Genomic DNA, 72,089 nt, shown 5'->3' on the forward strand with positions numbered 1-72,089 from the left:
CATTAAAACAAACTTCTTTACCTTTCCCCAAATATTAAACAACGTAATTTCTTTCTTAAAAAAAACATTCAAAAATCATTCGTTCGGAGTACTTTTAAGAGAAAACTAAAAACTAAACAATGTCATGAAACAAACTTCCGTAAAACTACGTACCGTCAGAAATTTTTACGGAACATCTTTCGTAAAACAAAACAAAATAGTTTTTACTATATAGCTTACGTAAAAATAACTTCAGAATGTTTTAAGGAAACAACTTTCGTGAAACAAAACAAAACAGTTTTTATGAGATAACTTCCTTAAAACTAACTTTAGAAAGTTTTTATGAAATATCTTTCATAAAAAAAAACGAAACGGTTTTACAAATAAACTTCCGTGACATTAGCTTTGGAAAGTTTTGACAGAACGTATTTTGTAAACATAAAACAAACATTTTTACGAAATAACTCTGTAAAATCAATGATAGTTCCACGATTTACGAAAAAACTCTTCCTGAAACTGTATGAAAACATATGAAACTATCAACAGAGAACGGGAAAGACGGGAGAAGAATTGGGAGTGGCTTCTCGTCTACTCACTCCCTCTCTCGTCCTCCTCATCGCCGAGTTACCGGTTCCTCATCGCCTACTCACTCCTCTCTCCTCCTATATACCCATCGCCCACATCTTCCCGAGCTCCCGAAAAGTCATCGCCCACTTCCCGAACATCGAAGACTCGTCGTCCACTTCCTCGAGAGATGAGTCATATCCCACACTCTCTCTCCCTCCATTCGTTATCGCCCACTTCTCGGGAAGAGCATTTTTGCCCACTTCTCTCCCAAGAAGTCATCGCTCATCCATTCATTAACTCATAGTCATCTCATACTGCTCCGAACATTGTGCTCTCTCTGTATTTTGTCTAAAACGTTTTTTTGTTTCATCGCAAACAACGAGATTCTTGAGAAAATCGTAAAAACGCTTAAATAATAAAATGGTTCGAAATGGCATAAAACACGAAAATGGCCCGTTACTATTTAATCTGAAAAAAAGACTAATAACCATTCGGAAAACAAGAGAAAGAAATAGAAATGGGTATGAAGGGTGACCAGAAAACAGCGAGGAATAATGCATTCCATAACGTTTCTAAAAAAATCACCATTCACAAGGAATAATAATTCCCTCTCATTCTCTTTCATATCTTTTTTTGTAGAGAATTAAAGAACAAAATTATTCCTTGTTAAATTTGATAAGGAAGAACCATTCCTTTTCATTCCTGATATTTTGTTCTCGTACATTCTTTTTTTATTCGTTTATCTTGTTTCTCGAATGGTCACCAATCAGATCCAAAGAATGTACATGAAAAAAATAGTAGGAATGAAAAATAATGATTGTTCCTTCTCAAATTTAACAAGCAATAATTTTGTTCTTTAATTCTCTAAAAAAAAGAATGGTAAGGAACGAGAAAGAAAAGATATTTCTTATGAATGGTGACTTTTTTAAAAATATTAGGGAATGCATTATTTTTCGTTGTTCTTTGGTCATCATTTATACTAAATCTCTGGCGGTCTATTTTCTTGGAGAGGAATAGGAAAAGAACGAGAAAAATGGTGATTTTTGAAAGAGATAAAATTAAACTTGGAGATAAGGAAATATCGGAGGGATATGGAAAGAGGATAGATACAAATCTGCTGACAAATGGTAAGAAGACCGACTTTAGATGAGTATGTAAACAAGACCGAAACAAAAGAAGGAAGGGGCAGAAAATTAATTAGCTAAACTCCCTACAACTTGGAATCTTAGGCTTTTCGTTTTTCTTTTGTTTTACGCACTAGCTCCGACTCGCATAGGAAATTTAGAATTAGGTGGTTAGATTATCGGGACTTAAGAAGCTTTAGTGCCTTTGTGTACCTAAATATATGTAATCTCAATTTAGAATCTTAGGCTTTTCGTTTTTCTATTGTTTTAATCACATATATTTTTCCTAACTACTTGTTGTTGGCTATTTCAGAAAATCCGGTTCCCCAAAGAAATAACAATTTCTTTTATAAATTTTGGTTGTACGAGTTTTTTTTTTCTTTTTTGAAAAAATAACAGACATAAATCAATTAGATATTCGAATCTATCCAAGAAACGGATGTTGTACGAGTTTTTGGCTCCCACATTTAGATGCATTATCTTGTTTATTTTCTAAATTTATTGGTCTATTTGGAATAGTTTCTCTTAAAATGTCGAAGACTAATTCAATGCAGGAAAAACAAAGTTAAATACTTAAAACAAATTTAGTCCCTGATTAAATATATTAAATTAGGGGAAAACATAATTTTAGTTGGTGAATATCCCAGTCTTGAACCACTGCAAGAATACGACATAAAAAGTGACCGTATTTCTGACGAGAGTGAAAGTCTCATGCAAAAAATTAATGAACCAATTCATTTTGTGTGTATCTTCTTTCAAGAAAACACGGTTTGACAAGTCATGCTTCCAGATGATGCTCGATTACGTTCATCCATTTTTTGTTGTTGTTGAAAATGTAATATTTCCTACGTTCCATTAAATTTGTAATTTTAGTATTTTCACACATTTTGAAAATAAAGTCAATACTAACAATAACCCTAACTAATGCATAGTTTATAATAAAATTGTTATATGTAGTTATTGTCTTAATTAAAATATGGATAAAATAAGTAAAAAGCTATAAAGATACATCAAACACACACAAAAATATTATCTTTGAAATTTCCAAAACTACAACCTTCATGAAACGGAAACAGTATTATATATATATAAAAAAAAAGAGTACGACAAAGTGAATTTTAAAATCCTAAGAGTTTGTTCTGTGAAACCGAAGAAGCGTAATAGTAATTGTGCTAAACTAGAACATTAAAAAGCATAAAAAATTTAAAGAACATTAGAAAGCACTAGTGTCTCGTAATCTCTTCCTATCTTGTGACTTGTGAGTGCACTTGAAATTTCAGTGTCTTGTGTCTGAACAGAGATAATACCATTTCTGATTTCTTTGGTGATGGGGTTGGAGACTACAGTCAAAGAGGAGAATGGCTCTAAGTGCCTCTGACTGTTTCTCTCCCTCCAAATCCAGTTTATAACTGTTTGAAACGTCATTTTTACAAGAATGAAAGTTTTTTTTGTCACCAATTTAAACAGATTCATGTAGACCTGTGTTTAAAATGGCGCATGACGCACCAAGGCGAGACAGTCCGAGCCTTGCGCCTTATGCCATGGCGCAAAATGATGCTCGCCATGAAGAACATATTTGTTATGTCTTGGTTTGTCTTGTATTGGAGTAGAAAAGTAAAAAACACTTATGCAATGATTGTTTCACGTAGGAGACACTTAATTTAAATAAGATGCAAGCTTTATTATTTGAAGATAGTTAAACCAAAACAAAATTATTCAAACCAAAAACCCAAAAAACAAAGTCTCAAATGTAGAAACCAAAAGCTAATATCATAATAAATAACTTAAAACCAATACCTAAAATTCATCTTCAGAAACACCAATATTCTCATCTTCATCATCGTACTCAACATCCTCATACCCAAGGTCATCTTCATCTAAATCTTCTTCCAACTCATCTTCCTCATCAACCAATGTCATAACAAGCGCATATGGTATGTAACATTGCTTCTGGTTTGAGCTAGCAATACCTTTTTCTTTATCTGTTTTAGATGAACTTGCACGTTTTGCTCCAGCTCCTCTAGTAGAATAGCTGGGTTCTTCAACACCCATAGCTTGGTTCACAACATTCCATGACAAATCATCATCTCCCCACACCAAATCATCATTATCAGATGAATCTCCATCCATTCTTCCAATCAACCACTCATTGCTGTCATCAATTTCATCCAAAAGAATAGGATCTCTGGTGACACACACACTTCTTAAGCTTCTGCGTTTTAGAGTTCTGTTATACTTCACAAAAACCATGTTGTTCAGCCAATGTTGTGCTAGCCGATTTCTCTTCTTCGTATGAAGCTGTTACAAATCAAGTTTAAAACTTATAAGTTAAAAAAAAAAATCACCTAAAAATATACAATAAAGGTGATTAAAAAGACTTACAAGTTGGAAATCACTGCAATTTCTTTCACAACCAGTAGCACTACAAGTCATACTAAGGATCTTAACAGCAAAGCTTCTGAGATTTGGAGCAGAAGATCCATAACAAGACCACCATTCAGCTATTAAAATAAAAATATTGTTTGTATTTATTTAGATCAATTATCTAAAAGTAATTCAAATTTGTGTTACCTGGTGCTTTGATATCTTTTTGCCTAATGGCCATGTCGTGGCCGAAGATACCAGTAGCATCCTTGAAAGCATCCAACTCTGTCATTATCTTGTCTTGAGTCTTTGTATCTGGAACCAACCTATTAATGCAATATAAACAAAACTATCATCTGAAAATGGTGTACCAACCTATTAATACAAAACAAAAACACAATTTAAAAGACCAACCTAGTAATGCAATTGTACAAGCCCCCTTCCACTTCGGCGCAATGTACATCATCGTGATATTTGTAATGGATTGAAGGGTTTAGGAAATACCCAGCAGCATGCAAAGGATGGTGAAGCTGACACTGCCACCTTTTGTCAATGATCTCAAAGGCTTTTTCGTACTTCTCTTTATTCCAGTTTAAATCCCTTGCGATTGTCTCTTTTGCACTGTCCATGGCTGCATAAATGTATCCCATAGCTGGTTTTTTCTCTCCATTTTTCTCTCCATCAACCATCCTAAGTACTTTGACAAGAGGAGTCATAAGCTTCAGAGCACGTCGAATATTATTCCAAAAACTCGCTTGCATAAGATACTGTCTAACTTTTCTTGCTCCAGCTTCTTTGGGCCATTTAGACTCACTCCATTCAGCAGAATTCACCATATCCCTTAAAGGTTTCTGCTGTTTGAGAAACTGAGTCATGGTTATGCAATCTTTGGCATTCATCCTGCTATCTCGTCTTCCTTCATCTGCTTGTGTCTGATTAACTCCTTTCTCACATGTAGTGGACATAAATTACAAGCTTTGGCATTCCTATGATCCCCTCTCAAGTGTTGCTTGAGACGTGAAATTCCAGCGTTGAAATCTTTCTTACAGAAGATACACTTCCAAGAGTTGGAGTTGTTATTCAACATGATTCCATATTTTCTTCCTGGATTAACTTCACGACGTGTAACACTAGCCCCAGCCTCAGACATTAAAACTGTGATCAAAGGAGAACAAAACAAAGTAAATTACATGTAAAGAGCTTGAGACAAAAACCAGACTAATCATAAGTTATGATCCATAACTAGACTGTGATCACTGACCAAAGATGAGACAGAATGAAGACAAAAAAGAGAACAAAAAAAAGAAAGTGTAGAGAGTAAAAAACTAATCGTGTGCTGTTAACTCCGACGAAATCAACCGCAGTACGTTCTAATCTGTGACAAAGGAACACAAGAATCTATAAGAAGAATAAGCACAAACAAGATTGGAAAGAGTAGAGACTAGAGAGTTCTAACCTTAAGCAAAAAACCTTGAGATCTATGTTTATGTTTATGTTTAGTTACGTAACTTATGTTTTATAAAGCTAGGGCTTTCATTATTACTTAGACGTTTAAGTTTTCCGACGCTTAAGGTTTAGACGGCTAAGGTTTAATTATTAATTAAGGTCTGGTTTCATACCTGGTTTAGATACGGTTTACATATAGTCTTCATGGCACGCCTTTTGCTCGCCTTGGATATGCTCGCCTTCTGGCCTAGGCGCCTCCATGGAGCGCGCCTTACGGAACCCACCCTCGCCTAGGAGGTACATGGCGATGGAGCCATCGCCTGAGTTCGCCTCACGCCATGGCGCAAAAGGCGAGCGCCATTTTAAACACAGATGTAGACTTTGCAAACCAAACTGTTAGTTCCGCATCCATAGAGACAACAAATGACGGTTGCTTCTTTACACTACGTGCGAGATTGTCCGCATTTGAGTTATGTATCCGTGGTATATGAATGAGCTCAGGACTATTGAAACTTCTCTTCAAGATCTGCAAATTCTGGCTATTCTTCTGGTTCCAAAACTATCTTCACCAACTGAGAACAATCATTTGCAAATGTAAAATTAAACTGCCTTATGTTCCTCATGCATTCCATTGCCAAAATGAGAGCTTCCATCTCCAAGTGAAGTGGCGACTAAGTCGCTCTTGTATTTTTCGCTCCGTTAAACCATCAAAACCTTCCAGTGTGCTATATCACCCTTGTCCCGAGTAGGTTTCCTGGATTTTCCATGATCCATCCGTAAAGCACCGTCTACCTGGGATAAACAGTACTGTTGCTTCTACTGGTAGTCGAGTTTGGTCGATTCCCTGTGTAAGTGAAACATGTGCCTCAACCCAAAGTAATGATTTTGTTTCTGCCAATTTGAGTGTATCTCTAGGATCAATATCCAAATTGCTAAATACTTTGTTGTTTCTTCCTTTCCATATGTACCATAAGATCAATGCAAATTGATGATCTTCCAATTTCGGAAAAATTCTCCAAAATAAATGATCCATGTTGCAGAGAGGGATTGAGTGGGAAAGATGTTTGGATTCAATGGAATTCGTGAGACTTCCCAAACCTGAACTGCTGGTGGACTTTCAAAAACACATGATTTATGGATTCCTCAGGTGCTCCACATTGTGCACAAATTGTATCCCATTGTATTCCACCAAATTGTGCCACTGCCCTCGTTAGCTTTTTTGTTACCGTTTTTGGTATGCGAAAACAAGATATTAAATGATTTGTCAAATCAGTTACCAATGATTTTATAATCCCTCCCTTTCTCCCCTTGATGAAAAACTTGAAAGTCCATCCATTTACTCTATTATTTATAATGTTCTTGAATAAAACCAAAAAAATTAAGTTTTGATCCTCCCAAATATTTGGAGATTCCAAATATGATTTCATCCCTCCTAAATTATGTATCTCTAAAATATCATATAGTTCATATTTGATGGGTTCTTCAATCTTGTGACCGAATTTAGTCGAAGATTTTTCAGAATTTATTTGTTGACCCGGCCCATGAGCTTTCTCTGGATGTATCATAAACAGAGCTTCTCATACTTCATCCTTAGTTGCTAACTTGATTAACCGCTGATTTATCTGGGGGGTGATGGTAGGTGTAATATCTTCTAGAAAACCTTAAAATTCTGAGAGATAAGTTATCTGAAACAAATCATCAAAATAATCCACTGCAACCTTTTCTACACCTTTTCTTCTATTATCCAGTTTCCATCATCAGTATCATAGAGCCCCACAATCCTATTACGAGCACGTAAATGTTTTGTTATGGCATGGTAAAATTTGGTATTAAGATCCCCTGATGTATACCACATATTACAATTTTTCTGTTGCCAAAAATTGTCCTCGTTTTTATATGCTTCATGTAACTTCCTAGATACTTCCAGTATGTCTTCCTGAGTTCTGTTGTTATTTGTTTGTACTTTTTCCAATGCTTTTTGAAGCTCATTGGTTCTCTCCTTTCCATATGGTGGACTATTCTTCCACCATGCAGCGATCTCATGGCGACAATATATAATTTTTGATATAAAATCTGAATTCTCTGCTATCGATTCACCCAACCTCTCTCAGTTGATTCCAAAAAAAAATCTTGTCCAATCCATCTTTTAACGAACCGAAATTTTCCCCGTCGTCTTGGTACTTTATTCTCAAGATAAGCACTTTATTTTGTATAAGAACATGAAAAAGCGCATGCCAATCTTCATTTGCTAATGCTCGGTACAAACGACATCTAACAGTTACTTTATTTCTTCTTCCTTGCCAAGACATTTGATTTTCCCGGGCTGGGAATTCCAGAAGTCAAGTATTTCGGATCATATTATTGAAAGATAGAAACGATATTGCACTCTGTAAAGCGCCACCTTCTTATTTGTTATTTCCAGTAATCTTATTCAAATCTCCAATAATAAACCACAGGTCTGATCTTGCAATGACATATCTCGTTAAACGTTCCCATACTTGGTCCTTCAATTTTTGAACCGGTTCTCCGTATACAAATGTCATGAACATATTTTCCCCAATTGCGACTGCTTGCACATCAATCATCTGGTTCCTTGAGTATAAGACTTTAAACTGATACTCATTATTAAAATATAAAGCTAATCCCCCACCCATCCCGTTTAGATCCACCGTAACCAGATTATCAAAACCGCAGTGAGAATAAAATCCTTGAACAAAGGCAGAATATTTCTTTCTTTTTCATAAGAATAAAAAATATCAGGTTTATGTTTGTAATATATCTCTCTGAGATAATTCATTGTACGTTTACTTCTAATACCTCCATAATTCCAACTTATAACTCTCATAAAAATTCCATAGAAGAACGGAGTCAAGTTTAGTGTATCTGTTACGCATAATTTTATTTAAATAAGTGTATATTATTTATATTAATTAATTTTTTAAAAATATTAATAAAACTATAACGACTATTTTAAATAGTTTTTTTAATTTAAGCATTCAAAAAATTAGATAAAAAATTTCTGAAAAAATCATTTTTGCCTTTTACATGTGTACAAGTCTAATTTTATTTCTTTGCATATTATTCTATTGTATCTCACCACAAAAATCACATTTTCCCGTTACAATCGTAAAATCATGTTTTTCCATCAAAATCGCAAAATCACAATTCCTGAAAATCGCATAATCTTGTTTCGTTTTCCCGCCAAAGTACACAATTATGTTTTTCCGCCAAACCCGCAAATTTATTTTTCCCCTCCAAAACTGAAAAATCATATTTTCTCATCAAAACCACAAAATTATGTTTTTCTGTATGTACACAATCACATTTCCCGTTAAAACAACAAATTATGGTTTTCCACCAAAACCGTAAATTACATTATCTATTGGATTAGCGCTCCTATTCAAAATTCCAAACACACAAATCTCTCTATGCTCTCTCTTGAAACCGAAAGAGATGTATACATGTACATATATAATTATGTTTTGTCTTGGTGTTTGCTTCTTTAGATCGATTTAGGTTTTGTAAGTTGTATGTTTTCGCTTTTGATTCTGGAAAAAGATATTATTTGGTTTAAGATTAGCTCAAGATTTTTGGAGTTTATAAGGGGAGAAAAGACTCAGAAGTTTGATAATATTTAGGAAGTTATTGTGTACAAATGTACACCAAACCTATATAAATTTCCATGTTTATCAAAATAAGGGATGTCCACATGTGAAAATTTTATTTTCGTAAATTTCCATACAACATGAATGTAATCTGATGTGGATTTTTAAAATAAAGTTTATACATTAATGAAGTAAAATTAATATTGTGTAACCCAACATGTCTCGCACATATGTGTACATATAGGGGTTCCCAAGTTTGAGAAAGTGATAAAAACCAATTTTAAAACTCGGTGAATAAGTGTACATGATAAAAAAGTGTACATGTGCATTGTAAAACAATGTATTTGTGGATCTCAAAATCACATTTTTTTTCCACCAAACCTGCAAAAACAGGTTTTCCTACCAAAACAACAAAATCATGTTTTCTTGTCAAAATCGCAAAATCAGATTTCCCCGCCATATCCACTAAACTTGATTTTCTCGTCAAAACAACCAAATCATTTTTTGTCAAAATCACAAATTCACGTTTTTGGTCAAAACTGTAACATCACGTTTTTCCGCCAAAACCACAAATCATGTTTTCTCATCAAATTCACAAAATTATGTTTTCTTGCCAAAACCGTAAAATCATATATTTGACTAAAACCACAAAACATGTTTTCTAGCAAAAAAAACCGCAAAATAAAATTTCTCGTCACAGCCGCAAAATCGAGATTTTGAGGGAAAACATGTTTTTTCAGGTTTCGCATAAATTTTTGATTTTGCAGTTTAATCGAAAAAAACCTGATTTTGTGGTTTTGACGGAAAATGTGATTTTGTGATTTTGGTGGAAAAACAAGATTTTGTAGTTTTAGTAGGGGAGTTTGTTTTGACGGAAAACTGATTTGGCGAAAAAATTTGATTTTATTGGTTTTGACAAGAAAACCTTATTTACGGTTTGGCGGTTTTGTCGACCAAGAAATTTGTGGTTAATCAGAGTTTTGTAATTAGTTAACTCTTAGTTAGATTTAAATTTTGTAGGTTGGGTTGGTCACCATGGTTAAGAAGTTGCAAGGAGAGAAAAATGTGTTGGAAAAAGCAAAAGTGTGTTAGACCCTATGTTGGAAAAAGCAAAAGTGTGTTAGACCCTGTTCTTTTTATGGTTGTTGCATCAGCTATTAGCGATCGTAGGTGTCTTCTTGCGCAAGTATGTGAAGACTGACGCCAGAAGCTGCACGTCTCTGATCAAAAGTTGTTGAAGCTAGAATATTTACTGTCGCTATTTTTAACAGTGACAGTAACAATATCTGTAATCCTTGTGAAAATTAAACACATCGGCACCTTAATTATTCTCCACCATTTTTTCCTTCTTTCAAGTTTCATTTTTGATCGCTGGTGGTGATCGGAGCAACACTGTACTGAACATGGTCTTCGTAGTGGAAAGCGTCGTAGAAGATAAATAGTAATGTAAAAGTGACGTAGAATATAAATCTATCACTAAAAGATCATGTTTAATGTGAGGGAGTTAAATAGCACAATGAAAAATTTTCCTCCATATCATCCTAGCCGACATGTGGGTTCTAAACTATCATGTGAGAAAAAAGAAGAATATATGAAAAACTCTAAAAAGTTTATAAGAAAGAGATAAAATAAAAAGTTATACCTTCAAGCTTTCTCATGATGGATAAAGGTTGAAAACTGAGTTAGCACACGATGAAAGCATACTTGTATGAAAGGTATACACAAAACATATATGATGACCAAAAAATGATAGCAATATGTTTCAGCTATGTCAGCTTGTATATGGACCACGAGATGAACAATTGTGAAACAAAATAGGTACAAATTCATTTCATTACATGTGTGATTTAAAAATATGACGTGTTCTCTCACTACTTGTGTGTTTTTAAATACTTAAGTTTTCAAATATTAATGGATGTGTTAGTCTTGGTCTACGAGCTGAGCTACTAACTTAAGTCATCAAGTATCACAGTAGCACAAGAATATTCAGATCAATCAAGTTAAGCCGGATGATATTTGACAAGATAATGAGAAAGGAAAGAGAGATCATGTGGGATAAATTTTAAATTTTGAAAAAACTTCTATTTCTGAGATTATGGAAGGTGTGCCAAATATTTAGAGAATCATGGGTTAATGTTCTTAAAAGGAAATCATTGCTTCTAGATAAACCCACACATCTCTCTGTCTCATTCTCTTTATCTCCTAAACACAAAGCTTCTCAAGAAAAGAAAACTCTCTCAAGAAAATCATAAATCATCTTCCCAAATCAAGACTCAATCCGTTGTTGCATCTCTTCCACCACTGATACCCCTGGTCGATTATTCCACTGATAAAGATGAGGAACCAACAACTCCGCAAGTCAAAGTGTCTCAAAACCATCAAGAGCTCAGATCTGAAGTGTTTGCTACTACGACATATGAGAAAATTGGCTTTGAGTCTGATGCTGAATCAGATCCGGAAGAAAAAGATAGTCTGATCATACTGACGCATTTGATCAGGCCATCAAGCAAATCTCATATGAAGTTGCAAACTCCGAGGATAATACTGAACAAATCAGAAAGGAACGAGGAAAGAAACCTGCAGTAGCTTCTGATGAACACTCTAACGAGAAGGTTGATTATGAACGATGGAATTATAAGAGGTTCAAGAGGTAGAGGTTGAAAATGTGGAGCTTATGACTGACGTCCATAAGAAGGCCAACAGAGAAAAAATGAAAGGCTAAATCCACGCTCTAGAGGAAAAACCCAAAAAGGAAGAAGTCAACAAGAAAATCAACAAATTTAGGAAAAATGATTGCTGGTTACATGAAGTATTGACCATAACATGACTAACCATGCAAACTAAACAAATGTATATTTAGCTACAGAAAGTATATATTATGCATGACAACATCCCTCAACTTTATGATGTTATGTAGTTAACATCACGAGTTTAATTTCATTCATCCAAAGAATGATGTGTATTTCAGAGACCGTTAAAATCTCTCGTTTCATCAATTCAAATGTGATGTACCTGACGGTAATTTACTTAAATTAGATATTGACACGTGTTTTAAAAGCGTAAACATATTTTTAACAAAATATAATTTACAAAATCAATATCTTTTATAAATTTTCATAAGTAGTTTTTTAACATTATTATTTTAGTGTATCTGAAAACAATATAATTATATTATTTTTATTTATATTAAATATAAAAGTTATATAAGATATTATTTAATTTATTTAATTTATTTATTTTAATTATTTTAATCAGTTTTGGTATGAATTTTTAATAAAATTTATTTAATTCATTTGATTAAATATATACTTATTTGATATAATATATTATAAAACTTCTTTGATGTCAATTTATTGACTCTAACATTTTATTTGTTTAATATAAAATTATTAAGTTAATTAATTATTTTATATATTTTTTCATAAACAAAAATTTCATTCATTTAAACTTAGTAAACCTTTTATATTAGATTCTTATTCTTTGATTATTTTTATTCTTAAAATTATATAATTTATGATTATATACGCAAGATTATGTTTGGTTTAAGTTGACATCAAATAAGCTTTAAGCAAATGAAATGTTAGAGTTAGTAAATTGACAGCAAATAAGTTTTATAATTAAAATAAATATCAAAGAAATATATATCACACAATTAATCAAACAAATTATAAAAACTTTTAGTAAAAGTTCATAACAAAACAGATTAAAATAATTAAAAACAAAACAGATTAATAAAAATAAAAACAATAGAATTATATAGTTTTAAAAGACACTAAAATAAAAAAATTTAAACACTAAAATAAAAATGTTCAAACATTAAACAGATTAATATAAATAAAATAATACAATTATATAGTTTTAAAGTAAACTAAAATAAAAATGTCAAAACACTACTTATAAAAAAATGTTAAAACATATTGATTTTGTAATTAGATTTTGTTAAAAATATTCTTACGCTTTTAAAATGTGGGTCAAAGTCTAATTTTAGTTAAGTTATAGTCGGGTCGGTCATATTTTAATTTGTTGAAACAAGATATTTAAATGATCTCTAACATCCGCATCAGTTTTTGGATGAATGAAATTAAACTCGTAATGTTAACTATATAACATCATAAGGTTGAGGAATGTTGTCATGCATAACATATAATTTGTGTGGCTAGGTATAAATTAATTTAGTTTGCATGGTTAGTCATGTGATGACCAATACATCTTTGTAGCTAGCAATTATTTTTCCACAAATTTATTAGATACAATGACTCAGACTTCTAGTTCATAGACTGCATCAGGAAGATCATCTGTAACGTAACCTCGAAAATCTGCAAATAACGATCTCATGGCTGAACAAAGGTATGCGGTGTTCTCATCTCGAGAGATCATAGCTGAACAAGTGATAGACCTAAACGCAGAATATACATGGGGTGAGCTTGAGTTGATTAAGAAAAGGCAACTGGAGAAGATCGTGACAGGTCTTGTAGGGTCCATGCTGGAAGTCATCAGAGAATTTTATGCAGGGTTACCTAGTGAACTGACCAATACCTCGAACGATAAAGTGTAAGTCCTTGTCAGAAACCTCAAGTTTGGGCTTTCTCCTGCTTGATTAATCAGTATATGAATCTCGAACAACTACTGATGATGAGATAGAAGCTGGTCAAGTACTTGATGCACTCTTGAGTGATGATTTGGTAGATTTCCTGACAGAAGGGACTTTAAGCATGAAAAATCTAAGGACTCTATCTCTCTCTCCATGCAAGACTGCTTTGGTTACCATATCTCCATACAACTGGCTTCCATTCTCTCACAAGCATCATATTACAAGATGTATCATTGGGTCCAAGTTGATGTAGGGCAACGGATTAATAATCAAATCTTGAATCTAGATGTGCCACAAAAAGAATGTGGGAAGAAGGATACACGATGGTTGGCATTTCCTAGGATCATCTTTGGGATTCTCCGGAGTCAACATCAACTGAAGAAGAAGCCAAAGGAGAAGAAAGATGCACGACTCGGTGAAGAATATCTCTCCAAGAAAGAGGCAGAGTTAGAAGTTGATGAAAAAGCAGAGCGAGAAGCTGAACATAAGTCATAGCAAGTATCTCAGAAGAGGCCCAAAAAGAAGAGCAAGTCAGGCACTACAACTTCATCAAAAACAACCTTCACTAGTCATGCATCAAGCTCTGCTTCCGCTAAGGCTCATGTCTCTTTTGCATCAGCAAGATAATCAGATCAACATTCGGTGCCGCACAAGGTGTTCCAAATGCAGCAGGAAAGTTCCATCTCATTCAATTGGGAACTGCTGGTGCCCCATGATAAATCATTGGTGTGGAAGAAGCCCAGTTTGCACTTGAAGAAGCAACAGATGCCATTCGTCAGATCGGAGTAGCAGTGGAGACTTTGACAAGCGTGGCGGCACAAATTGCTCACATGATGAACCCAAGTAAGTCTTCTATCTAGTTCACATAAGGTTATAATCTTTGATGTTTTAACTTTATGTGCATGGGGAGATGGGAATGAAAACCCGCGAAGGACAACTAGAGATGCAAACCAGGGAACGTAGTTTATGGGAGAAAAAAATTTCTATTTTCTTTCTGATGTAGAGCCTAAAGTTTTGGGGGAATGAAAGAGAACGAAAAACAAGTTTTTTGTGAGAAAAAACACATATGGCTTGACACATATATTCTCTCAAACTCATAAACATGTATGTATCGACCAATTTGGCTTTTCTAATGCACATATTTTTAGAATATAATGTTAGCTCCAGGAAAGGAGCTGGTTCAATGCAAAACAGAGCATATGCTACATGACTCGCTCGGTATGTGAGATACCGGTTCAAAGTGGTTATGAGCTGATGACGTGGAGACATCGGCTTAGAAGATCTTTGCTGTGGTGATAAGCTTGAGAAGATCTGCTGTTAGCTTAATATTAGGAGATGAGAATATTATGTAACAGAGTATATAACTGTGACTAGATAGGAGATTTAGGTCACGGTTTTAGAGATTGAAAAGAGCAAGTGTAAGAGGCTGTTCTACACTGGCTCGCGTGGGAACAATTGGTGTAGTTCGATCACCAGTTGAGTAGTTGGATAGATTAAGGATTGGTCCGTGACAAGTCAGTATTGACGTTGTATAAATCGGATTAGACAGGTCTTGTAAGATTGTCTAAGAAATTCTTAATATAACAAGTTGTGTTATTGAAACGTGTTTCAGTTCTTATACTTTGGTATCCGTTTGATCTTTCATTTGGTATCAGAGCAGGTCTCCTCTGTGGACTCAAGTAGTCTACTCACAGGTTGAGATCCTGCGATCATCATGGAAACCATGAAAGAACTGGTTGCACTGCAAAAACCGATCATGCTAGATGAGGGAAACTTTGGACACTGGAAAGCCAGGATGCAACACATCATCAGAGGCATTGACGAAGATGCTTGGACTGCAGTTGAGCAAGGATGGTCAGCACCCACCATGATCATGGACGATAAGTCTAAAGAACCCTTACCCAAGGAGAGATGGACAGACTCTGATAAAGCTGCTTCAAAATTTAACTCTAAAGCCCTCACCACAATCTTCTCCGCTGTAGATCTTGATCAATTCAAGATAATTCAAGGTTGTGAATCTGCCAAGGAAGCATGGGATACTCTGATCAATCATTTTGAAGGGAACACTAGCGTTAGACGTACCAGGATTGATCATCTAGCCTCAAAATTTGAAAACCTACGCATGGAGGATGATGAATCAATTGGAAGCTTCATTTCAAAGATCAGCTCTTTATCCAATGAAGCATCTGTGCTTGGCAAGAAGTACAATGAAAAGAAACTTGTGAAGAAACTTCTGAGATGTCTTCCAGCTCGATTTGAAGCCTATAAAGCTGTCCTGAAAATTGCTGTCAACACTGACGAGATGAAGTTCGATCAACTAGCAGGGATTCTGAAGGTACATGACCTTGAGCGAGTGGAAGAAAGTCCTAAGAGTCAGAAGGGAATTGCATTCTCAGCTGACACACAAAAAGTCGATCGAGTCAAGCGAATTGAGGACAATATGGTCCTCATGGCTAAGAATTTCAACAAGATGATTAAGAGAGTTGAAAAAGGACAGAGCCGGTCAAACAACAGATTCCAGAACAGAGACAGTGAACGAACCTCCAACCAGAATTCAAGGAATGATTCAGATCGAGGAAATCGCAGAAAGGACCTACAATGCCATGAATATGAAGGTTATGGTCACTATCGCAACGAATGTCCTCTGACAAAGAGAAATAAGTTAAAATGTATTGTGTGCAAAGGATATGGTCACACCAGAAGTGAATGCCCCAACAACCTCAAAAAGGACAAGTCCCTTATCTGTTTCAGCGACACTGAGTCAGAAAGTGATGAGGATAACGATGAGCTGCTCCTAAACTTTGTAGCATTAGTCAGCAAAGACGACAAACCTGAAATCATCTCAAGTTCAGATTCGGAGTCAGATACTGAACAAGATGTGGACGAGGTATCTACAAACATCAAAACAGAATATCGAGATCTATTTGACAAATTCACTGAACTGAGTTTAGAGAATCTACAACTGATCAAGGATAGAGCTATGTTAAAGGCTCAAGTAAACATTCTGGAGCTGGAACAAACTGAAACAAAAGTCAGTCAGAACTCGACTGAATTAGTCGAAGAGAAGAAGAACGACTTGTCTGCCCTTGAGAAAACTATCTCCAATACAGCTTACAATCTGAAGAATCTGGAAATCAGATACGATCAAACTCAACACTTACTGAGTGAAGAAATGGAGAAGAGTCGGTTACTGCAACGAGAACTCAGTGACAACTACAAGAAGTTGAGAATGCTCAATACAGGCTCCAGCACTCTGGACCGCATTCTGAATCAAGGGCAGTCCCCTGCAATCAACCGAGGCCTCGGATATCAAGGAACTACATCTCAGACTGATGATCACACAAAAGGCATCAAATTTGTGAAGAGCTCACAGCATTCTGCACCAACTGATCATCAGGTATTTGCACCATCCAAAGCTGATGGAAGAGATTAAACCCAGAGAAAAGTAACTCCTCGACAGAATGTATGTATGTTCTGTTGCAAACCAGGACACAAGGTTTCAAACTGCTACTTTCGCAGACGCCAACATCAACGGGCATGGTCTCTGAACAAATGTTTTCTTGAACCAACCAGAGTAGGATGTGTGTGGATAGCCAAGACAGATCTTTATCCAAACTATAGAAACAGAGTTCCTCTTAAAATCAACTCTGTAGAAGAAGTTGCCGAATCGCCAGTCAGTACTCAAAGGGAAGGCAAAGCCATCATGTGCAACTTAGCGTTCATGCAAGACTGGGTCTCAACTGAAGAAGAATCAATGTCACATTCAGACTGTGATATGACACTCTCCGATAATGAAGACAGTAGCGAAGAACTCTCATGCGCGTTCAACTCAAGACCCACAGTGGCTGGAGTCGCTTATACCTCCACTGACAACTCTGTAACTACTGAAGTTCCATGGTACTTTGACAGTGGTTGCTCAAGACACATGACCGGAACTCTGAGTTGCTTGGATAAAGTAGAATACATCAAAGGAGGAAAGGTCACATTTGGTGATGGTGGCTATGGAAAAATCCGAGGTGTAGGAAACACTAACAGAGCAGACTTACCTAACCTCATAAACGTGTACTTTGTGGATGGACTGAAAGCCAATCTCATTAGTGTGAGCCAGCTCTGCGATGAAGGACTTCAAGTCATCTTTGATAAGAAGGAGTGTCGTGCAGTTAACGAAAAAGGAACCATAGTCTTGGTGGGATTTCGATCAGAAAACAACTGCTACATGTGGAAACCCTCAAACCAATGCATGTCGGCTAAAGAATCTCAAAGTGACCTCTGGCACAAGAAACTAGGACACATGAACACTAATGGCCTATCCAGATTGGTACGCGCAGAGGAGTGCCAATGCTCGAAGATATCTCAGACAACGTATGTGGAGTGTGTTGCAAAGGTAAACAAATCAAGGTTCAACACAAGCAGGTATCTCAGATTAACTCTAAACAAGTTTGTGAGCTCATCCATATGGATCTTATGGGTCCGATAACTCCTAACAGTGTTGCTGGAAAGCAATATATCTTTGTACTTGTTGATGATTTTTCCAGGTTCACTTGGGTTAGGTTCCTGAAACACAAGTCAGACAAAGTTGAGAGCTTTCGAATTCTGGCGCTACAACTCAAACAAGAGAATGGTGGCATAGTACAAATTCGAAGTGATCATGGAGGTGAGTTTCAGAACAAGGACTTTGACACATTCTGCCAGAGTCAAGGCATTCAACACCAGTATGCTGCACCAAGGACTCCTCAACAAAATGGGATTGTAGAACGAAAAAATCGAACCCTGAAAGAAATGGCAAGAGCCATGCTCGCTGGAAACAACGTTTCATCTGGATTCTGGGCTGAAGCTGTTAACACAGCGTGCTATATCATCAATAGAGTGTACGTAAAACCAAAGACGAAGACAACACCGTATGAAATCTTCAAAGGAAAGACTCCAAACCTGAGCTTTTGTCATGTCTTTGGATGCCTGTGTTACATCTTGAATGACAAAGACAACCTAGGCAAGTTCGATGCCAAGAGTGACGTGGGAATGTTTCTCGGGTACTCTACAAACAGCTCAGCCTTTCGAGTTTACAATTCAAGGACTAAGCTAATTGATGACAAAGTCAACGTGGTGTTTGATGATCGAATGGGATTTTATCAGACTGATGCAGCTCAAAAAAATGTATGTGTCACATCTGATGCAGCAAGTGACATTAACCCCATCACTACAACAACACCTGACGAAACCCCTGAGATTGACGACCAGATCCTACCCTCCTCAGTTACGGTTCACAAAAATCACTCTCCAGATGATGTCATTGGAGGAGTACTCGATGATAGAGTAACTCGCAAGAAACAAATTGACTTCAAGGGGATGGTCAAACTCGCATGCTTTCTGGTAGAGATGGCGAGAACAGACTGCTTCATCTCACAAATTGAACCAAGGAACATTCAAGAAGCATTGGATGATGAATTCTGGACTGCATCAATACATGAGGAAATGAACCAGTTCATCAGACTTCAAGTCTGGGACTTAGTACCAAGGCCAACAGATGCGAATGTGATTGGTACTAAATGGCTGCACAAGAACAAAAATGATGAGAATGGGAATGTTGTCAGAAACAAGTCAAGACTAGTAGCACAGGGCTACTCCCAGATTGAAGGCATTGACTTTGATGAGACTTTCACTCCTGTAGCACGACTCGAGGCCATACGTCTATTGTTCGGCATTGCCTGCAAACTGAGAATCAAGCTGTACCAAATGGACGTTAAAAGCGCGTTTCTAAATGGAGTACTCCAGGAAGAAGTGTATGTAACACAGCCTAAAGGATTTGAAGATCCTCACTTCCCGGATCATGTGTACAAACTGAAAAAAGCACTTTATGGCCTGAAGCAAGCTCCGAGGGCATGGTATGAGCGACTAACTCAATTCCTGACCGAGACAGGTTTTAAGAGAGGAGGGGTTGACAAGACATTGTTCATCCAGGAAATAGACTCACACATTCTGGTCATCCAAGTCTACGTCGATGACATCATATTTGGAAGCACATCCAAGTACCTTATCAAGGAGTTTGTGAAAACCATGACTAAGGAATTCGAGATGAGCATGGTAGGTGAGTTAACATACTTTCTTGGTCTACAAATCAAGCAAATAGACGATGGAATATTCGTGACTCAAAGCACCTACGCAAAAAATCTGATTAAACGATTCGGCATGGTAACCTGCAAGACTGCAAGAACACCTATGAGCACGACCACCAAGCTCTCACGTGACGAGGACGGCAGAAAAGTTGATGAAAAACTGTACAGAGCTATGATCGGTAGTCTTCTTTACCTCACTGCAAGTCGCCCTGACCTATGCCTGAGCGTAGGGATCTGTGTTCGCTATCAAGCCTCTCCGAAGGAATCACACATGAATGCTGTAAAACGAGTGATCAAATATGTGAAAGGAACCCTGAACTTTGGTCTGCACTATACCTTTGAAACTAACCTTAATCTTGCAGGGTACTGTGATGCTGACTGGGCAGGGTGTGTAGATGACAGAAGAAGCAGATCAGGAGGCTGCTTCTTTCTAGGTAACAACATGGTCTCATGGCACAGCAAGAAACAGAATTGCGTCTCCCTATCAACAGCTGAGGCTGAATACATAGCGTTAGGAAGCTGCTGCACTCAACTCCTGTGGATGCTACAAATGCTTGTTGACTACGGGTATGTCTCTGACCCTATGCTAGTTCACTGTGACAATATGAGTGCCATTAACTTGACTAAGAATCCTGTGCAACACTCTCGCACAAAGCATGTCGACCTTAGACACCACTTTGTGAGAGAATTGGTAGAACTGAAACTTGTGATCATTGAACATGTCTCATCTGAAAATCAATTAGCAGATATCTTCACTAAACCTCTCGACTTCAACACCTTTCTGGGAATCAGAAAGGCGTTGGGAATTGTCGACCTATAATCACATCACCCATAATGTCCTAGGGGGTAGATAAGCTCAGGTAGTAGTAAGCTCACTTCTAGTCACCCCTCTTAAAACCTTGTATCAACAATTTGCTAGAAGTCATAATCTGAGCTGTTCTTAGCTATCTTAGTCACGGGACTCTAAGGTGAAGGACACTCATCTTGGATCAGGATGCTAAAATATTCTGAGTTGAGCACTGATCACTGTCTGGATTGAGTCAAGAAACACGGAAACGTCAGACAAAGTGTAACATTCTAGAATAACCGTGTGAAAGGCCTAAAAGGAAGAACACTCGTTTTGGAACAGGGTGTCACAACACTCTGTGTCTAAGACGGTCACTGTTCAGATTAGGCAAGATCAGAGATTAGTGTGACATTCATCATGGATCGGGGTGCCACAACAATTTGCATCTGTGATGCTCTTTGCCCTACTAAACAATGATTTTGGAAAAGAAAAAAAAAAAGGGCCTTATAGGTTCCCATTGTAGAGGCAGAGATGGGAGCACAATGCTGTGTGAAGTGTTTCTAAAGTGTGACCAAGCTAAGCGACTGATCTAGTTTTCAGCAAAACTTCTAGTGAACTAATCTGTGTCAGCTACTCGGCTGAGCAAACTACAGTGTGGAGTTGAATCATTGCTTTTCATTCGTTTATTTTTGACTTGAGGTTGTCTGAACCTGTCTGAGCTAGTCGTATCTTTTCCCATGGGACATTGAACATTTGTATATATATTGCACAAGATAAATTCTCGACAATCATGTCTTGATGATCACAGGAACCAGTCCTATTACTCTCTACATATGTGTCTTGCTTAGAAGTGCATTAGGATTCCTTGGCATAAAAGTGAATATTGGACCTAAATGTCATTTGTGAAACAAGCTAATGGGTCAGTGTGATGGGCCAAAACAAGCTGAAACGCTACTTAACCACTAAGGGTTTTCAGCTCGTTTGCCACACTCCAAACCGAGAAACCCCACAGCTCTCTCTCATTCCAACGAGCAACATGCAACCTCGGAGAAGCTCGCGATTGAGACAATCACTGGAGACTCAAAGCTCTCTGCCATCCCCGATCAACCCAGATTCGTCATCGTGTCAGCGGAAGTACTCACGCAAACGTCTCCGCCGCCCCACGCCGGCTACTCCGCCACTCCCGGAACCTGAGGTTGAATCTCTCTCTGAGGACAACACAGATGATAACGAATCTGACGCATCTCTGGAAGAAGCCGCCTCTGACGATTCTCAAGATGAACAACCGGACGAGTTTCTTCCAAAAGGACCAAGATACGAGGAGAGTCGCCAAGAGTTCCAGATCCTGATTCAAGCCAACCCCGCGCTTCTCCGACCATCCAGGGCACCAATCAACTCTCGCTTTGCTACGGTGGAAGCAACTGAAAGGTATCGGGATCTGAAGAACAGGAAGTTTCTTGTTCAGTATCGTCTCCCCTTAGACGAAGAGAATCTTCAAGATGTCAAGAAGGTGATTGTGGACTCAGGACTGATTTACACGGTCATTGATTCTGACCCTTTCAAACCATGCGTGATAAGACAGTTCATCGCAAATCTGGTGGATGCCGAGCCTCGAGGAGATGGAGTTGCAGTCTATGTTAAAGGCTCCCTGGTTAACTTCTCTCCAAGTCTGATCAACTCTCTGTATCTCATTCCATCATGTGAGGAGGATCCTGACTGGTCAACCTATAACATGGATCGAGTGTGTACGTTTCTGACCAACAAGCGAATCCGCCGCTGGGAAGATATGAGCTCCAAGTTTCTCACTGCCACAAATCAAGTGCTGTACAAACTTGTTTGTGCTAACTGGATCCCAACCACAAGCTACACAGCCATGAACCCAGAACGTCTTCGATTCATCTACATGCTCTACCATGACCGCAAATTCGACTTCGAAAAGCTTGTCTACAATCAGATCATGGCAATGGCTGAGAACACGAGAACCGAACGCACTCGAAGAATCATCTTCCCCAACCTGATTCAGCAAGTGTTGCTGTTCCAACGCAACGTTCCTCCGGACTCTGACGATGAGGAATTCACTGGCATGCCAAAGAAAGTAGTCAAAGACAAAAAGGCAGGCTTAGGGTCTGGAACCGAGTCTAGGTCACCTAACTTTGAAGAAGACATTGAGCATGCTATAGCTGGTCTCAAAGCCATCAGCATGCGTCTTAGGAGTAAGATGATCTTGAGGAGTTGAAATAACTAATGTTGCATCAGTACTAATGTGATTTTATCTTAATGTGCATCTATGCAGGGGGAGAATACCCACATCAGCAGCAGAATGAAGACAGTGATGGTGGAAGTGACTGAGGGAACGCTATATGTAGTCGATTCATCTATAGGCTCAAATTTTCATGTGTTTGATTTGTCTCATAATTGATCGGGAGACAATGAGCTTATTGGATGTACTTTGATATTTAGGGTGAACTTCTCGATTATGGTTTTAAGTTGTGTTCCAAGTTGTGTAATATCCTAGGGTTGTATCAAAGACTATTATTTGGTTTGAATTCATGGTTTGAATGGATTGTTGGGTCTATTTTTCAACCATAGCATATCTCCTGTTAACAATGGTTTTGCAGGTAGCATAGCGTGTCACATTCAGATAAAAAGGAGGAGAATGTTAGCTCCAGGAAAGGAGCTGGTTCAATGCAAAACAGAGCATGTGCTACATGACTCGCTCGGTATGTGAGATACCGGTTCAAAGTGGTTATGAGCTGATGACGTGGAGACATCGGCTTAGAAGATCTTTGCTGTGGTGATAAGCTTGAGAAGATCTGATGTTAGCTTAATATTAGGAGATGAGAATATTATGTAACAGAGTATATAACTGTGACTAGATAGGAGATTTAGGTCACGGTTTTAGAGATTGAAAAGAGCAAGTGTAAGAGGCTGTTCTACACTGGCTCGCATGGGAACAATTGGTGTAGTTCGATCACCAGTTGAGTAGTTGGATAGATTAAGGATTGGTCCGTGACAAGTCAGTATTGACGTTGTATAAATCGGATTAGACAGGTCTTGTAAGATTGTCTAAGAAATTCTTAATATAACAAGTTGTGTTATTGAAACGTGTTTCAGTTCTTATACTTTGGTATCCGTTTGATCTTTTATATATGTGTCAAGCCATATGTGGTTTCTGTAAGCGGATCTATGCATATACTTGAGAAGCATTCAGAACTAAAAAAGGAAGAGATTGGAGATGCACAAATCAGCTGGACATCATGAATCAATTTTAAGTATAGAATCTGCTGTAACAAGTATACGTGTGAAATGATTAAAGATGAGACAGAGTTAAAGACTTAAAGACTGGATTACCGATCAAGTCAGAATAAATGCAGCAATTACTTGGAGAAAAAAATGTAGAAATTCACCTTGAAGAATGGAAATCTTCTCTGGAATGTTTCTTAAAAACTTAAGATAAACTTTATGGAACTTACCATTTTGGAGATTTAGTAAATATCTTTTAGAATGCTAGGTTAGCCGATTGAGTGAAAGCACAAATGACTAAGAGGAGTAGTTTTAAGATTTTGTATTCAACATGTGTGAGACTAGATCAACAAGTCAAGAGGATATTGATCTTGTTGAACGTATGTTTAAAGAGATATTTGTTTTTTTTTTGGTAAACAAAGAGATATTTGTTAATTCAATTAAAAAAAATATTAGTAAGTACACATATTTTTGTAGAAATTCTCCGGTGTAATTTGCGTTATAGTTCTTGCTATAATTTTTGCATTTACAGATGTTACTTCGGTAACAACTACAAACGAATGATAAGGAGCAAAACCATCCAAATTTACAGTCAATTTTACTAGGCCGTTTCCGGAACAAACAACATCCACTAACTGGGTACTATATCCTTTAACTTATGCTATTGCTTCAAATTTGTTGTGGTTTCCACCCCTAATTACGACTTCTTTTTCTTGCTTCGATATTTATGTTATTTTTTAAAAATTTATTATATACTTTAAATTTTTCAAAATCTAAAAACATAATAATATATTACATACAAATTCGTATAACATATGTTAAAGTATCTAAACTTAACATATAAATTGGTTTGGTTTAAATATCTCGACAAATAATCAATAATTATTTTAAGTATTTTAGATTTTTACTTTTGACTATTTGTATATATTTTCAAGTATTTAAACCAACTTAAAAGTATCATATATATTATGGATGTTTTTTATGTACATTAAATCTAAAAATAATTAATATATGCAAGTATATAATCTATTTCGAATACATTCAGATACCCGAAATACTTTGGTTCGGATTGAATTAGGTTTCAGTTATCTAAATACCAAAATTTTGAATAATTCAGATATTTAATTAATTTCGATTCGAGTTTAATACTTTTTTTTGGATTGGAATCGGTTCGGTTCTTCGTATTCGAGTTTTTTGCCCAATCCTAAATAGTGATATAAAAATAAATAGCAACATATTTTTTAAAATTACACATGCGCGGGTGCGCGGGTAAAAATCTAGTCTATGTTAAGTAACTGTTTTCATTATTTCCAAAGAAAATATCTTAATCAAATTGCTGTACTATGAACTAGGCCTGGAGATCCGATCCGAGATCCAATCCGAGATCCGCGCCGGATCCGCTCCAAAATAGAATGTATGGGGTGCCCGGATCCGGATCCAGATAGTAAAATCTTGGATCCGTCAAAACCGAATCTGGAGCCGAATATCTTAATTTTTAGATCCAGATATCTAGATCCGTATTTTTAAAACATATTAAATTTTTAAATTTTATTGATATTTATATTTGATATATTAACATTTATACATAAATTAGTCTTATAATATTTTATTTTAATTTTTAAAATATTATACATATATATATATATATCTTAAATAAATATCTGACTTAAGTATTATTTAAAAAATTTAGTAATTTATAAAAAAAGAATTATTTTTAGTTATTTTTACGCATCCGGATCCGAATATTCGCGATAATGTAATATCTAGACGAATATCCAGATTTCGGATATCCAGAAGCCACAAATCCGAGTTTAGATATTAAATTAACGAATCCGACTTATCTGGATCCAGATCCGGATATCCTAAATTCTCGGATATATGGAATCCTCCCAGGCCTACTATGAACTTGGAATTTTTTTCTTGTAAATTCACAAAATTCAAATTCTTTTAAGAGAAATTCCCTATAATAGTTTTTAAAGTTTTTATCACAAAAATAGCTGTTAATGAAGAAAACTACCAAATAAAGTTTTATTAAAGGGTAAAAATACAAAAATAACCCTTGAGTTAACTAATATAGACTTAGAGTTTAGAGTTAAGGGGTTGGGTTTTGGGATGGAATTTCAAATTTTAAAAAAATATATTAAAAATTTCAAAAAAAAAAGCTATTTTGATATTCTTTTTGGCTATTTTGTGACAAAAATTTAAAAATAGTTATCTGAGAGAATTGTCCTTTTTCTTACGATCATTTAGTGGGTGGTAGTTGATTTTGAGTTTGAAATGTTTTTTTTTTTGTTTGAAATGTAATACTATTGGGTTTTGCTTTTGTCTTCCAGGTTTCAAAACAGAAATCGTATAAAATGTCAGAAGAACATGTGTTGTCATTTCCAAAGAAAAGTACAAAAAAAAACAAATCAAGAATGTAATTAACAATTAATTTTTTTAAAAAAAACTAGGAAACTACAATAACAGTATACAGGGTAGTTGCATTTCAATTTAAAACTCCATGCAAATAGTCTGACTCCAAACATAACTCTCCTTTCTATTTCTGGCTAGTGTCTTCAATGTCACACAAGTAATCAAGTAATTAATATCCCTTTAAAAATAACAAAATCAATTCACAATTTTCTTGGAGAAGAGCTTCAAGAAGTAGATTTGAACACACACTACAAGCAGAGCCCAAAAGAGCGAGAAATGATGGGCTTCTTGAGGATGGTAACTCCACCGGCGTCGCCGCCGGCGAAAAGATCCCGACGTCAACGTCGGGTAAGGGCAAACGGAGATGGGTTTCCGGTGTTTCTTCCTAAAGAGGTAAAGGACATAAAAGATCCATTCGCAAGAGCTCTGGCTCAAAGGATTGTACGGATTCCTGTTCCTCTTCAGGTTCTTCATCTTCTCTCTCCTATTCAAGTACTAAGTTTCTCGATATGTGTGAAAGAGAAAATGAAAATGTGTTGCAGATGGGAAACTTCAAAGGCTGCGTAATGAGCAGCTGTATCAAACCAATTGTTCAACAACACGACAAAAGTCCCGTTGTTCTTCTCCATTGTTTCGACAGGTTTGTTTTACTGACAAGACAATTCCAAGAACTCGCTCTGTGTGTCTAAATTTTACAGAGATTTTTTTTTTGTTGGCTTAGTTCATGTCTTGAATGGAGACGTACTTATCCTCTGCTTGAACAAGCTTCTCTTGAGACTTGGGCTATTGATGTTCTTGGTTGGGGTTTCTCCGATCTTGGTAAGATTTAAATACACTTTCTTTTATTTTGACCAAAAAAAAAAACACTTTCTTTTACAAGTTCGACCAAAATAAACTTACTTTTACAAGAAAAGAAACTCGGTTCTTGAGAAAACTTCTATATAGTATATGAATGTATGATTAATTCTTTTACAATGTCAAGAACTCACTATTTTTTATATTTTAAATTTCAAGAAATCAATTGTAAAATGAATATTGTAGGAAAACTTCCACCATGTGATGCAGCATCCAAGCGGCATCATCTATTCGAGGTCAGTACTTACTATACAGTATAAGAAAACAGAGGACTAAGACCATCTCTAATAGTTTTTTTCATTTTTTTTCTCAAAATGATGTAAACTCAAAATGAGTTTGTGATTTGCTCCAATGGTTCTCCTCATTTTCTCCCTCAATTCTTATTACTTTTTATTTATTGCAAATAACACCTTTTATTTTATAAGATTTTAGACTATACTCATTTATTTTTAAATTCTACAATTTAACCAAACTTTAACTTATAAAAAACAAATATTTATTACATTAATAAAGTTACATAACAACATACAAAGTAATAGTAGAATTTTACTTAAACAGTACTATTATTATATTTTTTTCACTTTGTATTAGTTATGTATCTCGTTGGTATTGTTTTCTATTTTATTTTCTTTTAATTATATATTATAATTTATAAAATTATAAGTTATATTTTAATAACTAATTATTAGTAATCAATACTATTAAATTAGGAACATGTCCTATTGATAATAGTTAAATCCAACTTAAAATATAACTGCAATTAAAATCAATATTACATGTTTAAATATTAAAACTACTATAATCTATCTATTACGAAAATGGTTATCAAACTAATTCCCCTTTAATTCCTATATTTTCGGGACCATCTCTCTTATCAATACTAACTGATTAAAATCCACGGTTACGTATGTTTTATACATATGCGCATGCGTATAAAACTATATCACAAACTCATAATGCGCATAACAGACAATACTAACTAATTAAAATCCACGGTTACATGGAATAACAGTCGTGTACTAGACATGTTCATAATGACACAATCATAAAATCTGTCTATTACCTTTTAACCGTGTAGGTACAAGTAAAACTATATTAAAGCACACACAAAAATATTAAAAAATAAATTAGATAACTAAACTATCTATTTTGATTCAGGTATTTTATTTCTAAGTTACTTAACTTATTTAAAAATAACTGAAATTATCAAAATACAACATGTTGTTAAGATTTATCAAGATTTATATATCATAAATTGTCTCAAAATCACTCTCCAATTAACCTATATAAAATATCCAAAATTTTAAAAGGTACGTCTACCGTATTCTAAAACAAGATTTAGAATTTACGGTTACGTAATATATCTGAGCGGGTGGAAGAATAGAAACCATAAGATTGAAATATATATATATATATATATATATATAATATAACCTTTTTAAATTAATACTCTTTAAATCAATATACACTAAAAATTTCTATAAAATAATATAATTTTATAGTCTCAAATTGAGTTTTTTTGTTTAATTAGTATATCAATAAATTAATATCTCTATAAATTAATAAAAATTATAGTTTTGGTGTAATCCCAACATTATTAATTTATAGAGGTTTCACTATATGTATATTTGTGTGTTCAGATGCTCACTCGATTTGGTGTAATGTTGAGGAGTGAAAAACTGGACAAGAAAACCATAATTGTAATCTTTATCACACTTTTGAAAAATACGATAATTTTTAAATGAAATACTTCTACATAAAAAAATGTTTATTGCTGAAGTATACTATTTTTTACTTGATAAATTTCTCTATATATTACTATTTCAAGTGTTCAATAATATCTTAAAATTATCATAAAAATAAATTTTAAATCTAAAATAAATAACATAATCTTATAATAGGTTATTAATATTTCATATCAATTAATTTTATTTTTATATATTACCATTTACTCTTTTTTTGAATGACATCTTAACAATTTCATCAAAATCAAAAGAATCACAAAATTATTCAATTTTATTTTATTTACCGAAGACCATATTAACCCACACATATATATATATATATATATATATATTTAATAGAATTTATTAAAAAAATCAAAAACATTTGTTCGGTTTTCAGTGCGGATTGGGTTTTATATTTGTTTTCTGATATAACACTTTAAGAACCACTTGAGTATATGGGTCCAATCTAATAGAGTATGATACTTTGATTTTTGGGTTGATTCCGAGTCGGGTTTTTTGGGTACGGATATTTTTGACGAATTATGTTAGGTAACTATTAAAAAAATATAATATGTTGCAAATTTTAGGAATAAAGTTTAAAAATAATTTCTCAAATGCATATGACACAAGTGTACAGTTATGCAACCATTGACATATTTAATATAATTACCAAAAATTATATTAAATTAATATTAATATTAAACACAAATATAAAAACTAAAATTTCTCAAAATTAAAACAAAAATATACCCGCCCTTTCAAAGGGCGGGTCAGAATCTAGTTATATTTTAAAAAGTTTAATCAGTATATACATATTGGATATAAAGTTATAAAAATTATGTTTAATGTTAATGTTTTGTTTATGCATAAAATAGAGATTGTCAAAAGTAAAGAACTATTATGTAAATAAGAAAAGTTTGACATCAAAATGAGGTTGTGAATAGTATTCCTTCAAATTTGAAGAAATACTGTTCATATCCTCATTTTTTCTCACAAAATAAAGTACTATTGGAAATGTATTTCCCTCGTTTTTTTATGTTTTCCCTCATTTTGATGCACCATTGGAGATGCTCTAATGACGGTTTAATTATTTGATTTGAATTTCAGCTTTGGAAAACATATATCAAACGACCAATGATTTTAGTTGGACCAAGCTTAGGAGCAACCGTAGCTGTTGATTTCACTGCTACCTACCCTGAAGCAGTAACTTTTCTTTTATTCATCATAATCAAACTCTTTCTATTAAACCCATCTTACTAGCTTACTTACTATAATTCTCTTCTTTAAAACTTGCAGGTTGATAAATTGGTTCTCATTAATGCCAATGCGTACTCGGAAGGAACCGGTGCGCTGAAAGACTTACCAAAGTCAATTGCTTACGCTGGGGTTTGTTTGAAAACTCTTGCAGCATTTCCTTTGGTGAATTTTAAAACGTCTATTTTTGATATAATTTAATTATTTTTTATTAAGTTTTAATATTTTTAAAATTAACCCACTTAGCAATAAACATGTGCCATAAGAGTTTTCAATAGGTATTTCACAATCTCATTTGAAAAATTATTGTCACTCTCTCTCTCTCTCTCACTCTTATTTTTATATTTTCCTTTGTTAATTGCTGAGATATTCATTAGGTATGATACTCTTGTTATTATTACTCTCTCTTTTTTCTGCACGTTATTTTTACTCAATAAATAAGTTTGCAATGTTGAGTATAGTAGTATTTAATTACATTGTCACTATTGTTTCAGGTTAAGTTGCTGAAGTCATTCCCTCTTCGCCTTTTGGCGAACGTGTTAGCCTTTTCATCGCCCTTGTCAGAGAACATAGATTGGACTAACGTAACATCAAATCTCCCTTCATTTTTTATGTTTTATTATTCCTTATGTCAAACTGATTTTGGTAAATGAATCTATTATTTGCTTTAGATTGGCCGGTTGCATTGTCAAATGCCGTGGTGGGAAGATGCAATGGTCGATTTTATGATTAGCGGTGGCTATAACGTTGCTTCACATATCAAACACGTAATAGCAAATACTTATCTATGAAAACGAACGATCAATTTATTATATTTCTGATTTTGTTCTATGTTTTTGATGTGTAACTATGCAGATCAACCAGAAGACGCTCGTCGTATGCAGTGAGAACGATCAGATTGTTAGCAACCAACTTTCAGTTGTAAGTTTGCTTTAAACTGAAACATCGAATAGTTTGGTTTGGTTTGGTTTACTTACTGAATCGCCAATTTTCAAAATGCAGAAACTGTTGTGTGAGCTACAAAATGCGGTTTTCCGGGAAGTACCAGATTCCGGTCATCTTCCACATGTTGAGAACCCTAAACAGTTTGTGAAGCTGATATCAGATTTCGCCAGTGGAAAGATCAACTGATTCTATTTACTGTTACGATCTGCTTTAAGCTCGTCGAGTGTGGCTACACAGAGCAAGGAGTTGTAACGTTATTTATTATGAAATTTAATACAAATATTAGTCTAGATTGGGCTTGGGATGGCTCATGGCTATAGAAACATCTGTGTTACTTTGTTACTTTCGTAAGGTCTTGAACAGAGTATTAGTTTTTTTCAAGTTGTAGGAGGACATCGAAAACTTTAAAGCCCAAGAGCATGATTAACGGGGGTTCTTAGGAGTGGGATTCTTAGTGTAATTTAAGAACCTTATTTAAGAACCACCGGTTCTTAACCTTTTTTTTTGTTAAAGTTAAGAACCGGTTCTTAAATTACGCTACGAACCCCACTCCTAAAAACTTCCATTAATCATGGTCTAATAAGCTGTTTTAAACTCCATGTTGTTTTAAAGCGTAGAGTATTATTTTTGTTTACACATGACATTGGAAAGTTAAAAGTGTCATGTATTACGATCGAACCATATTTTTAACCCGACCCATATACTAAACCGGACTACTTATTGGATCACCTAGTTATTAGATCGACTACAAACAAACTATGTATTGATAATTAATTTATAATGATATATATTAACTATTGAAAATACAAGAAAATATTCACATTTCATAATATAAAATAAAATATTTAATTTTTATTTTATCTTCTCTTTATACAAAATACTAGAAATAACAATTTACTTAATTTAATTTTTAAATTTTGTAACAGCTATAAGTTACAACATGTAATAAAAGTATAAAAATTAAGAAGTAACTAATATTTAATACTAGGGGGTTGTCCGCACTTGGCGCGGAATATTGTTTTATCGTTCTTAAATATGATTTTCTGATGATGTGATTGGTCAGTATTTATTCGTGAACAGCACTACTTGATGTTTTATTATGTTATGTAGTAGTAGGTAATAAGTTAATATATTATGTGTTTCTCTTTTTAATAATGTGTTGTTGTATGTATAATAGTACTTGTTAGTGGTGAAGTGAGTTCTTGATGTAAAACATATTGAATTTTAATATCTTTGTCTTTAGGCATTTGTTGATTCTAAGATTAACGGCGTCAAAATTATATTTTAATTTTTCACATTTTTGAACATTACTCTTTTAGGGTGTGTTTTGCACTCTCCCATATCTTTTGACCGTGAGCCATCACCATCTATGTATTTCGTTTACCTCTCTGGTGTGCAGTGCTTCTCACCATCACTGGAAAAAGACACACTTTCGTGCTTTTGTTTTTCCTCACCATCTTTTTCTGTGAGATTATCTGGTATTTGTTATAGACCAGACATATTAGTTCCATGTTGTGCAGTTGTTTCTTACGGAGTTGTATGTTATTTCAGTCAATATTGGTCCTCTTTTTTCTTAGATTTGTTTTCCTCGTCGCTGGTTTGCCGTCAATAGTCTCTGCCCGTCTAGGTGTTCAAGATCGGTTATTTAGTGATCTGACTTCGATGATCTTTTTCATAACTTGAGGATGGCTCCACCGTTTATTGATTGCATTTTGTCTCTTTATATCTCTTTATTCTCTCATCTCGTTGAACCTTTCATCACTGATCACGTCTCTTGTGGCTCTCCCTTTCGCCATATTTACTACTCCAGGTTTGGTTTCGGTGGTTGGCTTCCATTCTCCCCCACTCAGGTTGTTTATTTTCTTCTCATGCATTCCTTGGTGTAGGTGTGCAAAGTTAGTCTTTTGGAGCTTTGGTTTCTTCTAATAAGAGTTTTGTGGTTATTCGCTGACATGAGCGCCTTGTATGTGCTTGTTTAGTTTGTGAGGTGCTTCTTATCTCTTAGCTGGTGGTTGGGTTTTCGGTGCTTTAGACATGCATCTTTTTGTTTCGTGGTGACTTTCTTGTTCCGATGATTATTCTTTCTTTGACTCGCTTTTTTGGTTTTGGCGCTGGTACTTGATCAGGATCATTTGTGTTCTGAGAATTGCTTTATCTCATATTTTATCTTTTTACATTTTTTTGAAATCTGCTTGTTCTAGCCAATACATTCTATGGTAAGATGAGATAGGTTAGTCTTCTGTGTTGGTTTTTTTTCAGCTCCAAACTTTTATTGAGTTAGTGTTACTATGGTATTTAACTTTTTCTCTCTGACTGTGAAAGTTTTATGTTTAGATTAATTTCTTCTTATTAGTTAGGTCATTTTATATTTTTAATAGTTAAATAAATATATAATTTGTAAATTAAATATATAATTTGTAAATTAAATATATAATTTGTAAATTAAATATATAATTTGTACATTAAATATATAATTTGTAAATTAAATAATAGAAAATGGTAAAAAAATAATAAAATAACAAAAATTCATGTTATGTTTAGTTGTGAATAAATTAAATATGTAAAAAATATTTCTATTATTTTATTTATTTTTTTATTCATCTTGAATTTTAGTGAACAATAAAATAAATTATCAAATTTCATACGATAATAGTTAGTGCGAAAAGGATTAGATAGTTCACGATTAAAAAGTACTTGGCCAAATTGCAATAATCCAAAAGAAGAATGACCTAAAATGTAAAAAAAAATACTTGGATGACACGTGTCGCAAAAGCCCCCTGCCACTTGTCAGAAGAAGGGAAAAATCTAACTTTATATATATAGATAACTAATCAAATTAATTTTTAAATTCAAAATAAACCAAAAGCAAAGAATTAGATAGTCAATAAAAAGGTGAACTACATAAATAAATAAAAAAGAATAATTTTAGTCATATTTCTTGCAAACGTAAGTTGTACCCGAGATCATCTATCGTTGATGCTCAATTATCTTTCTCTTTTCATTATGGATCCTCTTAAATATTGAACAATTGCGCTCACAACCAAATGAAAAAGTAGTCTAACTAAGAATTCATATAGCTAACTTTTGAAAAGTTTGAACATCACATTTAAAATATCTTCACAATTCATCAAACCATTCAAAAATATATATTAAAATACTCTAAAAATAACAATTTAAGTCAAACCAAGTTACATATCAGGTCATACATCGGTTCAACCGGTAGCCAGGTTTTTGATTTTAGCGGTTTGTCGGGTTTTAAATAACATATTTTTCTTACACCCAAACCGGATCACCAAATTTTTCTTGGCTGTGGGTCTAGATCCGATTTTAAAATATTACCCAAAATTAACAAAGGTTGAAACTGGAAACTGATTCATGTATCACTGCAAAAAAAATTTCTTCACTTTCATTGAAAACTATGTTATATTTGGAAAAGTTTTTTGGATATATTTTGTATTACAAGATTCAAAGTATTTTCCTCTTAGGCAATTGCATGCGACAATAATGGCAATTTCCAAGGAGATCTTAGTCAAGTTGCCCTAGTGAGGGATTTGTTTCTCGTGATCAATTAGAGTTTTGTTCTCTATTAGATTATGAGATTAAGGTGGTGATACAGAAGAATATGTGAAGTAATTGAGATCTGGGTTGATATTTTGTGGTTGCTCATGTAGTGATGATCTTAGCTTTTATTGATTTTATTTGTAATAAGTGTTTCAGAGTAGTTCGGAGGTCTTAGTTGGCGTTATTGTTTGGTGTGTTAGGTGGTTTGGGTTGGAATATAAGACTTGTGGTTTGTAGAAATCTATGTAGTAGTGTTTGGAGTTGTAGTGTGAAGAAGGTTTGAGTAGATTTTATCCTCAAACAAGTTTTGTTCTCTCAAGATGTTTTCTGCTATGGACAAAGCTCTTATGACTTTGTACCTTGAGGAAAGGATGAACCGTTTGTTATGCCGGATTTGGTTGAGTTCTGCTCGAGTGATAAGAATGATTAGGTTTATTTGGAAAACTTCTTAATCTGGATTTACAAAAGATGTCAAGCCTAATTCATGACATGCCTCGAAAATGGAAGAAGGAAGGAAACATTAGAGGAGTAGCTCTTTCTAGGAAAATATTTCAGTTTATTTTTCAGAAAGAACATGATCTTCTTGATGTTTTAGAAAAATGAGTTCATTCCTATAATGAATGGACTCTAGCTATTGAGCATTTTTCTGAGGTTCCACCTGCGAATTCTGTGCAATTCATTCCTATTTGGGTTCAGATTGAAACATAACAATCAACTATTACACAAAAGCTATCATGCGCATGTTGACATAGTTGGACAGGTTATTGAAGTAGCTTACGACTCGTCCAAAGCTCATGGGTCAAAGTGAAGTTTGATGTGCATAAACCTCTCAGGAAGGAAAATGTTGTTCTCTTACCAAAAGGAGGTTCAACTACTATTTATTTCCCCTATGAAAGAATACAGAAGAGATGTTATTTGTGCAGAGACTCACTCATGAGCATGCTGTTTGCCCGATTTTGGTCATGAAAAAACAAAATCAAGGTTTGGCAAAAATAGCAAATCTGTCTAAGTTAAAACCACTTGTTGAGCCTATCATCAAGGAATCAGATCCTCTTTTTGGTGTGCTGAAGCAAACCAGGTTGATCTCAACTCAATAACAGGTCATCCTACAGTTTTCATGGAATTCTTGAAAGGTATTTATCATTATTTGTTAGCTTTTACTGGAGATGATAGGAAAAGTCAAGAAGAAATGGTTATAAAATCTGTGGGAGAAGCTGGAAAAGATGTGTTTCTTCAAATTTATGCTTTTAGCTTAGAACATATCCCTTTTGTTACAAAGGATCTAAACAAGATTAAGGCTTAGTGTTTGATTATGAATCTGATGCATCGTTGAAGTTCTATGATGGAACATTTTTTCTTCTCCAAAGTTGATAATTGCTGCTATAGGATCCAGAGAAAGACTTGCATTGATTCTAGTGAATAATAATATTGGACTCTCAATTTGGTTGCTTCCTCTAATTATGATGTTTATTTCTCTTCTAAGAGTGATTCGGCGGTTTTTAGGTTATGCTTCTCTGGAGAAGTCCATCCGCGATCATCTCTAAAAATACAAGGCTTGGAGAAGGCCAAGTAAGAGGAAAAGAAGGTTTACTAGAATTAACCATGAGAACATAACTGAAAACTTACCTTTGAAGCAGAGGAAGGATGTTGGTGACGTTGTTAAGGGAATAGCTTCTAATGAATTGGATGGAACCTTCAACAGTGCAAAGCAAAATGTTCCAGTGATAGTTCTTAATGAGAGACTGTCCAATCCATATAGCCTTCTGAGATAGAATTGTCAATGTCCCATCGCCTCATGGAAATATCAAATATGTAAAAAATATTTTCATATCCACTCTAATATTTTAGTTGATATCCAAGTTTGGTTTGGTTATGAGTGTGTACATACTGCGAGTCTGGAAGAAAGTAGTGGTGTGTTAGCAGTTTTTTGGAAAATGTATATTGGTGTAAGTATTTTAAGCTCAAATAAGAATATAATTGATATGGAGGTTCAGGTTGGGAAGCATAAGGTTTTTGTTTCGTGTATTTATGGTGATCCTACAGAAAGTAAAAGGCACTTGATATGGGAGAAGTTATCACGGATAGGCATGAGCAGAAGAAGTTTGTTGTGCATGTTTGGTTATTTCAGTACCATAAAAAATAATGATGAAAAGTAAGGAGGACCAAGTAGAGGTGAAGCAATGTTTCAGAACTTCAATGATATCCTGAAGATTTGTAAGATGAGTGAACTTATGACTTTTAGGAATCCTTTTTCATGGGTTGATATGAGAGGTAAGGATTGGATTCAGAGCAAACTAGATAAAAGTTTGGCGAATAATTTTTGGTTGAGCCTTTTTCAAGCTTATAATCAGGTTTTCTTGGATAAACAGGGTTCATATCAAAGTATGTTCTCATCTCTCTGATAAGCTCAAATGATTCTTAGAGAGTGAAATTCATGTTTGACAAAATTTTACTTGATCTTCCTAATCTAAAGGAAATTGTTGTTAGGCTTGGAATGCCCATAATAGAGAAATGGTTTGCAATTTTCAGCAAGAATTAGAAGATGAATATCAGTCTTGAATAAGTGAAAACGATCTTGTATAATTTGAATGCAAGAGAGAAAATTGGTAAGATTCAAAATACTCTTGAGGAGGAGCAATCTATTAGCTTGCCCATAAGGTATAGACTTCCGGGTATGAAGCAAGAGCTTATAGAAGCTTACCATGAGGAAGAATCATATTGGAGCCAAAATTGTAAGGGAAAATGGTTAAAGTTGAATGATAGGAATTCCAAGTTCTTCTATGTTTCTGTCAAGTCAAATAAAACTTCAAATGTCTTTCATATGCTTCTTAATTCAAATGGAGTTAAGCATATAGCTGATTGATTTATAGGTAAGAGAATGACTACTTACTTTAATAATCTTTTCACTTCATCTCCTTCAGATTTTCGGGAGCTTTTTGAAGGCTTTGTTCCTAATGTTTCACCCAAAATGAATGGAGAGCTTGTGAAAGAAGTATTTGATGAGGAAATTGTCCAAGCAGTGTTCTCATTTAGGGTCTCTTGTGCCCCTGGAACGGATGGAATAACTGTGCTGTTTTTCAAAGATTCTAATATAATATTGGTCAAGCAGTAAAAGAAATAAATTCCTTAGATCATGAGCTTTTCCTAAGGAGTGGAATCACACTCGCTGATTCTAAAGGTGCTGCATGCAACTATGAAAGAGCTTACACCTATCAGTCTTTGTTCAGTTCTTCTACAAGATAATATCTCAAAAATGAAAAGACTAAAATACATTTTATTACAAATGTAAAAACAGATATCTTTCAATATGAATATAAAAAGTAGTTAGGTTATAATAATTATTGTTATTATTAGATAGTAAAATATTTAAACTATAAAATCAGTTTTTCACAAAAAAAAATAAAATAATCAAGTTGTCGAGACATAAGGATAAAATCCGATATTGTTTTTGCTAAAATCGCAAAATCGATTTTCGCAAAAGCCGCTAAATTATTTTTATATGCTAAAACCGTTAAACTACATATTTTTGTTAAACCACAAAATCAGGATTTGCCCTCAAAATTGATTTTTTTTCCAAAGAAGCAAACTCATATTTTTCCCACCAAAACCGAAAATCATGTTTTCCAACAACCCCGAAAATTGTTTGTTTTTGCCAAAATTGCAAAATTGGAATTTTCTACCAAAACCAAATATCAGAGTTTCTCGTCAAAACCGCAAAATTCGGTTTTCACACCAAAACCACAAAATGTTTTTTTTTTCGAAAACTGTGAAGCAATGTATAAGTTCTCCATATTGCAGACCCTTCTTTTATATGAAGCAGTCTATAAGTCCTCCATTAAAACTGATATTGTAAGAGGTAGTTGTACTTGTAATACATTCACAGATCTAGTTGACTAATGTTTCTGGAACCTCAAAATTCAGCAGTAGATTGAGTAAGAACTTGCAGTCGAGATTATCAAAGGAATTTGAAAGGTCGATTTTAAGGCAGCCTCTAGTAGTTTGAATCGCTTATGGAAGTCAACTTCAAGTTATGATGCCAACTATCACAGATAAGACATGCTTTAATAAACCGAACATGATTATATATATTGAGTCGCTATGGGATAAATAGTTGAAGTATTTCTTTAGGAGTCTTGCTGTTATTTTTAGACTGTTGAACATCAAGAAACCGGACGGGATTGACTTAGTACATCAGCCCCCTTAAATTTTGGTATAAGAACGATTGTTGTTGCTTTAACTCCCTTAACATCCCGCCTGAAGTGAAGAACTCCTTAACAGCTAGCACCACATCACTGCCTGCGAAGAATGCGGCATGTTCCTCTACTCACACCACAAGGGCAACTATTTTGACTGTATATATCCGACCGTCAACAAGAAACTCAAGGTCGATACAAACGTTCTCAAGAACGCCAACCCTAAGGACCCTAAAGACAAAGCTCCTTCGCAACTCCAGGATCTCATCTCTGATGAAAATCTTTTAAAGTGATCACAGGAGATTGATCGAGATGTTAGGTTTCAACAAAACGAAGGCCAGTTTAGACTTCTGGTTATTATTTTCTTATAATAATAATAATAATAATAATAATAATTATTATTATTATTATTATCATCATCATATTTATGTTTATTTATTTACATTTGAGAGTTTCTTTGTTTGATTGTATGTGCCCGTGAGATTTGATTGTCTTAAAATTTTGAGATAAATGTCTAATTAATGCAAACTTCTGCAGAAGTCATGAAGATGAGATTAAGCAAATCTAGCAAGACTGTTCTAATTTGAATTCGATAGCTAGATTTGCTTAATCTCATCTTCATGACTTCTGCAGAACTCCCTCTGTTTTGGTAATAAATGTCACTATAACTTTTTTTTTCTTGTTACATAAAAAATATTACTTTAAAATTTTAATGCCAATTATACTTAGTTTCAGCTGAAAATTAATTGTAAACTTCATTGATTTTATAAATAAATTTTTTTATCTGAAGACTATTGGTCAAATATGTGTAATTAATAACAATTTAAATACAATTCAATCATTTTCTTAATTTATGTGAAAAATGTCAAAGTGACACTAATTAAGAAACATACACTAATTAAGAAACATAGGGAGTAACTTATTTTGCGCAAAAGTTTATGGCATCCTAGTTAAAAATGACTAATTTTTAGTATGAATTAGGAATTTTGGTTTAAATCAATTTCTAACACATATGTTTATTGAAGTTCTAAAAATATTTTATTTTACAGGTAAGAAAATTGTGACATGTATCTATCTTTTACAATAAAGTTGGACTTTATCTAATCTTAGAGAGCCAACTCAGCAAAGGTTATGCCAAATTTTGACAAATGTCATAATTTTGAAAAATTAAGAAGTTGTCTCATATTTTAATTTTAATTTTTTATTGATATCAAATCTATTGACAAAACATTTAATACCTCATAAAATTCAACAAAAAATTTGACATCAGTCATTCTATCCACATATATAAATTTAGCAACAATATATAGTAAAAAGTATTCATAAACAGAAAAAAGAGAACCACTTACGATATCATATATGTTTCATCAAATCAACCTAAACAGTGAACTTTACGAAATACTTTATCTTTTCTAGTACCAAAGTTTAATCTAAGAAAAAAAAAAGAAACAATGGAAAACCATAATCAATGATTAATACATATTACATATTATTTTAGATAAAAATTTCACTTTGAAAACTAAAAACAAAAAAAAATACAACAAATACAACAAGAAAAGTTTTGCTACAACTACATATAGTAAGAATTATTATTTAAAAAAAAAAGAGAGAACCATTTACAATACTGTACTTGTTTCATTAAATTCAGCTAAATAGTGAACTTTATGAAATACTTTCTCTTCTTTTCTGGTTCCAATTTTAATCTAAGAAAAAAAAAATATGGACAACTAAATCAATGATTAATACATAATCAAAGATATCCTTTTAGAAAAACAAAAATTCACTTTGAAAACCAAAAACTAACCAAATATAACAAATACTACAATAAAGTTTAGTTTAAATAAATAATATAACTTGAATTTAGTGAAACTTTTAAACAACAACTAACGATTTAATGAAAAATACAATCCAAAATACATAAATTCAAAAAAAAATAGAAAATTAAAAAAGGGAAATCAACTTACGATATATTTTTCCACTTTTAATCAAACATAGAATTATAAAAATAAAAAAGGAATGAATTCAAATAAATTATTTTTACTTCTTTGTCACCAACCTCAAGTTTGGATAAATTAACAAAAATGATGAAAAACATAACCAAAAAGCAATATATAATCAAAGACACTATAAACAAATAAAAAAAAAGTTTGAAATAAATAAAAAAATAACAAGATATAACAGAAGGACAATACATCTTTAGTAAGAATATATAATAATAACACTTAAGCTTGGTACTAATAATTTATTTTCTACATAAGTTTACATTAACAATGAATAAGAGAATGATATCTCACGTTTCCTCAAAATCATACAAACGAAAAAATAAATATAAAAGAAATCTAACAAGAATTATAATTTTTCTGGTCACAAAACTCAAACTTGAAAAATTAACAAAACATAGAAAACCATAACTAAAGATTAATACATAATGTATTTTTAAATTGAGAGGCAAAAGTACACATATAACAAACATAAATTATAATTTAATGAAAATACATAATATAAATTGAATTATGTGAAAACTTTAGTAAAAATAATAATTTAGTGAAAATAAATCATATAATCTAATAATATGAAATTTCACAAATGAGTATAATTTTCATAAGAACAAAAGGTAAACAAGTCTGTTTACGTTATTGTCATTAAGGTTTCACAAATACATGCCAAAAATATAAGAAAGAGTGAATCTTAGATACTTTTTTGTCACCAAACTCAAACTTAAAATAATGGAAATAATTTCTGGAAAACCACAACCAATTATTAATTACTAAGTAAAAAATATTTTATATAAATAATTCAGAAAATAAAAATAACACTAGAAAATTAAGTAAAACATATAAAATAACTCAAAATACATAATATATAAAACATGAATTTCAAAAATAAATATAGGATATTCATAAGAACAAAAAATTTGGAAAATACATTAATGATACTGGTTTTCACTTTTTATCAAACCAAAGTAAACTAAATAAAAATGAGTACATGGTTTTCTTTTTCTTTTTCTATTTGACTACTAAACTCAAACCAAAGTAATTTAACAAGAAATTTATGAAAACCTATAGCTGAAAAATAATACATAGTCAAAATGAAGACTTTAAGAACAATTATTGAAAAAAAAAAGATATAGCAAATAAAACAGTAAACAAAAGAACGATAAAAATATATTGTCATGATATAAACAAGAGATCAAAGGTTATTGTATCTAAATAAATGTGATAAATAAAAATCCCATTTCATGAATTCCAAAAAATCTTCAACTACAAATTAAATATTTATATGAAAATTAAAAACAGAATATTTGTACAATTAAAAAAGAGATGCTATGAAATAATATGAGAAAGCGAATAAGCGTACATATCAAATTAATAATTTAAACTCTATACGTTCCAAAGATCTACACCTCCAAAATGAAAATAGTCCATTAAAGCTCTTAAAACTATATAATAATCTTATTATGAAATTTTATTTACACAACAAGACTAAAATTAAATATCATAAAAAAATTTAAGAAAATAATAGAAAATGATTAAAAATTCACACATGAGATATACTAAAATATATAAATATATAAACAAGTGTTACAAAAATATCTAATGAAAAAGAATTTCGCATGAGCCGCAGACCAGCTACTAGAGTAAAAAGGATTAATAGATTCAATAACAAATGTATAAGACTGAGAAATAATCAGTAATTAATGTATTGAATTTAGACAATATTTTCGAGGTTTTTTACTTTACTTATTTTTATAATAAAAAATATATATATATATATATATATATATAAGATTGTTACATTTAAAGAAAATTTATGAAATGTTATTTCTAACAAGAACAACAAAAAATACCAAAAATAATATTGTTTTTAATTGTGAGTAAACTACATTTTAAAAATATATGCACTGGATTTAAAACATTATTTTATTATATTATTTGTTCATCCTTCTGTCCTACGGGCTAGTTTTAAATATATCTATTACTAAGAAAATCATGACATATAAATTTCAATTTACAGAAGTTAAAATTTAAAGCGAAAATTTGAAGTAAATAAATAAAACGACAGTTGTCTCCCAAAATGACAATAACTATAATAGATTTTTAAAATATACAATATGTTGAATACGAGGAAAAAATTATATTTAAGTTCAAAAAGTAGATATTTTCTTACAAAATAGATATTTTGTTTTTGTTTTCTTAACAACATAGATATTTTGTTTGTGTAAGGAAATAAAAATATCACATAGACACAGAAAATAGGGAAAAGCAACATGCGCATTATAGCATTGTAGTATAAGGGGCCTATGAAGTGTATATATGAGAAATTTTAAATTAAAACGAAAGCTTTAAAGGAAGGGATCACATGGTAGAGTTAAGCAAAGGGAACTAACAAGTCGCAATCATCGTGACCATGAATTACATATATGTTACGTAAATACATATACGTATATACATGGATGTGGCAAACTATGTAATTATTTGTAAATGTTTGTGACGTCCTAATGGGACAAAAGACAGCATATATTTGGACTGATGTACGTATCTCTCTTCCTTCTTTACTTTTATGTCGCACTCTTCTATCTTTAGTTCTGTAGTTTAATACTACTATAGAATATAATTTGTTAGTTGATCAAAAAAAATATATATATAATTTGTTATTTTTCACTTCTAGTTTTTTTTTGTTGCTAAAAATTCCTTATATATTATTTGAGAAGCATTGCAATATTTTTTTGTACCCACGTATCATCACTAAAATAATTTTTAAAATCTTTAGAAAAATAGGTTGGTCCATCTAAATATATAATAAATTTTTATTAAACCATAATAAATACATTATTAATATGCTTCATTATTTTCTTAAATAAAATTACGGAATTGCTTAATGTGGCTAAAGTATATATAACAATTAATGATTTTGAATAATAAAGATTTGATAAAAATAAATGCGTATTATAATTATATTTGTTTAATTTTAAGCTATTAAAATAAATTAAACAATCATAGTAACCATATAATAAAAATTAAAAAAGTTATTTATATATTATGTTTTGAATTTTTAAAAACGAGTATAAATTAATAAAACTGTTAAAAGTTTTACATTCAAATTTTGTGATCTATGATTTAAAACTTTTGTTATGACATGATACAAATAATTAAAAAATAATATAAGTTGAAAGTCTCATTTAATAAGTATCAAAAATAAAAGATATATAAATATATGTATCATTTTAAATTAAACTATATGCCATATAAAAATACATAAATATCTTAATTTTGAAATTTACTTTGAACATTTTTCTTATAAAAAATTTGAAAAAATATTGACAACTTAATTATTTAAAATATTATAAATTACTTAAACCATTAATCCAGAGTGAAAAATTTTGTTATCACTAATTTAGACATTTTGCTATAACAAATACAAATGATAAAAAAAAATATGAGCAAAAAGCATCATCTAATAAATATTAATATTAAAATATACCATATATACGTTACTATCATTTAAATTTAATTATATATCATATCAAATAGAAATAATATTTTTTTGAATTATAAAATTTATTTATATGTTTGCACCAGTTTAATTATATAAGTAGTAGATAATAACTTTTTAATTATTCAATATATATTTATTATATCATAATATGTTATAAACAAATAATATATAAAATGATTTATATATATAATGTTCATCCCGTGCAAGACGCGGATCTTAATCTAGTAATCTATAAAAGAAAGACTTTACAATAAAATCAAATATAAGAACATAAAAGGAATGATGTGCTAGAAACATGATATAAATTTAAACTTAACAAGCTATCAATTACTAAAAGCCTCCACCACAAGAAAATCTGAATCCTTAAGTCTTATGAGGAAACTCATTACACATGTCAGCACCATTTATTTACTTTTTAACATTTAGTTATTTGATGTTTCTGTCACTTTATCTAACACTCTAATATCCTTTTCTCACTTTCCTAATTTTTGTTTTCCCTGAAATCATGTTCGATTTGTTGTTGCTAGTAATCAGTGATCAAATCATGTTCGTTCTCAGTTGCAAAAAAAAAAAAAAAAAAAAAAATCATGTTCGTTCTGCAATTTTGGTTCGACCGAGAGTTTCAGGAATAGATAACATCAAAAAGTTATCGTTAGTTGCGGAAACGTTTCAGGAACAATAAAACAAACATACTTTGATTGTTGTTGCTAGTCGGTGGTAGCTAACATTAACAATCAAACAAACTATTAAACGTGTCGCTAGTCGCTCATGCCAACAACGAGCAAGCAACGCGCTTTGATTAGTATGTCGGAGAACAAAAATAAGACCATTATACATTAAACTACGTAAAACCATAAAGGTTTAAAGTACGTAATACATAAAAATAAAATGCTTAAAGTTTCAGAAAACAAAATCATAATTTAAAAATATGAACATTATAAGACAAAGTCTTCCGTCTGATCAGAGGATGGTGCTGATCCATATATCTCGATTAGCTTTTGCAACACGATGACTTGGTTCCTAAGCCTGACGATGTAATCCGCCGTTTCTTGAAACAGCTGTTCCGTCTCTCCACTATTTGGTTTCTCCTCAACGTGACGATTGTGATACGTCTTGTTCGTCTCTGACGGAGGAAGAAGACTCTTAAGCGCTTGAAGCTTCTCGGTGAACTTATCTCCACTGTTTCCAGAACAATTCCTGATAATGCTGGCTCGTGACGAAACATGTGATGTTCTGCTTCCTTGTTTCTTGCTGTTTCTTCTTCCTCCTCTCGAGGATCTTTGGGTCTTCAATATTCTCATCCTGGACGAAGAAGAAGAGAGGCTTAGTTAGAATAGACTCTTGTTTCTTTATTTGTTTGAATGAGAGAAGAAAGAAGATTGGGGTTTATGTACGCTTGGTCACTCTTTATGCCCCCGGAGTTACTGTTTATTACGGTAGTGCCACTAGTGGTGCTTTCATTCCTCTGTTTGTCGTCTTGTGCTTTTTGTTTTTTGGTTGGGCCCTTGTGGTTTTGAAAAATCATGATAATATCTTACTCTCACGTGCTCGTTGCCAAGTATCTTTTAGGGGCATAACCGTATGTAAGCAAATTTCATCCAATCTATATTGGAACTTCATATTCAACATAGAATGATGTTGCTACAATCGTTATTAGCTTATTATTTAACTTATTTTATCCTTTTTTTGGACAACCCTTATTTTATCTTCTTGGGTCGTTTCATATTTCTTTGAAGAACAAGCCTAAATTACTAAACCATTAGTTTCCAAATTGTCTGAATGTTTGAGTTGTACGAATACCGACAGCACTGACATGTGGAAAGAAGGGTATATCTGTAAGTTCCAAAGATCGGAGAAACCGGTTAAGTTAGCAAAGAGAGGAAGTGGGTGACGAGTGCACATTTGCCATATGATTTGACAGTAAAAGCCTGAGCCTTCTGTGAGGGCACATGATAAGTGTTTTTGGCAAATATTTTTCCCTATATTACCCTTCCATAGTTATCCGTATTTCAGTTTATTTACATATTTAGAATTAACTGTACGTACGAAGGACGTTCACTTTGTTTATAATCAAATGATTCAGTCAGTTTCATTTGACCTAATAAGTGTTTTCGTTTGATATCTTTGTTGGACCCCTTTTTGTTTTGTCAAGGTTGGACCCTTTGTTCATTGTAATCTTTGTTTTACTCTTCTGTTTAACATGGGTGATAACTCGTGTCTTTTTCTTTGTACTAAATGTCAAAATATCATAAGAATGCACATTGATGATAAATTGAATTTGAAAAATTTATTCCTTTCTGACTACGTATTCTAAAAAGACATTGTTCTTCTACTGTGTTAAGGAAAATAATTTGAAACCCTATTTTCTATTTAACAAACAAAAACTATGTTTTTGTAGTCACGAATTATGAAATTATTTGTTTATGTTCACATTTGAATATGTGACTATGCCATTATCAACATTCCAAAACGTCTTTCAAATTTTCTTAATTTTATAAGTGATTTCATTATATACTTTAGACTTGCTAAAAATATAACCTAAAATACTAAAGCCAATTATTTTAGCGTTTTATGAATATCTTATGAGGGGCAATTTGGTCAATAAAATGGGAGATGATAGGCGCATTAAAATAAAATGTGCTTCGTAGAGAGGGTGTTGCATGTGAATGTGTTGTGAGCCAGCAAAACCTCATTGGACTAACAGTTTTTTTTTAAAGATAAATTTTGAATCAGAAAAACAAAAGTTATTTTGAAGTATGAGAACCGGGAAAAACTAAACCGGAACCGGTTTGATTAAAAAGAGAGAGAAAAGAGCATGTGAAAGCACATGGAATAAGAGAAAGCAAAGGAGACAGAGAAGGAAGCATGGAAGTGATCAGAGAGCATGTTCTGTATATTCCCTGCATGCAAATAGCTTCCTGCTGTTTTTTATAATGCCAAAAATATGAAGATTATATAATTGAGATGGTTCTAAGATTTGATTAATTTAATAAATAAAAAGGAAGGAGTTATCTTTTAATAGTTTTGATTTGGTGCACATGGTTTACTATCTAGATTTCAGGTTAATAGCATGTGTTTAGCTGTTCCACCACGTGATTTATTTGTGTACATTAATGAGAATAATAAGTCATTTTTACTAATAATAATAATAATTTATCTCCGAGATGAGCATATCCTTTAGCAACAAATCCACCACGGTCCACGGCTGAAGCATTGGATTTGGAACCAAAGCCTTAGCGACCAGATGATCCATGCATAGAGTTTGGACACTGTAGAACTGAACACGAGGCCGTAGCGAGACTACGTTTTTGGTCTAATACCATATTGTGCCAGCAGACACGGGTTGAACTTTATGATCTTCTAGTAAAAAAAAAGGTTCTGCTAATCCACTATGGTTAAAGTCTAAATGATCAAAGTGGCTCATGCGTAGGATTGGAAAACTTGGGTTACAAAAAGTTAATGTCCTTAATTGATCCAATAACGGTGACAAGCACGGATTAACTTTATTATAACAAGTAATGCAGTGTTTCTATTAGTCCTTTTGTCAATAACATAGATAAATTTTGAAAAATACAGATTTTGTTTAGTTGATCATGCATGTTGTTTAGTTGATCATGTTCTAACCATATATAAAGTTATCTCTCAACGTGTTCATACATGTTTCAAATCTGTAGTTGATCAAGTTCTAAACAATATAAAGTTATTTCTTAACGTGTTAATACATGTTTCACATCTGTTGTTAAATTAGTGTCGACATTTCATTATCAACTGGCAACACAAAACCAGTGAATAAATTTCTAATTTGTATTATTTGATTTTATTAAGTACACCCAACAATATAAAACTAATTTACAAAGAAAGTAGATAAGTTTTGATAATTTATAAAGCAAAACCATACTGATGAACTGTAGCAGCTAGATTCATTCTTAATATTTATATCTTCAACAAAAAGTTCTCAACGCCTTACAGTATAATGGATACATGTGCTAATAAGAGGTGAGAGAGCAAAAATTTATGGCTTTTGTTTTGTTTGTTTGATGAAAGTGGAAGTGATGAGGGACAAAATGATATAGGGCAGGGACAATATATTTTTCTTTGTGGTCGTAAATAAGTAAAACAGTTGCTAAAAATTTTTAGATGTTGACGAGACATCTTTTCATTCCCCTTGTGTTCCTTCCTTACCATTCTGTATCTCGAATCAAAAGTGAAAAACATTCGATTACACTTTGTTTTACTAACTAAGTTTTAACCGGTGAAATATGCCCCAAAAAAGTATATATATTTCATTGACCCACGTGAGATAAACTATAAACATCCGGATGAAGAGGTATAGATGATTTTTTTTCTAAATAACATTATGTTTTGAGTTAAATCAGTCATGTAATGATGCAATCAGGCAATGCCTAAATACATACTAGGTGCATATTAGTTTTTTGGTAAAATGTTAAACTTAGGTAATTATTACTTATTAGTTGCCAGCATCGACTAATAAAACAATATTTTGTTGGATAATTCCAAGCTTGTGGAAACTTAACATATTATTACATGTTTAATATGTTAAGATAAACACAATAAGAAAACCTAGAAATAGGAAAAAGAAGTTTCTATTTAGGTTAGGTTTGTGTTTTCCATATCCCACATGTTAAAGGGAATTGTCTTTCATATAAATATAGGTCTAATGGAGAGGTGTTCCATATGATCTAAGTGAAACATATTGAGAGCTTTAGTTTTGAGTAGTTTCTAAAGCTAATAAGAAAAGTTGTTCTTATAACTCTTTGTGTTTCTAAGAGATCTGAATTGGTATCAGAACCTCAGGTTGGAGACTCGATCTAAGCTTAAGTTGTAGCTTAAGATCCTGGTGCTTGTGAACAAGAGATCGCGACGGCAAGATGGCTGACGTGACTAGGGCTCCACGCACGAAGGACTTTGGATCTACATCCATCCAATGTCCGATGTTGTCATCGATAAACTACACAGTTTGGTCGATGAGGATGAAGGTTCTACTACGTGTTCATGAAGTGTGGGACACAATCGAACCCGGTTCAGATGATCAAAAGAAGAACGATGTTGCGATAGCTCTTTTGTTTCAATCTGTTCCCGAAACATTGATTCTCCAGGTGGGAGAACAAACCGCATCAAAAGAGATCTGGAACGCCATCAAGTCGCGACACCTAGGAGCTGATCGTGTAAGGGAGGCGAGACTTCAGACGTTGATGGCGGAGTTTGACAGGTTGAAGATGGATGATTCAGATACGGTCGATGAGTTCGCGGGGAAGATATCGGGCCTATCATCCAAAGCAACCTCGTTGGGAGAAAACATAGAAGAATCCAAGATGGTCAAGAAGTTCTTGAAGGGTCTTCCAAGACACAAGTATATCCAGATCGTAGCATCACTTGAGCAAGTCCTAGATCTCAACTCGACGGGGTTTGAAGACATAGTTGGAAGGCTTAAAGCGTACGAGGAGCGTGTAGGAGAAGAAACTCAGAAAGAAGACCAAGGGAAGCTGATGTTTTCGAACAAAGAAGAGCATAGTCAGAGGGGCTATGAGAATTCTCGTGGTAGAGGAAGAGGAAGGAACGGTAGAGGCAGAGGTCGAGGTAGGTCACACAACCAAAACCTTGCGTCACACACCGAAGATAACAACTCGAAGAAGAATCGTTCAAAGCTGATATGTTGGAGATGTGACAAGCCTGGTCACTACGCAACTTTCTGTCCCGAAAAGACAGAGAAGAATCAAGAAACCAACCTAAACGAGACAGAAGAGGCTGATGCACTCTATGTACACGAAGTGGTGTTCTTGAACGAAGATAAGGTGATTCCGAAGAATCTTGATATCAACAAAGGCGATGCAAGTGTCTGGTATTTGGATAATGGAGCGAGCAATCACATGACAGGGAACAAGGAGTTCTTTTCGAGTTTGAATCTCAACACCAAAGGGAAGGTGAAGTTTGGTGATGGATCGTGTGTTGACATTGTAGGAAAGGGTGTGGTTACCTTTGTGTGCAGGACTGGAGAGAAGAAGGCACTCAAAGACATATACTACATACCCGATCTGAAGCACAATATATTGAGTCTTGGGCAAGCAACAGAGAACGGATGTGAGGTTAACATGAAAGATGTCTACTTAACGCTCACAGATTCGCATGGAAGGTTGCTAGTTCGTGTGACAAGATCTCCAAACCGTCTCTACAAGACCCCTATGGAGATAAGCTACCCGGAGTGTTTACATGTCAGGGACGTAGATGCTACATGGAGGTGGCATGCTCGACTAGGACATATAAGCTATGGAGTGATGAACAACATGGTAAGGAAGGAGATGGTCGTAGGAATGCCGTGTGTAACACACGAAGAAAGCGTGTGTGACGCATGTCTCGCAGGAAAGCAGATCAGACAGTCATTCCCGACCAAAGCCATGTTTCGTGCGACAAAGCCATTAGAGTTATTGCATGGAGATTTGTGTGGTCCAATCACACCACCAACGCCTGCAAATAATAAGTATGTCTTTGTCTTGATCGATGACTTCTGTAGGTATATGTGGGTTATGCTATTGAAGGAGAAGAGTGAGGTATTCGATCGATTCAAAAGGTTTAAAGAGAGTGTAGAGAAGCAGACAGGCTCAACCATCAAAACCTTTCGCACCGATAGAGGAGGAAAGTTTACCTCAGCTGAGTTCAATCTATTCTGTGAAGAGAATGGAGTTAAAAGGCACCTAACCGCGCCTTACACACCTCAACAAAACGGTGTTGTGGAGAGGAGAAACCGAACCTTGATGGGAATGACAAGAAGTATGCTGAAGGCAATGAAGATGCCGAACTACTTGTGGGGTGAAGCTGTACGACATTCAACTTACCTCATCAACAGAGTTCCTACAAAAGCCTTGAAGAATCAAACACCATACGAGTGCCTTACATCGAGGAAACCAAATATCAAGCACTTGAGGATATTTGGTTGTGTAGCTCATGCGAAAATCACTGGTCCTTATCTGAAGAAGTTGGATGAGAGATCAAAGAGTATGGTCAATCTTGGAACTGAGCCGGGTTCCATAGCCTACAGACTTTATGATCCAGACACAAGGAAGGTGATGGTGAGTAGAGATGTGATTTTCGATGAAGAGAAAGCTTGGGACTGGGCGTCTACAACAAACCAAGCTGATTGTGAACCGAGCATGCTTAAGCTTCCACATGAGGGTGATATAGAAGAAGGTAATGATCAAGGTGAGGATCATGAACAGGAAGCTATAAACCAAGATGAGGAAGAAGAAGAAGATGCGGATCACAATGCAAACCAAAACGGTGGAGGTTAACCGCTGGTAACCAGACAAGGCCGAACCATAACAAAACCAAGATATCTCGATGATTATGTGTTACTTGCAGATCAAGAAAGTGCAATGCTGTTGCTCACAGTGGATGGCGAGCCAGAGAACTATTTTGAAGCTGAACACGTACGAGAATGGGTTGAAGCGATGGTGGCCGAGTTGGAGTCTATCACAAGAAACAAGACATGGGAACTTGTGGATAGACCGGCTGGAGTGAAACCCATAGGGTTGAAGTGGATCTTCAAGATCAAGAGAAAGGCGGATGGTACAGTGAGCAAGTATAAGGCGAGACTTGTGGCAAAAGGCTATGTACAAAGAGAAGGAATAGATTTCGACGAAGTATTTGCACCAGTGGCAAGACTTGAAACCATTCGGCTCTTAATAGCCCTCGCAGCAACGAACGGTTGGGAGATACATCACATGGACGTGAAGACCGCTTTCTTGAATGGAGATCTAAAGGAGTTAGTGTATGTAACTCAACCTGAAGGTTTCGAAAAGAAAGGAGAAGAGGATCGAGTGTATGTGTTACACAAGGCTCTGTATGGGTTACGCCAGGCACCCAGGGCATGGAATGTAAAACTCGATCAGGTTCTCAAAGAGATGAAATTTGAGAAGTGCACAAAGGAACCATCAGTGTACTGCAAGACTGAAGGAGGAGACGTCTTGATCATTGCCATCTACGTTGATGATCTATTTGTGACAGGAACTTCACTTAAGGTGATTAGGCAATTCAAGGAGGAGATGTCTAAGAAGTTCGAGATGTCAGATTTAGGTAAGCTAACGTACTACCTTGGCATAGAGGTGATTCAAGGAGCAGACGGAATCAGAATAAAGCAAGAGAGGTATGCTCAAGGAATCCTAAGTGACACAAAGATGGAAGCGTGTAACGCAACTCAAATTCCAATGGAGGCGAATTTGAAGATCTCAAAAGCTGAAGATGAACAAGAGATAGATGCTACCGAGTTCAGAAGAATCATAGGATGTTTGAGGTATCTGCTTCACACAAGACTCGACCTGCGTTACGCAGTAGGTGTTCTTAGCAGATACATGCACAATCCGAGAGACTCTCACGGACAAGCCATCAAGCACATACTGCGGTATGTGAAAGGAACAACAAACTTCGGTCTGTTCTTCAAGAGAGATGGGTCAAGGAGTGTCATTGGTTATAGTGACAGCAGTCACAACATTGATCTCGAGGACGGGAGGAGCACGTCAGGACATGCATTCTACTACGGTTCATCACTGATTACTTGGACGTCGCAGAAGCAGCAGACGGTTGCATTGTCATCATGCGAAGCAGAATTCATGGCAGCAACAGAAGCAGCGAAGCAAGCTATATGGATCAAGGAATTGTTGAGTGAGATATTAAGCAAAGAAGGCGAGAGAGTCAAGCTTAGGATCGACAACAAATCAGCCATTGCTCTAACCAAGAATCCAGTTTTCCATGGAAGGAGTAAGCATGTACTCAAGAAGTATCACTTCATTCGTGAGTGTGTGGAGAACGGGCATATCGAAGTGAAGCATGTGCCGGGTGTTGAGCAGAAGGCCGACATCCTTACCAAGCCATTAGCAAGGATTATGTTCAAGCAAATGAGGAGCTTAATCGGAGTTCAAGAAATTGATCTCCCTAATTCAAGTTGAAATTAAGGGGGTGAATGTTGGATAATTCCAAGCTTGTCGAAACTTAACATATTATTAGATGTTTAATATGTTAAGATAAACACAATAAGGAAACCTAGAAATAGGAAAAGGAAGTTTCTATTTAGGTTAGGTTTGTGTTTTCCATATCCCACATGTTAAAGGGAATTGTCTTTCATATAAATATAGGTCTAATGGAGAGGTGTTCCATATGATCTAAGTGAAACATATTGAGAGCTTTAGTTTTGAGTAGTTTCTAAAGCTAATAAGAAAAGTTGTTCTTATAACTCTTTGTGTTTCTAAGAGATCTGATATTTTACACAATTTTTTCGCTCCTTCATCTCTCCAAAGTGCCGGTCGACACCCATTGTGATCCATACAAACCGATGATTTTTTACAAGTTTTAAAAATTGTAAGATTAGCCCAGAAATTTTCTTATTTGCAAAAAATTCCTAAATTGTTTTAGTGTGTATTATGTTTTCTTAAGCCAATCGACTAGGCTACTCTTTACTTACGCTAGATTGAAGATTTTAGAGAGCTTTGGAGAGAAGAATCAGAACTCCTTCAGAGATTGATTTGGAACTCCAATATATTTTACTCTAATCTATTTATGCAATTTATTTTGTCCATGATTTGGGATTCATTGATTATGTCTGAGTATTTTTCTTGTTAGATTTAGGGTTATTCAAAGGTTATTGATGAATTGTTAGATTGATCAAAATGATTAGGGTAATTACATTGTTCTTCATTCATATTGTTTTTAATACTGATTCTAGATTAATCAACTGGAATTTAAACCATAAGATAATTAGTAGATAACAGTGTTATTGATTTCCTGACATTTCGTGAATGAGAAATACATTATGTAAAGAAATTTGGTCTAAATATTTTGTGAACAGATCAAACTCATTCTTAATTGAATTGATGAGTTTGCAAAAGAATTGGGAATTCTAAGATTGAGAAATAGATAATCTCCACAACTGGAGTTGAATGATTTTTATTGTTGTGGTTTGATTTTATTAAATCCCTGATAATTTGATTTATATATGATTCTAATTTACCTGTGAATCTCCCTGAAGACTACATGTTCTGCAATATTTTCCTTTACTTTCTATATGGGGTTGAAGGTTATTGGCCGAAACAATTGGCACCATGATATCTCACTACCTGGAATGACACCAAGCATGCCTTTTTGAATATATTTTTTCATGATGCAAGATCAGAGGAGTTGAGAAGCAAAATCTCTTCATTTTCTTAGGGTCCTACAAATTCAAGACATCTTGGGTCAGATTCAGAGCTTACTAGAAAGACTGTCTACATCATGGTTTCAGTAAGGTTCACTACTAATCTTCAGTGGTATTAATTGAGGTATCAGATGGCCTTAGATGTTGCGAGTGAAGAAAATATCAAAACCATAAGACTAGAAAAAACTAAGAAACTTATTAAAAATTTAGCATATAACAATAGTACCAAGAACGTAGACCTTGACAAGAAGAGAATGGCTGGAAACGCAGATTCATGTCATATTGTTGAGGTGAAAGCAAAATTAGATTTTGTTCACAGTCTCCTTGTTGGCAATTAGGAGGTTCAGTTTATTGCAGAAGTTGAGGCTTTTGAACCAACTAAAAAGGCTGAAGAAGAGGAGGTTAATTTTGTCAATGGAGCTGGTTTTCGGGGTAGAGGTTTAGTAAGCAGCAAGGGAACAAAAGCTTCAATGGAATTAGTCAGAGGAGTGGCTTCACAAGAAATCATGACTCTTCTGCCAAATATCAACAATCTTAATTTCAGAAGACTTTGTAGAGCAATAACAGCTTCGTAAGAGATTAGGGTTCTTCTACCTATTAGGAACCTCCTGCAGCGACTCAAGATAGCAGAATGGAGTCTATGTTGTAACAGATTCTCTTGAGTCAACAGAAAACGACTGTTAAATTCAATGGAAAGATTGACTCGATGTACAATGATTTGAATGGGAATTTCAAAGATCTGGATACTCATGTCAAGAAGTCGGATACTCATGTTGCATAAAATGATGGGTTTGTGAAGAGGCAAGAAGGATTCAGTTTGAGACGTGGAAAACTGCTCACTCCAGTGTTGAGGAGTTGTCGAAACAATTCGTGGAGTTAGAAGAGATTGAAGATGAATAATTTGAAGATTCAAACCCAGTGTCGATCGACACAATGCTGAGTGTCGGTCGACACCTCTTCAAAATCATGATTTTTTTAGTTTTATCAGAGATAAATTGACCGCGTAATCCTTGTCGACACTGAAAGGTCTACACTTGAGAAGAGTGTTGATCGACACAACCTAGTTTTGGTCGACACCCTTCTAAAAACTATGAAGAAATTTAACGATACACGAACCATTGGTGTCAATACCAACACAGAGTGTTGAAAGACACCCCCCATCAATGTCAATTGACATCTTCTGCATACAAACTGTCCTCTTCCCAAAACATGAAAGAAAACTGAAAGAAGGGTTTTCAGACCTAAGGTTCCTTTCCCAAATCATCTAAGAAAGTCTAAAAAGGAGCTGGAGGATGCCAAATGCAGAGCAATCCAATTTTGTGATCCTTAAGTATTGCACTGCACCTCTTAAATTACAGAGTAGTTTAAATGAATAGTTTGAGCATTAAACTGATCCTTCTTCTTTTGATTTTTTTATCTTAATTATGTTATCTGGTTGGGTGTACTTTCGACAAATTAGAGAGACTTCTGATTTTGTTTTCAAATTTTTTTGTTGATTTGGGTTTATAGATTTTGCATGTCTGGGTTTTCCCATGTTTGTCTTTCTTCTGTTTAACAAGATATGTTTGGAGCTTTATGTTCAAGTTGATTGTGGTCTGTTTTATCAGTTCTGCGGTTATTCTTATGGTTGCAGGTTATCTTTTCTGCAAGGTTTTTATGTTCGTTCTAGTTGTAGAGAGTAACCATTTTCAGTTTGGTCCATGTTTTCTCTTAGTAGGAAAACTTATTTTTTCAATATTGGATGATTCCAACTTCATTTCTGGTGGTTCAACTAAGCTTTCAAGGTCTGATATTGTAGAAATATAATTTAATTTTTTTTTATTGTCAGTAAATTGGATGGGGATGATATCTTCCTCAAGCTTATTCTTAATTCAAGTGTTCTCGATTGAATTTTGGTTTGTGATTTTTGTTTTTTTTGTACTTTGTCTTGAAGATTAATCTTTGTGATTTCTCAGTAGTAGTTTGGTCATAGTTTTAGTTTGTTTTTCCATGTTTGGGACCTTGTTTCTCCAATTTTTGGAGGTTTGTTTTCGGTGGTTTGAAATTTGCTGGTTTTAAATTTGGGAAAATTGTTTTTTTAGAGCAAAAAAATGATAAATATGTCTCTTTAGACTAATCTCATATACTTTATGTTCCATTAGGCTAATTATTTTCAAAATGGCAATAATGCCCTTAAAATTGTAATTCTTTTGTTTTTTCGTTTTTTTTTGTTTTTTTATAAAAAAATCGATTTTTTTTCAAAATATGAAAGTGAATATTCTCAAATATTTTGTTTTCATATTTTTAGGAACTGATTTTTTATCCGTAGAATACAACTAATTTGTAGAAATCGATTTCTACAGGTTTTTAAAATTATAGTAATATGTAGATTTTGATTTCTACATGTTTTAGATTTACAGTAAATCTATAGAAGTCGGTTTCTACGTGTTGTAGATTTATATTAATGTGTAGATTTTGATTTCTAAAGATTTTAGATCGGTAGGTTAAGCGCGCAATGTGTATTTTAAATATTTTTAGAATACTCTTATTTACGTAGATCACGTATTCTAAACATTGTAGATTCAATGAAAAAAGTGGATTTTGTTTTCTACTTCGTAGAATGTCATTTCTACTTTATTTAGAACATAATCTGAAATTTATGATTTAAACATTTTTAAAACTGAAAAGAATACCACTAAGTTCATATTGATATTTTATCAAAAGTTACTATTTTTCCAATTTTTTTTTTTGTTTGTAAAACTATTTATTAAATTTATTTTCAAAAATATTAAAGGGTGTTATGAGCAAAAATGACACAAAATAAATATTAGTCTAAAAGGACATAGTTATCATTTTTTTGCTCTAAAAAAACAATTTTCCCTTTAAATTTTACCCAGGTACATTCTCCATTCAAATTTTAAGTAGTTTTTCCTAAATATACAAGTATTTAGGAAAACATGTTTATAGCTTTAACATTTAATTAAAAAGAGAAAAGAACCAATGACAGACCATACTTCTAATTTTACTTTAAATTTTTATTTAAATACTATTTTATCAGTTTTTTTTGAATTAAATTTTGGAAATAATTTACAGTGTTAAACAAACAAAAAATTCTAAAATTACTTATACAGTATAACCTCTTTAAATTAATACTCTATAAATAAATATACACTAAAAATCTCTATAAAATAATATAATTTTATAGTCTCAAATGATTCAATTAGTATATCGATAAATTAATATCTCTATAAATTAATAAAAAAAATTATAGTTTTGGTGTAGTTCCAACATTATTAATTTATAGAAGTTTCACTGTATATTGAAACGGAGTATATTGAAACGGAGGGAGTACATTGGTAATCATTTCTACCTACATTCCAGTAATTTTATCGTTAGAATGTTTGCTCCATATCTAAATTTTGATTCAAACGTTCTTTTTTTTTTCTTTTACTTTTTACACTCGATTGGGCTAATGATCCATGACAAATAAAAATAACACTTTTTGTCATTAAAAAAACATTTTGGTAAACAAACTATCGCAACTTGTATATAACTTCAATGTTAAAACTAATGATTAATTTTTGCATACCTTTCTTAATTTTTTTGACCAAAACACTCTTCTTAATTTGACATGTATAATACATCCAATACACCAATAAAACAGATAAACACAAATATTTTGACGTAAATTCGTGTGTGAACAAGTGCTATTTTTACTCACAGAAAATAAAACCACAAGTTTAGTGAGGAAAAAAAATTTGGATACGTCTCAAGATGCATAAATATAGGCTACTTTCTATTTTTAATGCTACAATTAGACAACATAGAAAACATGTTTTTCTTGTATTGAGCAAATTAGCTGAATATACTAAACAAAGTGGGATACCATAGAATTGAGGGAAAATGATAATGATGGGGAGAAAAAATTGGGAAGAAATAAGGTATAGAGTGCAAATAGGGTAAATGTTGTGTGTAGTAAGTACAAATTCTCTTGTATTTACTACTTATCATTTTACTATTACTTGAGAAGCATTCTATTTAATAAACTTTTGTCTCATATATTATTATGAAATTTATCATTATTTATGTGTCATAATGAAAACTTTTTTCATAGTCTTTAGTAAAAAAGACTTTGTTTTTCCTAGACTACTTATATGTTATGTTATACCATTGGTCATTTTAACTTTCATATTAGTGCATACTATAATTGATTTTGATGGATTATGCATATGTCTCTTCTAATTAATATATCTCTTTATATTTTATTTCAACCTAATAATATTATCAGGCAAGTAGTCGACAGACTTTTTATGATATCACTAAACTTATTATGAAAATAACATATCATTACAACATTTAATATATATATATATATATATCATCGCAACTCAGAGGTCAAACCGGTAGTGTTAATATGACTGGTTAAGAAAAAGAAATCCGGTCATGTTTAAGTTTGATCCTTTTTCATGCTAGTCATGTTTTTTTTATTGTTTTGGTATGTTACATTTATGGTACGTATTTATATAATGCAGTTTGTATATGAATATTAATCATATAACTTCTACTGTAATCTGAACTTTTGATTGATTGGACAATACCAATTTACAAATTTCATTTAATTCTTTAGTTTAAGCACCAAGACTCTAAAATTAAGGAATCAAGACGTCAATCACGTTGCTATTTGATCAAGTTAATTTACAAAGTTAATATTATTTCCTATATGTTGATTTCTTAATTATATTACTTCTGTAATTTTAAAATTGACAGCTAAAAGTTGAAGATTCATCTATTTTGATTGTGGCGAGAAAATATTCATCTCTCTAATATTTCGTAACTAAAACCCTATAACTGATCTCTATATATATCAACGGTTTGACCAGCATCGACATCACAACATATCATTTTTCTACCAAGTAAAAAAAAGTGTCATGAATTTATTTCTGACGTGAAGCCAAACAAATTTATGTGGAAAATTAAAGTGAAAGTTATAAGACTTATATTCGTATTTTATTATTCTATTGCCTATGTTTCATTTTATTTTATATTCATAATTTATATTATGAAAAAATAATTCTATTGCTTATGTTTTGTTTATATTAAATTCATAATAAATGTATATAAATCTTGCTTATTTTTCTAGATTTATTTCCATAAAATATACTTAAATTGCACCAATAAATTCATCTATATAGTTTTACAGTTATAATTTTTTTATTCCATCATTTTGTACAGGATGAGAATTATCACCTAGGATTACATTATTATTGATGAAGTTTTGTTGATAAAACAAACAAAGTATAGAATGCATGTCCTCAAAAAAAAAACAAAGTATCCATTTATTTTTGATAATATCAACATCCCATGTGCCGTAATTTTCTGGCCTTCCCTCTTATATACTTTCACTTTATTCCTTATATTTTATTTAAGAAAATATCATGAAGTAGGAATATAAATATTGAGGTTTTGGTGGGGAAATGAGGTACCCTAAGACTAAACACAAGGGGTAAGCTGTTGCGTCAGTGAATAGTGACTAATATTGATCCCACACTCTGACCTTCTTGCTCTTGTCTCCCATGCTTCACTATTTTGTCCTCTTTTATTGTTTATCAATTGGTTTTATTCAAAACGATTGTCAAGCTCCAAACAAATAAATACATCATTATCACCACTGTGCTTGAATTCTAAATTTAATTACACAATTGATAATTTCTATCTATACTATTAAAGCATGATGCTATTGTCCTTTTTATCTTAGTCTGTCATTTTCTTTACTAACTTTACATATTTCATTAAAGTCAATCAAGTAATATTAACAACACATCTATATTGGGTCATTTATTTCAGATCCAGCCCACATCAGATCTCTCTTGGACCATTTGGGCCGATTAAGAAATCAGATCTAATTCTTACATTTTTTTTTCTTTGGGCCATTGAGTCTAAATTCAAATAATTTTTTTCAACTATTATTAATTATTATATTTTTTTGTTTTTTAATATAATTTAAGCATTCATAAAAAAAATTAAATTTTTTTTCATTGAAAAGTATAAATCTTTATTAAAAATATATAATTTTTTATTAAAATATTAACCACATAATAAAATTAATTTATCAGAGTTATACCAACTTAATTAGTGAAAGAAATAAAGTTTAATTTTTTAAACATAAATAGTCATTTAAAATAAAATACGATAAATAAAGATAAAAATTTTAAGTCTTTTATAAAATAAAACACAAATATATAAAAATATAATATTTACTAAATATTTATCAATTGAAAAATAAAAATAAACCCGCGCTTTGAAAGCGCGGATCAAAATCTAGTCTTCATATTAAATGAGCTTTCTCTAGATTAAGACATACTTTGCAAATCAAGTTATTACGGTGGCCATAATTGTATAATCACCATAATATTTTCTGAAGATTTAATAATATATTCAAATTTTAGCCATAAAAACGATTTAATAAAATATCAGTTTTTTCGGTAATGCGAATAAATTGTGGTTTTATGAAACAAACTAAAATAGTCACAAATTTGGTGACAATCGAGTTTAATATGTATTTCGTCCATTCGTGGAAAGTATGATTATTGGCAATGCGCATTCTCGATTTGCGAAGGCTATCAGACCATGTTTCACAACACCGAAGAAGTGAAGAAGAGTGTTAAGCCAATTTACTTTTTTTATATCTTAATATATCGAATGATGTTTTGCTTTAACAGAAAACAAATAACATTTTTTGTCCCTTCCATAAAATAGGAGAGTCGCCAAGAAAAAAACACGTCTCCAGTTAAGGAATGACGTGTGAGGGGAAAAGCTTCCCAATCACAATGCCTTGTGAGAATGAAGTCTTTAACTTGGCGTACCTTTTAGATATCTTAGAAATTTGAGGATAGCATCCCAATAAGCATTACTCAGTTTTTTTCATAAACTAAAAAATTATGTGTACCGAATAAAAAAAGTCTAGACTAGTAAGCATGAGGTAATAAGTTTACCAACAACACATCAATATTTAATTTTAATGCTATATATTATGCACTTTTCTCTTCTTTATTTAATTTTAGTTTTTGTTTGATTAAGGCTGTAACTGGTACATGTGTTCCATCTAGTGCTCCTACAAAGCCACTGAAAAAAAGGCCAGTATCGACCATCTCCTTCTAAACGCTTAGATGTAGCTTCCATTTCTTGAACTGTTCGTGGTTGCATATAGTCTACAGCCATTCGTTCCATTGCCCCAAGTACTTCATGAAACTTTCGTCCTATTGTCTCTTGCGCGTGTCCAAATCTTAAACCAAGATCATATTGCGTATCATTTTGCCCACAAAGGACAAGGAAGATTGCAACGCTCTCATCAACGCATACACTATGAGTGTCTTGTAAACCATACTTTCCTTTAAGTAGCTCACACAGACGTGAAAATCCCTCTCGACTCATTCTCACTAGCCTTCGACATGAACCTTCATTCTCATAAATCTGATTTCGGATCATACACCATCCTTTACCCTTTTCTTGACTCATTGGTTCCTTGTAGAAAAATTTACAGTAATAGTCCATTGCAGGATTGATGTAAGCATGGAATATCTCATCTTCTTCTAATAATATCAACTCGGTAAGCTCTTCATCAGACAAATTTTCAATTCCATTCGAAAATAATTCTGCAATGCAAAGCTCCTGATAGAAACAAAACAAAATATTATAAATAAATAAATAATTAAAATGCTATTCAACAGGATGTTTGGTGATTATCAAAATTTGATATCTTTACTGAAAGCAAAGAATAGAAAATATTTTATTACAAAACTTAAATCATTAAAATAAAGAAGATTAAAACCCCGAACTCAAACCCAACGAATTAGTTCCAAGAACCCCAAGTAAAGATGAAAAACTAGTCCCAGAAAATCCAGACTCAAACATTCCTAGTCCCTGACTAATACTTGGTGAAGCGCTAGTGGAAATTCCAGCCATTTGTGAATGACCCATTGGGGCAGAAGACGTTGAAGTGTTAGATGTCTCTCTTAAGTTGATGATTTGACATGGATCACCATATCTATCAACACCACTTAGCCTTTCTAAAAACCGAATTTTATTTTCTTCATTTCTTAATTTCATAAAGCCATCTCGAATTTCCTCGTCTTTCATCAACAGTCCACTTGCAGCCCACCAAAAGCTTCCCATTGGTAGCACATCTAATGTTTCTAGTGGAGCCAAAGCATCTCCAAAAGTTGATTTCTGGTGGTTTCGTGACCGTAAAACATCTAATAAGTTTGTTCGGGACTCTTCCACACGCTGAAATCCACTTTGGATTTGTGTCTCGAAATTAACTCTTCTTCTATTCGTACGCTTAGTACATGTACTTTGGACACGCAAAATTGACTTGTTTGCACGAGGTGGAGATCGATTTGCTTCTTCTCTAGTGGGAAATTCATCATCTGAAGCTAGGAGGGTAATCGGTTCAGAAGGAATTCGGATTCCACTATCTTCTGCAGTTTCTCCCACTGTTGTCTCATCGTCACTAGCTTCCTCCGTTTGCATTTGCTGGATATGTTCACCGAGCATGAATGGTGAATAAAGTTCATCTTGATCCAAATCATGTTCACCATAAATTTCATCAAGTAGCTCTTTGAAAGGAAGAGGTTTGCTTTGCAACACTCGTATAAATTTTCCATTAGTTGTTCCAGCCTCCTATAATTATTTTTATGTAAAAATTATGACCCATCTTCACAAATACGTGTAGTATATGTTTTATGAACATTTTGTGAAACTTACAGCAATTCGATCGTCCCACCATGAACTTGGCATCTCTATTTGTTCCGTCGTAGGATTAACTCGAACTGGTACGGTTGATTAACATATTGTAATGGTGTCGTAGCCGGCGCATGTAGTCTAGTCTATTTCTCATCTCTGGCTCATAAATAATCTTATCTCCAGTCATTTCAAAATATTTTTCTTCTATTCTTTTCTTAGCGGGATTGTCTGGCAGTCTTATTGCGTAGTCTTTTGCTTTTAACTCAACGTTCACTAAGTTGAGTAAAATTTCGGTTTTTCTTGGGATCCAATAGTTATACTAAAATAATTATAAAAATATATGTTATATATAGTTCCCAATATAAAAAAAATAAGCTAAAAGTATGTTAAGAAAACTTACTTTTCCTGCACGATTTGCTGGTGTTTCATCAATGGATTTGTCTTTGCGATTAAGTCGACCTCCATTTCCTTCACGAGTTGTTGATGTTTCACCACTTGACTTATCTTTGCGATTTAGCCGACTTTTGTTGCCAGATTTGCTGCTTCTATTTATCATATTTCTGCTGAAAAATAGTCATTATTAAAAAGAAAAAGAAAAACATGTTGTTTTATACGTTGTAAAAATCATTATAGCTAAAGAAAAATAGAAACTTGAAGTGTTCTTCCCGTAAGTAACTAAAGATTTGCAGTAAACATATAACAATGAGTCAACCATCTATATATTAAAATGTCATCCTTGTTTCTGCGTAAAGAGAAATATTGACCAACGAATAGATTCTGCTCAACTTTCATATGTAGCCAAAATAATATTTTACTCTTATCAATAGTAAACACCGATATTTAACTCAAAAAAAAATTATACCAGTGATGAAAGGAGATGATAGTACCTTGTAGAAGAGAAAGCAAACTTGATTTGTTGGTTTGGTAATGTACGTAAGATTGTTTAAATAAAGAATAAGAAGTTGTTATTATCTAGTTCAAGGTTGTAAGAGCATCCACAATGGTGATACCCATTGTGGAGTCCTTAGGAATAGATTATTATTATTATTATTTTTTTTTTTTGAATAGTTAAGGACTCTTGTGAAAAATGTGTGTACAATGGTGATCCCGAAGTTGAAATCCTTAGGAATAAAAAAATATACTTTTTGTTTAGTAAAATATAATTTTTATATATTGAATGATTAAATAGAATAACTTAACATAAAATACTAGAAATAAACTTAAAAAAACAATAATTAAACATAAAAATATAACAATTAAAAATAAAAACAATAATTAAACATAAAAACAGAAAAATTCCTAAATAAAAACATGATTAAATATAAAGATTACACATAAGAGTTTATAAGATGATTGAATATTAAAATACAACATGATCATGAATGACCACCTAATGAAGACTCACCACTCGTTCTGCTCAAGTATTTGCTCAGTATTTCAGAGCACTCTTTTCTTTCCGGACATACACACATCAATGGAGTAGTTTTCCCATCTCCAACCACATTGAACGCAAATAAGTCTCCTATCTCGCATCTGTTATCGAGACAGAACTTTCTCCAGCCTCTTGTGATGTAATACTTGCCGCCTGATTCGCTAAATCGCAAACTCACATTCCATGAATTTCCCTCTTTGCTCACCAGTATTGTCTCTTTGCATTGTTTGTGCAAAGCAATAGAACTCGTAGCTCCCATAGGAAGATACTGCAAACAAATAATGTAAAGACACATAATAGATTAAACTATTTATTTTACTAACTAAATTGACTCACAAGTTTGTCTTCTTTTAGATTAGAAGCAGTGACTTCAGCCAAAAAACAGTAGTCAAATGAGAAAGAAGACATTGCCCCGGTTCGTCCTGAAATATAAAAAACAATTTCCCACAAAACAATTTAATTGAAATTTTAATTTTATTAATTGCATGAAAAAAAAGATACAATGATAAATATAAAGAAATCAAGAAACACTAATTATTAATCTTCATCACCAAACTTGTTCCAAATATTTTCGATTAAATCATTCTTCAATCGTTCATGCATACGCCTATCACGAAGATCATTCCGACTGGGAAACATATTATTCAGATTTGTAGGCCTCTCGGTTTTGACCTCTGAACTTCTCGTGGCGTCTCCTTCTTCAAATTCAGATATATCGTAATGAATGTATCCATCTCGTTCATTTTCGACTACCATATTGTGTAGTATGATACATGCTCTCATAATCTTCCCTATCTTTGCTTTGTTCATGGTAAGAGCCGGGTTTCTCACAATTGCAAACCGGGATTGTAGTACTCCAAAAGCCCGCTCCACATCTTTTCGGGTTGCTTCTTGAACTTTAGCAAATAACTCTTGTTTAGGACTTTGAGGGAGTGTGATAGATTGGATAAATGTTGACCATTTTGGATATATACCGTCTGTGAGATAGTACACCAACTTATACGTGTGTTCGTTGACGACGTACTTTACCCTCGGGGCCCGACCTTCTAAAATGTCATCAAAAACAGGAGACCGATCGAGGACATTGATATCGTTTAAGGTACCCGGAGGACCAACAAAAGCGTGCCAAATCCAAAGATCGTGTGAAGTCACAGCCTCTAAGACAATAGTCGGTTTTCCTGATCCACGTGCGTACTGTCCTTTCCAAGCGGTTGGGCAATTCTTCCACTCCCAATGCATACAGTCAATGCTTCCGACCATGCCAGGAAACCCGCGTTTCTCTCCAATATCGAGGAGTCGTTGAAGATCCTCCGGTGTGGGTCTTCGTAGATACTCTTCTCCAAATAATCCTATTATTCCGTCAGTGAAATGGTGTAAACACGACAGTGCCGTGGTTTCACCAAGTCGGAGATATTTGTCTACCGTGTCAGCCGCACAACCATAAGCAAGGAGACGAATAGCTGCCGTACATTTTTGTAATGGAGAAAGACCAGACCTCCCGGTTGCATCTCTTTTTTGTCGAAAGAATGGAATGTTCTCCGAGAGGCCATGGACAATACGCAAGAATAATTCCTTATTCATGCGGAAACGGCGCCTGAATAAATGTGCCGAGAATGTGGGATCTTCGCTAAAGTAGTCATTCCATAAACGGTCGTGTCCTGCTTCACGGTTTCGTTCTATATAAGCCCGTTTCTTGTGCTTACTGGTTTGGGCCTCCACTATGTCGTCGTATGTATCTTCGAAGATTTCGTCGAAAATTTCGTTCAATCTTTCTTCGACACCATCGGATGAAGATGATGACATTTTAGGTATTCGTCCTTTTAAAAATATCCATATAAAAATTTTCAATTATATATTTTACAACTTATACTTTCAAATTTATAATCATATAAATTTAAACTCTTATTGTTATATTAATTTAAACATTGAAGACATTATTGTCTAAAATATATTAACTACAGAAGTTATATAACTGAGCAGGTGTTTGTGTTAAAATAGTTTATATCTCATTAAATCGTTTATATCTCAATTTAAAGGCATTTCTCAAGTTAAAATCGCAATTAAATAGATGAGCAGGTGTTTGTGTTACCTAAACAGAAGAGCAGGTGAACCAGCAGAAGAAAGAGACACAAAAGAAGCAACTTCTTGTTCTTACGAGTACAAAAGTACCAAAATATTACAAAGTCTCCGAGCAACACAAGAACTTGAGGAATGTAGAGGATACTAGTTTTGATGAAGAAGAGAATACAACTTGAGAATACAACTAGAGCCATGACTACTACTTATAATACATAATGTGAAAAAGATGAACCCGTGATAAGAAGAATCCGTGACATGAACTAAAGACCAAAAGACTTTCACACCTCCAAATGCACCCGTGACTTTAGTTCCCACAACCAAGAAGAACCCGTGACTTGCTTAACATGAGCTGAACCTGACAAAACAAATAAGACAACAGTTAGTATAGTTTTAAAGTCGCAAGTACTCTAAACAAGATTAATACCTAAAAACAAGGTTAATACATCATAACATTTCAGACATTAGTTTGAGTTTAAGACTTGTTTCCATTTCAGAGAGTGGCTCCTTCTTCGCGAGTAAACGCTCTAGGAGTTTATGCCTAGAGAGTTTTTCTTTCATTTCTAAAACACCATGTAGCTTTGACAACTCCTCTTCTCTACCACTCTTCTTCTTCTTATTACCAGCTTTCGCAGCCTTAACCCCGAGAGTTCTACCATCTGCTTCTCCCACTTCGTCTTCTTCTCAATCACCCTCAAACACTTGTTTGCGCTTTTCCTTTCCTCCGTCCTTAGCCAGATTGGTAGAGCACCATTTCTGGTCATGCCTCAGCTCCCTCCAGCAGTGATCCAGTGCGAACTTGTACTCGTTATTATTGAAGAATATATCTAACGCAGCTTTCATCACATCATCATCATTTTGACCACTTCTCTGCTCCCTCAGAGCCGCATCATAGCATCCAGAAAACTTGGATACTTGCTCGTTAATCCTAGCCCACCTCTGCTTGCAAGGACCAAGCTCTCTCGGTATTGTCCCAACCAGTTGCGGGCTTGCGTTGTAGTAGTGGACAATCCGCTTCCAGAAAGCACCAGCTTTCTGCTCGTTGCTGACGACAGGGTCCTTACTGGTGTTAAGCCAAGCACCAATAAGGATTTTATCTTCTTTTGGAGACCATTTCCTCCTCTCCTTCACACCAGAGTCATCAGGAACTTGGCTACCGAACCTAACAGGTTCGGGTGACTCAAGCTCAACTGGAATTTGACTATGTAGTAGGTCTACATAGCCAGACGTGTGAGCCATGTTTAGAGGATGCTTTGTGCCATTCTACTAGCGACACAGAGCATTAAGTAAGACTTCTATAACTAAGAACCAATTAAAGCCAATCAAATCAGAGCAGTTGGGATGATAGAAAGTAAATAAGTTTCATTTAACACCAATGTAATTCGACTAAGTACTATACTAGCTACGCTAAGTACTATCAATCCGGTCTAGTACTAACTAAGAAGCCATTAAAGCCAATCAAATCAGAGCAGATAGGGAGGTAGAAAGTAAATAGCTTTCATTTAACACCCATCTAATTCGACATGTAAAAAATTAACAGTTCACACCAATTCATTCAATGAGTTTTAGGTTTTATTTCAGATAGGAAGGTAGAAAGCAAACGTAGATTACTATTTGTTTTTTAAAATTTCAAAGAACAGAGAGGTACCTTATTACAGAAACTCGCGATGTACGCCACAGTCCTTTGAACCCTTTGCAACTACTCCGGAAAAACAATAGATAAAACAGTCAAATGTTTTGTCCAATTTCCATAAACGACAATGAAAAAGCATAAGGACAGATACTAACCACGCAGAATCAATAGGACCAAACCTATTAAAACTAATAGACACACCATTAGCTTAGCTGGTGATTTCTTCTTTGATAGCTCATATACTGTCTTCTCAAGGTTAAGCAGCTTCTGGTCACTCTCATCACCTTGCTCCTTGAGCCGCCTAAGTTGTGTCTGAAACTCCCTCATCTCCTTCATGATCGCCACGTCCCATCATTTCCAAACGTGGCAGTCTCCATCGTCAACATTGTGGCACGTAAAGTACCTTCTGTATGGATCTTTAGGAGTGTAAGAGCATCCGATAACAGGTGTGGCACCACAGTAGCACGTCGTCGGGATTCCTTCATCACACTCTGGTTGAGGTTGGTAGTGAACCGGCTCGTCATTGCAGTCGCTACTGTCAGCTTCATCGGCGTACATCTGAGCTTCTGCTTGAAGAAGAGAGGTTATGTCTAGGGAGTCTGATGATGAAGATGGCTGGCTGTAGCTGTAATCTTGTCCCATTATCGTTAACCTGAAAGATATGATGTAAGAACATTGTTAAACAACAATAATCATCATCAAACCAATGAAAGCAACGATTTAGAAAACGTAAAGAGAAGAGTACATCTTAGAGCAACGAAATCATCGAGCAAGGAAGCAAAGAACAAATCGATTGACCACTACAAACGCAAAGAACACTACAAACGGAAAGAACAGATCGATTGAACAAAAATGACAAATCAATGGGTTTTGAAACCGTATAACAAAAACATATAAGATCTGCTTCCGATCAAAACCAAAATAGTTTCGCAATCCTATCTACAAACGCAAAGAACACTACAAACGCAAAGAACAGATCGATTGAACAAAAATGACAAATCAATGGGTTTTTAATCCGTATAACAAAAATAGATAAGATCCGCTTCCGATGGAAACCAAAATAGTTTCGAAACCCTATCTACAAACGCAAAGAATCCCCAAATCGAATTATACCCAAATCTTTTGGAAACCCTAATTTCATCAGTCAACCCAAATCGATTGAAACACCATAACCCACCCATTTATTGAGAGGAAACAAGATGAAAACTGATCTAAATCGAGAAATCTACAAGTTAGGGCTTCGATTCACCTTGCTAAAGCCTATGGAGAGAGATAGCCGAGATGTCGCCTTTCCCTCGAGATCTTTTTTTTTCGGCTTCGGTCGAGAATGAATATTTTTTTTTGACCCAACACAAACACAAACCGAGCACGACCCACTCACACACTGCCACGTACACAAGGATCAAGTCCTTAAAATCCTTCGCGACGGACCAATCCTTAGAGTTATTACGATAATTAATAGTATTATAACATAACTTACCTTAGAATTAGCGCTAAGGATTCGTTATCATCCCGCGTTGCGGGTGCTCTAACAGATCGTAAGATTCTACCAGAAATTTCAAGTTCAAAATATTAATAAATCTACTATTTAAATGCAATAATTACGTTGGATAATATCTAAACATAATTAAAAATATTTTTTAACTTAATTTTCTTCCATTCCATCTCATTCACGTTCTTTTTTTCTTCTGAATGTTTTATCACTGCATTCCTTCTTTTTCCACTTATTCCACAGGAATCAATGGAATGTGATCTATTTTCTATTCAATGTAAATGGTAAAAAAAAATTTGGAATCTTTAGGAATTAACCATTCCAAAGATTCCTATTCCAAAAAACACACATCCAGTTGCGACCTAAATAAGATATTTAAATGTGAATAGAAAAAGTGGATCCCGATTATTATGCTCAAGTGGTGGTTACATCCACAATATATAATTAGATGCAGTTAGTATTTTTTATAGATGTAAATTGTTGAAAATAATTAGTTGGACTACTAAACATCTATAAACCGATGGTTATGTTTCTAATTTAATAGAATTAGGTATTTTGCCCTTGATGCGGGCTTAAACATTTTTATAATTTTTTGAAAAAGTTTTTTGTACACTATATTTATTATACTAAATTAAATCTTAAAATAACTTAATATTATATTTTAAATTATATAATTAAAAAATATTATTTGATTAGTATTTAATTATATAATTTATGTTTTAAATTTTTACTAAAATACTTTTTTAGATAACAATACAATATATATATAGAAATTATCTTTTTCTTAATTATATTTTTAGATTTTGGATAATTCAATATTCTATTTTTAATTATATAATTAAGAATTTTATTTGATTAGTATTTAGTTATATAATTCATGTTTTAAATTTTTTACTAAAATATTTTTTCAGATAACATAATTTATGTTTTAACTTTTTATTAAAATACTTTTTCAGATAAGAAATTTTTTTTTTTAATCTATTTTATGAGCTTGGGCTAGATTAATGGGCTAAGGCCATTTAGTTAATTTAGTTTCGCATTAATTTTCCTAAGTTTCTACAGATCTACCGATGCATTTGCTTGCTTTCTGTTACCCCCTAATTTCCCAGGAAAAGATTTTCAGTCGTATCTACCTCCCCAGATCATCCAGATTCAACCTCCCCAGATCTTGTGCAAGGTTAGTTTTTTCTTTCTTGAATATTGCTGAATCTGAAAGCATGGGGCGTTCTGATTCTTGTTCTTTTTGACCATGATCATGTTCTATTTCAAGCTTACGATATGGATCTCGCTCGTCTTCACGAAAAATACTGAAATTAAAAAAAAAAGATGGTGTTGATTTCGATTTCAACTTGTAATAATTGTATGAAAATCGCAGATTTGATATACCCAATTAGATAATTCTGGTCTGATCTTTTGTTGATGAAAATTGATTACGTAATCAATCAGGATCTGTTCTGATGTTCACATTTGTCTCAAAGTAGTTCGATCTTCTGTCTGAATAATTGATTAAACTAACCAAATTGGTCACTGTTTTTTTGTGTGTGTGTAGTTTCGTTGAGCAGCATTGTTTAAAGATGTTCACAGAAGAAGTCTTGAAGAATGTTTTTCCATTGCTTGAAGGAGAAGATCTTGCAGCTTGTATGGGTGTCTGCAAACAGTGGAGACACATAGCAAAGGACGATTTTTACTGGAAATGTCAATGCGCCAAGAAATGGCCTTCCGTCTGCAAACGAACCAAACCGCCCACCGGAACATACTACAAGATGTTTCAAACGTTTAGCAAACGGAGGCTAAACCGCACCCTCCCTCCTCCAAGGCTCTCCTTCGAGAACTTGGAGTTCTTCGTCGACATTTGGTCCGAAGATAAACCGGTTTACTCCGGTTTAATTCCCGGTCTTGCGATGGAAACCGGAATCAAACCTTTGCCATCAGGAATCAGCAACGTTCTTAGGACTCACTTAGCTAAACCTGATTACAAAATGGTTGTTCCCGCTGAGCCAAGATTCACTGTTCCGTTAAACCAGACGGTTAGTGTCTCTATGCTTGTGGGAAGGAATGATTCAGACAAGGTTGCTAGGATAATCAACCGGTCTGTCTTTGAGTATATCGACCGTTCATCATACCGGGCTCTTGCTTTCGAGTATCTTGACTTATCTCCTTATTACCCTTTTGTCTCGGGGATACGAGCATGGGTCTCTTTGCTTTTCATGGATGCTGAGGATATAAACGATGGGGTTCTCGACGTTTTTGGGATTCAGTTGGATTTCTGTGA

At 33.7% G+C, this 72,089-nt stretch overlaps 6 protein-coding genes and 1 pseudogene across 7 annotated transcripts in view; 2 read left to right on the top strand and 5 right to left on the bottom strand.

Annotated features, from left to right (window-relative positions):
* Positions 1-2,138: 2,138 nt before the first annotated feature.
* LOC106448217 lies at positions 2,139-5,600 on the bottom strand. The gene has a single exon (XM_048777422.1). The coding sequence runs from the start codon at positions 3,918-3,920 to the stop codon at positions 3,468-3,470; it is 453 nt and encodes a 150-aa protein (XP_048633379.1). The 5' UTR covers positions 3,921-5,600; the 3' UTR covers positions 2,139-3,467.
* On the bottom strand, positions 4,216-4,999 carry LOC111215228. Its single transcript, XM_048778119.1, has 2 exons — positions 4,467-4,999; positions 4,216-4,360 (listed from the first exon to the last, which is right to left on the bottom strand). Exons 1-2 carry the CDS (start codon positions 4,997-4,999, stop codon positions 4,216-4,218), a joined length of 678 nt encoding a protein of 225 aa, XP_048634076.1.
* Positions 5,601-26,332: 20,732 nt separating the features above from the next.
* LOC106449507 (putative 2-succinyl-6-hydroxy-2,4-cyclohexadiene-1-carboxylate synthase) lies at positions 26,333-31,396 on the top strand. 2 transcript variants are annotated; one of them, XM_048777423.1, is made up of 10 exons: positions 26,333-26,699; positions 26,777-26,874; positions 26,956-27,053; positions 27,276-27,325; positions 29,924-30,019; positions 30,113-30,235; positions 30,565-30,654; positions 30,742-30,837; positions 30,926-30,991; positions 31,073-31,396. In XM_048777423.1, exons 1-10 carry the CDS (start codon positions 26,511-26,513, stop codon positions 31,199-31,201), a joined length of 1,035 nt encoding a protein of 344 aa, XP_048633380.1. In that variant the 5' UTR covers positions 26,333-26,510; the 3' UTR covers positions 31,202-31,396. The 2 variants fall into 2 exon arrangements, with proteins under 2 accessions (XP_048633380.1, XP_048633381.1); XM_048777424.1 differs by having other exon boundaries at positions 26,335-26,699; positions 30,113-30,202.
* A 13,596-nt stretch (positions 31,397-44,992) lies between these two features.
* Positions 44,993-45,655, bottom strand: LOC106449508. The gene has a single exon (XM_013891259.3). The coding sequence runs from the start codon at positions 45,564-45,566 to the stop codon at positions 45,201-45,203; it is 366 nt and encodes a 121-aa protein (XP_013746713.2). The 5' UTR covers positions 45,567-45,655; the 3' UTR covers positions 44,993-45,200.
* Positions 45,656-66,973: 21,318 nt separating this feature from the next.
* LOC106448226 (glutathione S-transferase T3-like) lies at positions 66,974-67,931 on the bottom strand. Its single transcript, XM_013890144.2, has 2 exons — positions 67,385-67,931; positions 66,974-67,050 (listed from the first exon to the last, which is right to left on the bottom strand). The coding sequence occupies exons 1-2, from the start codon at positions 67,929-67,931 to the stop codon at positions 66,974-66,976; spliced, it is 624 nt and encodes a 207-aa protein (XP_013745598.2).
* Positions 67,932-68,336: 405 nt separating this feature from the next.
* On the bottom strand, positions 68,337-70,501 carry LOC125607910 (annotated as a pseudogene).
* A 345-nt stretch (positions 70,502-70,846) lies between these two features.
* LOC106449509 (F-box protein At5g39250-like) overlaps positions 70,847-72,089 on the top strand; it is a 3,515-nt gene continuing 2,272 nt past the window's right edge. Inside the window, exons 1-2 of the mRNA XM_013891260.3 lie at positions 70,847-70,994; positions 71,367-72,089. The exon at positions 71,367-72,089 is cut by the window's right edge and continues 2,272 nt beyond it. Coding sequence (XP_013746714.1) covers positions 70,888-70,994; positions 71,367-72,089 — 830 coding nt within the window. The 5' untranslated portion in view covers positions 70,847-70,887. The remainder of the gene's footprint in view (positions 70,995-71,366) is intronic.

The sequence above is a fragment of the Brassica napus genome, chromosome A4, assembly GCF_020379485.1.
Source record: "Brassica napus cultivar Da-Ae chromosome A4, Da-Ae, whole genome shotgun sequence".
NCBI lineage: Eukaryota > Viridiplantae > Streptophyta > Magnoliopsida > Brassicales > Brassicaceae > Brassica > Brassica napus.

Excerpts from the sequence above, each read along its gene's own strand:
- LOC106448217 (XM_048777422.1), bottom strand. The coding sequence starts at position 3,920 with ATGGTTTTTGTGAAGTATAACAGAACTCTAAAACGCAGAAGCTTAAGA.
- LOC111215228 (XM_048778119.1), bottom strand. The coding sequence starts at position 4,999 with ATGTCCACTACATGTGAGAAAGGAGTTAATCAGACACAAGCAGATGAA. Across the intron at positions 4,361-4,466 it reads GCCGAAGTGGAAGGGGGCTT|GTTGGTTCCAGATACAAAGA; the intron begins GTACAATTGCAT and ends TTGCATTAATAG.
- LOC106449507 (XM_048777423.1), top strand. The coding sequence starts at position 26,511 with ATGATGGGCTTCTTGAGGATGGTAACTCCACCGGCGTCGCCGCCGGCG. Across the intron at positions 30,236-30,564 it reads CTCTTGCAGCATTTCCTTTG|GTTAAGTTGCTGAAGTCATT; the intron begins GTGAATTTTAAA and ends CTATTGTTTCAG. Across the intron at positions 30,992-31,072 it reads TTAGCAACCAACTTTCAGTT|AAACTGTTGTGTGAGCTACA; the intron begins GTAAGTTTGCTT and ends TTCAAAATGCAG.
- LOC106449508 (XM_013891259.3), bottom strand. The coding sequence starts at position 45,566 with ATGAGAATATTGAAGACCCAAAGATCCTCGAGAGGAGGAAGAAGAAAC.
- LOC106448226 (XM_013890144.2), bottom strand. The coding sequence starts at position 67,931 with ATGGCTCACACGTCTGGCTATGTAGACCTACTACATAGTCAAATTCCA. Across the intron at positions 67,051-67,384 it reads GCGCAAACAAGTGTTTGAGG|GTTCAGCTCATGTTAAGCAA; the intron begins GTGATTGAGAAG and ends TTGTTTTGTCAG.